Source organism: Bufo bufo, chromosome 4 (assembly GCF_905171765.1).
Source record: "Bufo bufo chromosome 4, aBufBuf1.1, whole genome shotgun sequence".
Classification (NCBI taxonomy): Eukaryota; Metazoa; Chordata; class Amphibia; order Anura; family Bufonidae; genus Bufo; species Bufo bufo.
The window spans coordinates 209,053,250-209,125,338 of record NC_053392.1 but is presented as its reverse complement, the minus strand read 5'-3'; positions in this window follow the sequence as shown (position 1 = coordinate 209,125,338).

Here is a 72,089-nt window from a genome sequence, read left to right as displayed (position 1 = left end):
ACCAAACCTATGACTTTCATTTACAGGAAATCGTGGACTTTTCATTTATAAGCCTCAAAATAAAATGTCTGGAAAATGAAAGAATGAAAAAGGAAAGAACCATGTCTCCTCATCTGAAAATCACAATGTGGGGTAACTGCTATAACGGCCAGTAGTAGGCCACAGTTCTCCCTGGCTTCTGACAGGTACCACATTATTTTTGAGGACAAAGAGGTGAGATTATCGACTAGTTGCTTACTTCCTCCTCTGTCAGAGCAGAATGATGTTGAGCTCATATCTGAATATGACATCGTTCCTTGGGAGTATTTCTCCTACTCCTTGTAGCCCTAGCCTTTCAGTTGCATCATCTATGTCGTCACTGCCCCATCCTAGTGGGGTGCCATCTTTTTTTCCTAAGAAGAGGCACCAAAACCTCACCATGCTTTATGGAACATATTCAAGAGAGTCTCCCTGTTGATGACTTGTGTGAGAGCAGTTAGTGTTTGAACTGCCATAAGGAGGATGTTCAGGACTATAACTGCCAGGACTACATCTGGTCTATTATGGACAGGGAAATTAGTGATACCACTGATATTGTGTGTGAAACTCAAACGTGTCAGTCCTAAGCCACGTTGACTGCAGCTAGCTCTGTATGAGTAGTAATCTCTCATCTGGTAGTTTTCCTCTACAGTGCTGGAGGATAAAAGCATTGCAGTGTGCAAGATTGGCAGAATTAAAACATGCTGTTGGCATTCAAACCCAAACGTACAGATCACAGCTCTATTGCAGCACATGAATCGGCATCACCAGTTCCTATGGGAAAATAGAAATGGCTGCCAGCTAGTGCAACAAGAGTGTCCTTCTTCTCCCAGTATCATTTGCAGCAACCAGGCTGCATCCCCCGGAAGAAGGCAGACGCCAAAACGTGCGTTGGGGTATACGGCTCTCCTGAGGAATCATCCCCCTAACTTCCTGGGTAGGTTTATGGGATTCTATTGTCAGTAATATGAGGGCATTGTGTTTGCTTTTGCACTTTGCAATTTATCTCTGTTAGGAGGTTTGGATAGTCATTCATTGTGACTGCCAGTTATTGTTTGTCATTTTTTTTACATGTATATACAATTTAGGTAGTTGCATATACTTTTTTCCCTTATTTTAGGGTTTAATATATATCTTACCTTTGTGTTGCACTACCTCTTTGTATTGCTACCTTGCGATTTAACACTAACAAGACAACTTTTTTTTAATTTTTTTTTTTTTTTTTATGGCAGCCCAACCTGAATACTTATCTTCCCATCCACCTCAGGGACGTTTAGCATTTTATTGCAAGCCTCCATTTCTATACATCTGTGTTATACTATTCCTCAGGAGTGATTCGTACCACATCTTTTGATGTGCTTTTGTGTCTTTTGTCATATTTATGTATTTAATAAAATTACTTATTATTTTAGCCTGTTTAGTCTCAGTTTGCTTTTTTAGGATTAATTCATGATGCTGAGCTGGCTTCTTTAGGGTCAGACAATTTTGCCCAACTTTTATGTGGTTTTTCTTGTGTATGTTAACCTGTGCATGCTAATGCATCCATGTGGAGTACAGTGTCCTTGTCATCGTCCTCATCAGTTACTGCTTCTTACACTCAGTTACTGCTTTTCACACACACACACACACACACACACACACACACACACTGGCCAGGAAACACCCAGCAATCCACTGGTGCATAAGCTTAAAGGGGTTGTCCGGTTTCTGAGCTGAACCCGAACACAAGCTCCCCTTCACTCATTTATCATGTATGAGTGGAGCATTTGAGCTCTGGACAAGGGCTGTTTGTTTAATGCCGGTGACGTACGCAGCTTTTTCTCAGTATGGTAGTCGGAGGCTTATGCCTAGCAGTGATCCCGGTAATGTCACTGGCACTCATAGATGATCTTTAGCAATGCCCTAGCCTCTAAAACAGACTAGAGCAGTGCTAAAGACCGCCCATTTGTGCTGGTGACGTTACCGGGGTCACGGTGAGGAGGAGGTCTCTGCCTAGAATACCCATGTGAAGCCTGGTATGTCACTGGTAGTAAAGAAAAAGCCTTTGCTCTGTATGTTGCAGCGTAGGGAAAGGGCGAGCATCAGAGCAAGTAATGCTCCGATGCTCAACTCCTAGATGGTAAATAAGTAAAAGGGAGCTTATGTCCAGGTTCAACTCTGAGCCCAGACAACCCTTTTAAATCCCACTTGGCCAAGTTGCTGATGGTGCAGTCACTGGGTCAATGTTTTTTGTGGCAACAGCAATGCAGCAGAGCAGCAACCAGGACAGGACTTTTGACACCTCCAAGTTTGTGTTGGTTCCCACATGTTTATTCGCCTCCTCTATGTCCTCCTCCATGGACATCTTCCCATCCCTAAAAGAATCAGGGCAGAGTGTCGCTCCCGCTCTGCAACTCTCCTATCATGTGAGTAAACTGAAGCATTGCCATGCTGTGTTAGAGCTGATCAGCCGCAGCAGGAGTAGACACAAGCCAATCAATTGCTAAAGTGCAAATATCCCACTGACTGTCTCCTCGCCAACTCCAACTCGGCAAGGATCAAGTTTTTGATAAACGACACATGCTTCCTGCATGGCGCATTTGATATATTTAGTTGTGACTCAGCAGAAGAATGTGTTATTTTAAGGTCAGGCAGTGGCAGCTAATTGAATATTCATATTCAGGGCCTTCAAAGAGGCCACCAGATTTGTCACTACAGACGATAGCGGCATGAACAATTTCATCCCCCTGTGTGGACGCTCACACTGATGCAATAAGGAATGGTGGAAGAAGAAAATCTTCTACATCTTGCTCTCCACCCTGTAGCTTTTGGACACTCACACAGACAAAGTCTCACTATTCTTCAACCAGGCACACAGTGGTGCTGCTGCCTTAGATGTGTGTCCGGTGCGGCTGCAGAATTTAAAGTGTTTCCCCGAGATTTTAATACTGATGACCTATCCTCAGGATAGGTCATCAGTATCTATTGGTGGAGTCCGACACCCAGGACCTCACCGATCAGCTGATTGAGAAGGCATCGGTGCTCCTGTGAGCGCTGTGGCCTTCTCGAAGCACAGTGCCGTACATAGCATTTTCATGCTTTCTCTGTCTTTAAATTACAAAAAACACTTGCAATTTTGCTAGTTCCTTTTAATATTCTGTGTACCAAACCTATGACTTTTCATTTACAGGAAATCTGTGGACTTTTCATTTATAAGCCTCATAATAAAATGTCTGGAAATGAAAGATGAAAAAGGAAAGATCCATGTCTCCTCATCTGAAAATCACAATGTGGGTAACTGCTATACGGCAGTAGTAGGCCACAGTTCTCCCTGGCTTCTGACAGGTACCACATTATTTTGAGGACAAAGAGGGTGAGATTATCACTGGATGCTTACTTCCTCCTCTGTCAGAGCAGAATGATGTTGAGCTCATCTCTGATATGACATCGTTCCTTGGGAGTATTTCTCCTACTCCTTGTAGCCCTAGCCTTTCAGTTGCATCATCTATGTCGTCACTGCCCCATCCTAGTGGGGGGAGCCATCTTTTTTTCCTAAGAAGGAGGCACTCTGCCCTGATGACTTATCCTGAGAATAGGTCATCAGTATTAAAATATCAGAAACCCCTTTAAATATATTTGTAATCTGGGGCCAGGCTCTGGATCTACATGCCTAGCAATGCCCCTGCCTTTGAGTTATTAGTCCAGGAACTTGAGTTATAAGGAAGTTTGTTCAGTGTCCCTTATGTGAACACAGTGAGATGGAGTCTGGTATAAGGCCATGGGTAATATCTGACTTTTCACCATCTGAAATGGTTCATTAGTGCTAATTGTGTGTACATGTTTGGTGATGTGACATTTAATTTGAACATTTTAGGAGATATGTTCCTATCTTGGACATTTATGGCATGTTCACATTTCGAGAATAGGGCCCTGTATCACAGCTGCTGTGACTGGGGTATAGTAGCTGCACATGAGTAGCTCTCTCTAGTCAATTCTATGAGCGTTATGAAAAGTGGAAGTGAATGGACAGAATTGTACATGCTCAGCCACCTCTCTAGTAGTTTTGATCGCAAATATTCAAATCTCAAATTTTTATTGTGAATATCGGCACTTCAAGAATTCGCAAACATGTAGAATATAGCGCTATGTATTCGTAATTGCGAATATTTTAGATTTTATTTTCATCAGTAACCTCCCTTCTTGCTTGTGGGCCAATGAGAAGGCTGCAATTACTTTGTCTAAGCTTAGCAACATTCCTAGCAACCAATAGGAAAGTTGCCTACCCCTTTACTATATAAGAAACTCCCCAACAGCCATTTTCTGCTGTTTTTTTTTGCAGTTCTTAGAGAGAGAGAGAGAGAGAGCAGTGTCATTGCTGTGCTCTCATCTGGATCCTATTCCTTATTCAATTACATTAGATAGTTAGTTAGCTAATATATAATACATATAGTAGGAGATAGTCAGTGTAGGTTAGATAGTGATATAGTGTAGCTGATAGGTTCCAGTGCAGGGTGTTGGGTAGTGTGATAGGAATTACTGTTTTTCTACTGTTCATACATACATGCTACAGACATAGTGCTGTGATGTCACAACAATACATAGTGCACCAACCAGTAATATCTACTCAGACCTGATAAAATGTGAAGTTGCATGTATTGAGCAAAAAATATGCACATCATTAGTGCCTATTTGCGCAATCGCGAAAACAATGACTGTAGATCACAAATTCTAAAATTCACAAATTTATTGTGAATATTATGCGAAAAATTCACATAATATCACAAAAATGAATATTGCCTATGCCGCTCATCACTACTCTCTAGTCACAGCAGCCACTAGATGGTCCCATTCTTTAGACAGGGGTAGATCCCAGAGATAGGAACCCTGCATTTATCAGACATTTATGGCTGTTATTGTGACAGCCCATGGCTGCTGCTACTCTGCTCACCAGCTAAGTCGCTCTGGGTTTCAGCGGCACAGACCCTCCAAACTCTCTTCTCTTCTTCCCAGTGGGGCCAGCCACTGGAATAGTATTGTCCCTCCACACAGATGGAGACATGCATGGAGGAACACAGCAAATCCATATCTGCTTTATAACAGTTTGCTCAGGCCATGGATCCCACTGGCCCACCAAAGTTGGGTCTGCCTGAAGTTTTGAAGGAGCTGACTAACCAGCATAGTCACCAGGAGCAACTACTACACTACCTGAATACCATCACCACTCGCCTGGACTCACTGGAAGTTTCTGCCACAGTTTTGTATCTACAATTCACAGTATCTGTACCACTGCTACAGCCAGATTCTGCCTTTGGTGGTTCTGGCCTGCCGGTCCAAGGTCATCTTCTTGGTGTCCCTTCTGTCTAGAGAAGCCTTAGCCTGGGCCACTCCTCTCTGGAATTAAGATGACCCATTAACCTATAATCTTCAGGGCTTTCTTTCGACTTTCCACTAAGTCTTTGAATAACCCAGCTGGACAGCTTCAGCTGCCTCTTCTTTGCTGTGAATCCATGAGGGTATCTTCACTGTGGGACAATATGCAGTACAGTTCTATACCTCTCCCCAGAGCTGTCCTGGAACAATGAGGCCCAGGTAAAGAAGGTCTATCAGGGTGTATTAAAGATGAACTGGCAGGTCAGTAAAAACTAGCAACCCTGCATGATTTGATTTTCCTGGCTACTAGTATTGATGTTGCATTAGGGAGTGCATCAGGGAGACAGCAGAGAGAAAATTCCCTGGTTCCCACATTCCAGAAGTCCAACTTCAACTCCTGCCCAGAACTCCATGCAGGTAGACAGAGTCAAGATGTCTGAGGAGTGAATGTACTGTGGTGAGATTTCAGCTCCAAGGGCCAGTTGCAAAGATGACTCTGGACGAGAGTACTCTCTCTCCAATATTAACTGTTTCCTGTGACTTTGCTGTGTTTACTCTATATTAACTTAGAAGTAATGTTGTAGTGACAGTGTTCATATTACTTGTAGTCCGGTCTTTCTGATTTATTGGGTTTGGTTTTAAACAATGGACAGCACAGATCTTGATTCAATACTGTATGTAAGTATTCATGCAACAACCAATATAATGGAACCTCTATGTAAAAATGAATGCTATTTTAGTACTCTATTAATATTCGTGTGATTCCACTTGCTTTATTATTATTGTTATTGCCAACTAGCTTGTGCCTTCATTATCCACCCTTTGGCCATTTTAGATTAATTGAAAGATAGACATCCACAAATGTAGTAGTTTCTTCCTACGGAGAGTTTTATATAATCACATATAATTGCTTGTTACGCATAATTGCCCCTTAAGCTTAATTATTTACAATTTAATTATAGGTGATATTCGCTGCTCCCTGAAGCATTGACTATTAACACCATTAACCAATCCATTAACCGCCTGCTACAAATAGGACCATATTTCCACTAGACTTATTGTTTAAGTTGTTGAAAAATCCCTTCTTGCCTATTATGTTGTGTGTAGAGCTTTGCTGCATGTGTATAGTGCTATAGTATTCATTGTAATATATTACAGATACATTTCCGTAAGTCAAAAACATGATGAAAAGGTACATGATATAATCTGTAGTGAAAATAATCTTCTTACCGTGTCTGTATTTGTGAGCTATCCCTCTCTTGTAATTTTATCTATCTTGTGACTTCCTGTCCACACATAAGATGCTGTGTTATTTGAAAGTCTAATTGCTGGTCACATGAGACAGGTGAGAATAGTAATGTCACAGAATGCCATGATATCACGGAATGATGTGATGTCGTGCTTATTTGCATATGCAGCTACCAATCTTCTGTCTTTTATGCCTCATTTACACGTCAATGTTTTGGTCAATGATTTCCATCAGTGATTGTGCAGCTCTAAATGCAGAACACATGCAGATCTTTCCCTTATTCTTTATGTCTATGGAGGAATCAATCCTGGTTTTGGCTCACAATCACTGATGGAAATCACTGACCAAACACTGATATGTGAATGAGGCTTTAAACTATTGAAAAACCCTTTTTTTGCCTTTCACACTAAAGTTCCCCATCCAACTGCATGCATCCTGAGAACCAATGTGAAAAGAGATCAAGATCAGCTGCAGCCCACAGTGGAGACATGATAACTACTGAATAGATATTAGAAGTTGCAGGACATAGAGGAGCAATTTGCAAATTCCTCTTGAGATGTTCTGGTTTTCTTGTCCTTCTAGAAAAATAACTAGATTGCATGCTTCATTGAGAGACATATAAGCTTTTGTATGGTGTTGTAATTCTCTTGTCTAAATTTCAGTTGAATGTTACTTTGGAGGTCTCTCTGGTGCATCTGAAACTGATCCACAATAGTGAAATAGAATTGATAAAGGTGTTGTCTGTTTTTGCTTTACTGAGAATATATCCTCAGATGAATAGGAAGGAGCCGTCCCATTGAGGTGAATTTGGACAGCAGGAGCTATAAGTATAACAACTTGCTACTGCACAGCTATTAGGTAAACAGTAAGGAGAACACAGCATCCATATAAATGCTGAATTATTTTCACACAGTGGATTTGCACAGATGCCTTTAAACATACTTATGTAGCAAAGCGAAAAAAATAGCAAAGCCAGACTCACATCTGCAACTAGTTCTTTCAGGACAAATGTCCTTTATCACAGTAAAACAGATAAGAACAGCTTTTCTAGTTGCAAGGCCCTAAGCGGAACTTCTGAATGGGAACTATTTCTATTATGGAGACCAGTTGATATTCGTTATGACTATTGTAGGCTAGACAACACTCCTCTTCACTTCTGGGAAAATATATGCAAATTATCATGTCTAACATCTGCTGGAATCAGATAGGCTTAGGAAGGCTAATTTAATATCTTTCCTAGAAACCCATAGGGGCATCGCCTGGCCTACAATACTGAGCACAGGTGCTAGGCATACTAGGGGCTATACATAATGAGAAAGAGTACCCCTAAGATAACACATATAGGCGCAGTTCACACATCAGTTATTTGGTCAGTTATTTCCATCAGTTTTTGTGAGCCAAAACCAGGAGTAGAGGCTACTAAGAGATAAGGTGTAATGAAAAGATAATCACCTGTTCTGTGTTTTTGACCCGCACCTGGTTTTGGTTCCCAATAACTGATGGAAATAACTGATCAAATAACTGAAGTGTGAACAAGGCAATATATTGTTGAGAAACACACATTTGTGTAATAGGCTCTTGATCTTGCTCTTTTGTTGGTTCAGGATAAATCGATTCGTAACCCATTTTTTTTTTTAATTCTGCAAACTTCAAACGAACAGAATTTTGGAAGGTTCAGTCATCTCTATTACTTATATGGTGCTCTCAAATCTTTGGAAATTTAGCATCCCCCTGTGCCATAAAACTGGTGCCAAAAAGTTGCAGTTTGTTGCACGTTGTACTTCTGCAAATGTTATCACTTTTTTGGGGGTTCTACACATCACTTGACACTTTTCATAGCAATTGGCAGTGTGGGGCTGACATGCCAGTCCAACACATTTAATATAATCTACTCCTTGAAACTACCGTACATTATTGTAGAAATCTATACCAGCTCCCTTGCTGTTGGAGATCTTCGTTTAGGTACTGTACATGGACCTGCACAAATGCGCCACAATTATTAAGAGGCATGCACCTCTTAATTAATGTAGCGGATCTGATGTCAACGTATGGCAGATTAAGACCTGCATGTAATACGTGATCTTAATACATAGCTACTGTGGAGCTTTTGAAATGGCTATCCATACTAATATAGTGGGGCACATTTACAACACTAATTTTTAGGCAGTGTAACCTTAGACTAGACAGTCTAAAGATTTGGCAGATTAATCATGGTGGCTGATGCTCAATGATAAATCTGCACTTTTAGACGTGAGTAGTCTAATTATATATTAACTATTAGTTGACTTACTTTATGCCAGAATTGTGCACCAACATTTTGACTCATTTTTACAGCACATGCACTTTTTTCAATAAAACACACCCACTTGCTTGGCAATTCAAAAAATATGTTAAAAAACAATAAATGTGGTGCAAAGCATGTATGCCAGTTTTTGGTGCAAATTAGGCCAGAGTTCTTGAGTATGTTGGTTAGTAAATCTCCCTCTTCATTACCTTTTAGGGTATGCTTACAGACTCGCATCACAATTTTGCCACTGTCCAATTTCTTTAAATCTGACATTCATGCAGTTCTGCAGAAACAGTCCCATTCACACAAAGGAGGTGAATTGTCAGTCACATAAAATTCTGCAACAAATACAGTACAGACCAAAAGTTTGGACACACCTTCTCATTCAAAGAGTTTTCTTTATTTTCATGACTATGAAAATTGTAGATTCACACTACTGAGCTTCAAGAGGTAGTCCCCTGAAATGGTTTTCACTTCACAGGTGTGCTCTGTCAGGTTTAATAAGTGGCATTTCTTGCCTTATAAATGGGGTTGGGACCATCAGTTGCGTTGTGGAGAAGTCAGGTGGATACACAGCTGATAGTCCTACTTAATAGACTGTTAGAATTGTATTATGGCAAGAAAAAAGCAGCTAAGTAAAGAAAAAACGAGTGGCCATCATTACTTTAAGAAATGAAGGTCAGTCAGTCAGCCGAAAAAATTGGGAAAACTTTGAAAGTAAGGGCTATTTGACCATGAAGGAGAGTGATGGGGTGCTGCACCAGATGACCTGGCCTCCAGTCACCGGACCTGAACCCAATCGAGATGGTTTGGGGTGAGCTGGACCGCAGAGTGAAGGCAAAAGGGCCAACAAGTGCTAAGCATCTCTGGGAACTCCTTCAAGACTGTTGGAAAACCATTTCAGGGGACTACCTCTTGAAGCTCATCAAGAGAATGCCAAGAGTGTGCAAAGCAGTAATCAAAGCAAAGGGTGGCTACTTTGAAGAACCTAGAATATGACATATTTTCAGTTTTTTCACACTTGTTTGTTATGTATATAATTCCACATGTGTTAATTCATAGTTTTGATGCCTTCGTAGTCATGAAAATAAAGAAAACTCTTTGAATGAGAAGGGGTGTCCAAACTTTTGGTCTGTACTGTATATGAGACCAGTTTTGCATTAGTATCTGTAAGACAAAACCTAGACTGGCTCCAAAACACAGCGAAAAAATATTGTTTTTTAAACCTTTCGCTACCAGTGCCGCTCGCACGCGGAGAGGGCGTAATGGCCGGCGGGTCTCTGCTGTTTGAAACAATAATGCCAATAGCGGTAATTAAAGCCTTTTTAGATGCCGTGATCAAATGAGATCACAGCATTTAAAGGGTGAAAAACCTGGCATTGGCACTTTTACCGGCATCCTCTGTGGTCAGTGAGGATGCCGGTAATTGATTTCAATACACTCATCCTCGCTGAAAAGGCTGAGGGTATTAAAGCGGCAATTCTTATTGTAGGTCAACATAAGACATAAGAAATAAGCAATTGTCAGTAATAAATGGAATAAAAAATTGAATTTTGTACACTCAAATGTGAGCTTCAAAATCATGATAAAAAAGCAAAAAGAATTGTTAAAAAAATACATAAATTTTAAAAATATAAAAGTTTAAATCACCCCCCTTTCCATATAATATAAAAAAATAAATACATAATCAAAAAATATAAACATCATGGGTATCACTGAGACCAGAAACGCCCATATGATTAAAATATAAAAATATTTTTCCAATACAGCGCATGGCGTAACTGAAAAAATGGTCAAAATGGCCAATTTGTAATTTTTTCTTTGCTTCTATTGCTACCATTAAAAACTACAAATTGTCCTGCAAAAAATGAGCCCCCACACAGCTCAGTAGATATAACTATGAAAAAGTTATGGGGGTCAGAATATGGTGATGTAAAAAAAGTAGTTTTTTTCAAAGTTTACATTTATTTTTACACTATTTAGACATAAAAAACCTATATATATATTGGGGTATTAATTGTAATCATACTGACCCAGAGAATGAAGTGCATAGATCACTTTTGCCGCAAACAGAACACTGTGGGAACAAAACCTGTAAAATGGTGGAGGAATTGCCTTTTTTTTCCAATTCCACCCCATTTGATTTTTTTTTTACCACTTCCCACTACATTGTATGCCATAATAAATGGTGCCATTAGAAAGTACTACTTGTCCTTCAATAAATATGCCCTCATACAGCAATGTGAACCGAAATATAAAAAAAAAAGTTATGGCTCCGGTATCCGGGTTAAACACGTTTCATAATTATTTCTCTTTGTGAAGTCCACTCTTGTTTTCTGATGCAAATTACCAGCTAAAATACTGCCATGTGAACGAAGCTTTACTCTGACATGTGTAGAGCCCTTTACATAAGAAATATAACTATTGACAAGCATGAATATGCTGATATCTTACTGTTTTAAACCCAGAAACCAGGACCATTCAATAAATGAAGTGATCATTTAAAAACTGCATTTTGAGTGATTAACATGCAAGAATAGAAGTAATCCAGAAGAGGTTAAACTATATTTCATGGCCACATATGTCTTTTGCTTATTTTATAGATATTTTTTTTTTTGTCCATGCTAGTATTTTAGAGGCTTCTTGCACACATAGTCATGTGCAGCAGGCTATACAGTGGCACACAGAGTCATCTGTGGCTCTATACCAGGGGTACTCAACTAGTTTTATTAAAGGTCCACATACCAGGGTCTGCAGTCAGGTGAAGGTCCGAGCTGAACGCCAACAGTAAAGATGCCATGCGATCATGTGATCCATGCGCGTGGGGCGCTCTGACGTTATAGTGGAGCGCCCCGGGTAAGTCCCAGAATTAGTAATGGCCACATTAGTGCCCCAGTAAGAATAATGCCCCCAGTAAGAATAATGTCCCCATTAGTGCCCCCAGTAAGAGTAATGCCCCCATTAGTGCCCCCCTTCTCTGCTTTTGCAAAAAAATAAAATAAAATTAGCATTCACCTGGCTGCGGTGAACATTCGCTGCTGACTGCAAGCTCAGGACCGGTGCTCCAACGTGATGACGTCTTGTAGGTCCTGTCTTGAGCTTCTAGTCAGCAGGGAGTGCTCTCCACAGCGTGAGCAAATGGAGGTGGAGGTACCGTAATTTTATTAATTTTTTTACTAGCACAAGTTGCGGTGGAGGTAACGGCTGTACTAATGGGCATTCCATGATAGGAGCGCTCATTAGTAAGGGTACTTTCACACTTGCAGAAGGACGGATCCGACAGGCTGCTCACCCTGTCAGATCCATTTTGCCACTACTTCGCCGTGCCGCTGCTCTGTGCCCATCGACTATAATGGGGATGGGGGCAGAGCTACGGCGCAGCACGGTGAGAGGCCGCCAGACTAAAAGTACTACATGTCCGACTTTTCCGTCTGGCGGCCTCACGCCGTGCACTGCCATGCTGCACCGTAGCTCCACTCCCGCTATAGTCAATGGGGAATGGCAGTCCGGCGAAATAGCGGCAGGACGGATCTGACAGGGTGAACAGCCTGTCGGATCCGTCCTGCCGCAAGTGTGAAAGTACCCTAACAGTCCTTACAGGAAAATTCTGGCACCGGCAAGGGAACTAAAATACCAGCCTTGCTGGTGAACTACTGGCCGGGTGCCAACCCAAGCCACAGAACAGACATATGATAGTTTTGTTCTGCATCCAATTTCCATTGTTGGGAGATTGGATGCGGACCCCTTAATTACAATGGGGCCACAAGAGATGCAGACAGCACACTGTGTGCTGTCTGCATCTTTTTCCGCTTAATAAAATGTATTGGCTCCGATATGCCGAAGTTATTACTTTAGGTAATAACTTAGCAAATTCATTTCTACTGTAAAAAACCTTTGTACCAAACTCGGGTTCGGTTCCAAGGTAACACCTGGAACCGAACCAGAGTTATTACCCGAAGTCTTGCAAAGTAATAACTTCGGCTCATAGCAGCCAATACATTTTAATACTGTACGGAGCACTCGCAAAGTTTTATGCAAATAGACTTCGAATAAATCATCCGAAGTCGATTTTCTCATCCCTATTGGCAATCTAATGATTGCTAGTTATAGTGACCTAGGCTGACTTTTTTTTTAAAAAAGTAAAAAAATGTATATATATATTTTTTTCTAAATATAGAAAATAAAAGTTTAAATCACCTCCCTTACCTCAAAATAAACAATAAAAAAAACATTTAAGATTTGCCATAGATTTCACTCTATGCATTGTAAAGGATGAAAACCTTGGTGGATATCCGCAGCATAAAATAGCATGCTACAAATTAAAAATCCACACAGCAGATCAAATTACGCAGTGGATTTTTTTCACATTGTGCAGATGATTTTTCTTACAATCTTATCCACTTAGCTGACACTGTAAATATGCTGGATGCAAATCTTCAGCATTTATGGCACATGTGAACATGCTATAATACAGCAACTGATGCAGCTTGCCATAGGCACTTGTCAGATTTGGCATATGGAGGTACTGTATGTAGAGGTACAGTAGGATCTCATACTGGTTTAAAGGGATTGATCCGCGGAACACAATTTATTTTTTTATTTAGTAAAGTGATCTGAGTGTTTTAGAAAAAATAAAAAGACCTGTACTCATCCTCATTGATCCCCTGCCACGCTCATTGTGATGTTACTGGTAGTGTTGAGTGAAGCGAGCTTCGGTTGCTTCATCCAAAATCGCATCATTCAAAACTTCAGAATAATACTATACGTAGATTCGTCTCCATACAGTATTAGAATGTATGGGTTCTGATGAGCCGAAATAAGTTATTCATGAAGTCGCGTGTGACTTTGTTGAATAACTTCGGTAGTTGATTTTTAAAGTGGAAAACCACTTTAAAACTTGAAACCAAACTGCTTCGGTTCCAACTAGTACCTCGGAACCGAAGTCGAGTTCGGTTTCAAGTTTTAAAGTGGTTTTCCACTTGAAAAATAAACTACAGACGTTATTCAACGAAGTCACGCGTGACTCCATGAATAACTTACTTCGGCTCATCTGAGCCCATACATTCTAATAATGTACGGGGGTGAATCTCTGTACAGTATTAATTCAAAGTTTTGAATGAAGGGACTTCAGATGAAGCACCCGAAGCTCACTTCACTCAACACTAGCTACTGGGTTCTCATTGATCTCTTCTTTCTAATGCAGTATTGACACAAAGGGATTGCTAGGAAAGCCAAAGATCAACCAGGGCATCTATTAACACTTCTGCGCTGAGCCTGTGCCTGGAAGTAGAGACCAGTGGAAATTGTTAAGTATCAGAATGACTGCAGCAGAGGCTCGGTGATGGTGAGTAATGAATATCCCCACTCTTAGCACTTGAAGAGGTATTCTGGTTTTAATCATTACATTTACATTTATTTCTTTAGACAAAAGGATGTCAAACAGTTTTCTATTTTTTTTTTTATTTTACTTGCAGACAGTTATTATACTGTATCTGTGCTTTTGCCCCTTCCTGAAAGATTATCAAAATTAGATTTAATCACTTTAGAAAAAAAGACGACTCAGGAGATCTAATAACTATGTATAAATATATCAGGGGTCAGTACAGAAATCTCTCCCATCATCTATTTATCCCCAGGACTGTACCTGTGACGAGGGGACATCCTCTGCGTCTGGAGGAAAGAAGGTTTGTACACAAACATAGAAAAGGATTATTTACGGTAAGAGCAGTGAGACTATGGAACTCTCTGCCTGAGGAGGTGGTGATGGTGAGTACAATAAAGGAATTCAAGAGGGGCCTGGATGTATTACTGGAGTGTAATAATATTACAGACTATAGCTACTAGAGAGGGGTCGTTGATCCAGGGAGATATTCTGATTGCCTGATTGGAGTTGGGAAGGAATTTTTTTCCCCTAAAGTGGGGAAAATTGGCTTCTACCTCACAGTTTGTTTTTGCCTTCCTATGGATCAACTTGCAGGATAACAGGCTGAACAGGATGGACAAATGTCTTTTTTTTGGCCTTATAAACTACAGTCAGGTCCATAAATATTGGGACATTGACACAATTCTAACATTTTTGGCTCTATACACCACCACAATGGATTTGAAATGAAACAAACAAGATGTGCTTTAACTGCAGACTGTCAGCTTTAATTTGAGGGTATTTACATCCAAATCAGATGAACGGTGTAGGAATTACAACAGTTTGCATATGTGCCTCCCACTTGTTAAGGAACCAAAAGTAATGGGACAGCATAATAATCATAAATCAAACTTTCTTTTCTTAATACTTGGTTGCAAATCCTTTGCAGTCAATTACAGCCTGAAGTATGGAACGCATAGACATCATCAGACGCTGGGTTTCATCCCTGGTGATGCTCTGCCAGGGCTCTACTGCAACTGTCTTCAGTTTCTGCTTGTTCTTGGGGTATTTTCCCTTCAGTTTTGTCCTCAGCAACTGAAATGCATGCTCAATCGGATTCAGGTCAGGTGATTGACTTGGCCATTGCATTATTTTCCACTTCTTTCCCTTGAAAAACTCTTTGGTTGCTTTTGCAGTATGCTTTGGGTCATTGTCCATCTGCACTGTGAAGTGCTGTCCAATGAGTTCTGAAGCATTTGGCTGAATATGAGCAAATAATATTGCCCGAAACACTTCAGAATTCATCCTGCTGCTTTTGTCAGTAGTCACATCATCAATAAATACAAGAGAACCAGTTCCATTGGCAGCCATACATGCCCACACAATGACACTACCACCACAATGCTTCACTGATGAGGTGGTATGCTTAGGATCATGAGCAGCTCCTTTCCTTCTCCATACTTTTCTCTTCCCATCACTCTGGTACCAGTTGATCTTGGTCTCATCTGTCCATAGGATGTTGTTCCAGAACTGTGAAGGCTTTTTTAGATGTCGTTTGGCAAACTATAATCTGGCCTTCCTGTTTTTGAGGCTCACCAATGGTTTACATCTTGTAGTGAACCCTCTGTATTCACTCTGGTAAAGTCTTCTCTTGATTGTTGACTTTGACACACATACACCTACCTCCTAGAGAGTGTTCTTGATCTTGCCAACTGTTGTGAAGGGTGTTTTCTTCAACAGGGAAATAATTCTTTGGTCATCCACCACAGTTGTTTTCCGTGGTCTTCCGGGTATTTTGGTAATGCTGAGCTCACAGGTGCGGTCCTTCTTTTTAAGAATGTTCCAAACAGTTGTTTTGGCCACGCCTAATGTTTTTGCTATCTCTCTGATGGGTTTGTTTTGTTTTTTCAGCCTAATGATGGCTTGCTTCACTGAAAATGACAGCTCTTTGTATCTCATCTTTAGAGTTGAGAGCAACAGATTCCAAATGCAAACAGCACACTTGAAATGAACTCTGGACCTTTTATCTGCTCATTGCAATTGGGATAATGAGGGAATAACACACACCTGGCCATGGAACAGCTGAGAAGCCAATTGTCCCATTACTTTTGGTCCCTTAACAAGTGGGAGGCACATATGCAAACTGTTGTAATTCCTACACCGTTCATATGATTTGGATGTTAATACCCTCAAATTAAAACTGATATTCTGCAGTTAATGCACGTCTTGTTAGTTTAATTTCAAATCCATTGTGGTGGTGTATAGAGCCAAAAATGTTAGAATTGTGTCGATGTCCCAATATTTATGGACCTGACTGTATGTTACTATGTTACTATCTCTAAACATAGCATCAGTCATGTGAGCCATCATGTGACCCTCAAAAGTATCATGTGACCTGGCTTTCAGTTAACTGCCCATGTATCTAACAGGTGAATAATTGTAAATAGAATTCAGCCGCTCACCCCTATCTCGTATGGATAGGTGCTCACCCTCTGGTCCTACCCTCAGGACCTCAAGGAATAATAAAACGTGTGAGAAGTGAGGGGGCACACACAAGAGGAGAACACTGAGTGGATGAATAAATGGTATTTAATACTTTAAAAACAAACCCCTAAAACATACATAAAATATACATCCAATTACATATACTATGTAGCAGCCTAAAATTGATATACACTTATGCACACTGCCCAGTGTGATGTGTACTGTGCAGCTGCCTGCACAATGCTGTGGGTGCGATGTGGTCACACAAAGTTCGTGCAAACAATGTCCCAATTGTAGTTGTGATGTAGTAACAACCTAAACAATACTGAACAAAAGATGTGGCAATGTCCCAATAGTGCTGGTTGTATTGAATGTCCGAACAGCACCAATGTACGAGTGTACTATATCCAAATGAGATGGGGCAATAGTAGTGATAATACACCAATGTCCGGTGTTCAGAGATGCGTACTGGTGAAGCACATATGAACTAGCCTCCAGGTTACTTACGATATCCAGCCGCTGATGATATCCCGGTCTCACCCCTCCTTGCTGCCTGGCCGCAGCACTGGTTTCCCAGGTGGCCAAACACGGCCGACTGTGGCGTCCCACGTGACCTGGTGATCTGGGGTTCCGGGCGGACGCTTAGATGACGTCACTGCTACGCGGCGGTAATTTCAAATCTGGAAGTAGATCTCTTGCGCTTACAACTTGATATCCGATTTCTTTATTCTTTTCTTTGAATCCACGCTCACTCTGTAGTGCCAGACGCGTTTCAGGGTCTTACGCCCCTTCCTCAGTTGCCACCGAGTGAGTGGATTCTCACTCTTTATAAATGGTATTTTCCCACCCACAATTGTGCTTTTTTCTGCTTGTTCAAATATGTGGAGTGGATTTTGTTGCTGCTACTACTATTACAATTCATACTTAAAACATAATTAAATGAACATGCTAATAATAAATATTACTCCCCATATACGGTTAAAACATTTATAAATGTTCTTGGAGTAGGACTGCAAGGTCAGAGCTTCATTTTGAGGAAAACCGCATCAAAACCGCAACAATGTGAACTGCGTTTTGCATGCGGTTTTTTGTGTTTTTATATTCTATAAGGTCAAATGATCTCACCCAAGTGAATTAAACCAAAACCGCATCAATCTATATAGATCTTGTGTGTAGCTTTGCAGTATGTTTGTTATATTCATCAGAAAATGTATTGCTAGGATAGTTAATTGTTGTGTATAGGAGGAGCTGTCTGGTAGGGAGGGGAATCAATTATTGACCAAACTGCGATATCTCATCCCCACCGGACAACCCCCCACTAGTTACAGGAACCCGAACACCTCCATCTCCGCATTGAGACCCTTCGGCATGATGGTGTCATACTCAAAAATTCTGCGGGATTCCTGTCTTGACATGTGTGCAATATGATTCCCTCCTCTCCACATTTTTTTGACCCTTTCTATGGCAGTAAATTTCAAACCAGTTGGGTCACAATTGTGTTGAATTTTAAAATGTGATAGGGAATGGGTTTCTAAACCTTTTTTAATGTTCGCCACATGCTCCGCTACCCTCTTTTTGAGTGTCCTTTTGGTCCTGCCTATATATTGTTTCCTGCATCCACATTCCAGCAGATATATGACATCAATGGAATCACAGGTTAGGCACTCTTCTATTTCTACACTGAAAGAATTTGTTGTAGATTTTACCCTAGTTGTTTTTTTGGGAAAACTTGTAATCTTGCAATTTGTGCATCTACCGCATTTAAAAAATCCATTGGTTGTTAACCAGTTGCTTTTTTGTTGTTGTTGACTATCCTTTATGCCTTTCACGGTTGGGGCTATTTTACCTGCTAGATTGTTTGCCCTTGTGTACGTTATTTTTGGTACATCACTCAGAAGTGGGCCAATTAATTTATCATTTAGCAGATGTCCCCAATGTTTTCGAATACTTCTTTCCATCACTCTATATTGTGAGCTGAATGGAAGAATAATTCTCAGTATTTCGTCTCGTGGTTGTGGTGGGCCTATCTCAAAGAAACCTTTTCGTTCCATCTTCTTAACTTTCTCCAGTGACTTATCTATCATCTGGACTGGATAATCTCTTTCCAGAAGTTGTTGTTTCAAGCCGGCAGCCTCTTCATAAAACTTGCTATCAACCGTACAATTTCGCTTGAGTCTGCGAAACTGACTGGTTGGTATATTCGTCAGCCACCGCGGAAGGTGGCAACTAGCAAATCTGATGAAGCGGTTTTTGGCTACGGGCTTGAAAAACGTATTACATTGTAGCTGGCTGTCCCTGATCCATATCTCCAGGTCCAAAAACTCTACTTTTTCTTTACTGGTGATTGGACTGAATACAAGATTCTTATCATTTTTATTAATGTCACTAAGAAATAGATCAAGAGATTCAGCAGTATCACGCCAAATAAACAAAATATCATCAATGTACCGCCGCCACAGCACTAGATCCGTCCCCAGCCTAGGTAAGATGGACTAGGTAAGATGGTCTCCCTCTCCCATTGAGCCAAAAATAAGTTGGCATAGCTGGGGGCAAATCTGGTGCCCATGGCGGTACCGGTACATTGCAGATAGAATTCCCGCTCAAAGGAGAAATAATTGTGAGCTAGCATTGTTTGCACGAACTTTGTGTGACCACATCGCACCCACAGCATTGTGCAGGCAGCTGCACAGTACACATCACACTGGGCAGTGTGCATAAGTGTATATCAATTTTAGGCTGCTACATAGTATATGTAATTGGATGTATATTTTATGTATGTTTTAGGGGTTTGTTTTTAAAGTATTAAATACCATTTATTCATCCACTCAGTGTTCTCCTCTTGTGTGTGCCCCCTCACTTCTCACAGGTGAATAATTGTGTATTGAGGAGCAGGACATGTACAATATATGAATAGAAATGGGACGGCTCACTCACTATATACACGGATTGGTGCCAGTGTCCAAAAATAGAATCACCCCTTCAAAACAGTAAACATCTAAATAATTTTGGACTGGCACTCCAAGCTAGTATGGTATGATAAAATAGTGCAATTTAATAAAACATAAAATACATAAAAACATACATACACGTAATAGTGGGATGGATGAGGTGATGGCTCAAATATCTCATATAAAGTCCATACAATACATATTATTGCAGTCAATGTCCCATGGATGTACAGATATTATTGAATATTCGATTGCAAACTCTATCCAAATGGTAAATGGAAAAAATCGGTAGAAAAAATCTATAGGAAAAAATCTATAGTGTACAGTCTTAAACTGTAATGAGTGTATTACTCACTTTTGCGCAGTCCTGTGGCGTCCCACGTGTAAGAGCGCTTACCTTGGTGTCGGTTTAGTCCGATGCAAACGGCAAAGTGTAATTACTTAACTGACGTCATAAAATCGGATCTCCGTATGATCGCTTCACTAATCGCAAAATGAGCTGTTTCTTTTCTTTCTCTTTCAAATAGTACAGACTCTATTAATTGCAGTTGAGATTGTAGTGAAGCTTCGATCTTTTTAATCGTGGATAATTGTCAGTCACCAGCCGTTGAATAAAATCGGCCACCAGAAGTTTTGTTTACTTTTGTTTCAGATGATAATTTCCTAGGTCTTTTTCAATATTGCATGGCCATGCTTCAAATTTCGGACTCTTTATGAATATCCCATCGATCCCAGACGCGTTTCGAAATAGATCCCTATTTCTTCCTCAGTGGGTTTGTCCATATTCAAGAGTCCAAGACCTTAAATACTTATCTGTTGATTGCTGGGGCGGATCCCAGCAAATCAAACAAAAGGCGCAACACATGTGTCAGGGGTGGGTCAACATATGATCACTTTCTCTTTTCTGTCAAAAAATCGCATTGCGGTTTTTGATGCGGTTTTTTCGCATACATGCGTTTTTTGGAAAATAGTTGCAAATCGACATATTAATAACAACCAATGTTTCAAAATCGCAATCCCACTTTTAGTTTACTTAAAAATCCATTAAATACAATAGTTTGCACATGATATTATGTAATATCAATAAAATCAATATAAGCACTTATACCATACTGATTTACAAGTATCCTGCATACAATAAAATAACCTACATACAGTAATGTGATAAAATACAAAAATTTATTAAAATTGGAGTCGGTTCTAAGATGGAGCTGTGTAGGGATGCCCATCACCAAGGGGACATCCCAGTGCTGATAGACAGCCAGACATGGGATATCCCTTCGGCAAGGGGCATCCCCACAAACCTTTCCCATATTTTTCACAGAAAGCCGAAAATCTCCAATTCGGCATTTAATCCTGCCGATGATACACTACCAAACTCGAATATTCGCCTAGACTCCCTCCATGACATTTTAGCAATATAGTTGCCTCCCCTCCAGTGTATATCCACCTTCTCCAGTGCTGCGAAAAAACCGCATCAAAAACGCACTATTACCGCAATGCGATTTTTTGGACTGAAAAGAGGAAGTAATCATATGTTGACCCACCCCTGACCCATGTGTTGCGCCTTTTGTTTGATTTGCTGGGATCCGCCCCAGCAATCAACAGATAAGTATATAAGGTCTTGGACTCTTGAATATGGACAAACCCACTGAGGAAGAAATAGGGATCTATTTTCAAAACGCCTCTGGGATCGATGGGATATTCATAAAGAGTCCGAAATTTGAAGCATGGCCATGCAATATTGAAAAAGACCTAGGAAATTATCATCTGAAACAAAAGTAAGCAAAACTTCTGGTGGTCGATTTTATTCAACGGCTGGTGACTGGCAATTATCCACGATTAAAAAGATCGAAGCTTCACTACAATCTCAACTGCGATTAATAGAGTCTGTAATATTTGAAAGAGAAAGAAAAGAAACAGCTCATTTTGCGATTATTGAAGCGATCATACTGAGATCCGATTTTATGACGTCAGTTAAGTAATTACACTTTGCCGTTTGCATCGGACTAAACCGACACCAAGGTAAGCGCTCTTACACGTGGGACGCCGCAGGACTGCGCAAAAGTGAGTAATACACTCAATAGAGTTTAAGACTGTACACTATAGATTTTTTCCTATCGATTTTTTTCTACCGATTTTTTTCTTATCGATTTTTTTATTTATTTACCATTTAGATAGAGTTTGCAATCGATTATTCAATAATATCTGTACAAACATGGGACATTGACTGCAATAATATGTATTGTATGGACTTTATATGAGATATTTGAGCCATCACCTCATCCATACCACTATTACGTGTATGTATGTTTTTATGTATTTTATGTTTTATTAAATTGCACTATTTTATCATACCATACTAGCTCTCTGCGTGAACCCATTTGTCTGAGTGCCGGTCCAATATTATTTAGACATGTACACTATATACCAGGGGTGGAATATGTTTTCTGGTTGGGGGCCACATTGTCAGACTAAACCGAAAATAAAATATAAAGGGGTATTACCAACTAAAATACTGTATTTATGGCATATTGAACATACAGTAAATACAGTGAGGAACAGAAGTATTTGAACATCCTGCGATTTTGCAAGTTCTCCCACTTAGAAATCATGGAGGGGTATGAAATTCACATTGTAGGTGCAATCCCACTCAGACAGAATAAAACAAAAAAAAAAATCAGGAAATCACATTGTATGATTTTTAAAGAATCTATTTGTCTTGCACTGCTGAACATAAGTATTTGAACACCTGAGAAAATCAGTGTTAATATTTGGTACAGAAGCCTTTGTTTTCAATTACAGAGGTCAAACGTTTCCTGTAGTTCTTGACCAGGTTTGCGCACACTGCAACAGGGATTTTGGCCCACTCCTCCACACATCTCCTCTACATCTGTCAGGCTTCGGGGCTGTCACTGAGCAACACGGAGTTTCAACTCCCTCGAAAGATGATCTATTGGATTTAGGTCTGGAGACTGGATAGGCCACTCCAGAACCTTGATATGCTTCTTACGGAGCCACTCCTTGGTTATCCTGGCTTTGTGCTTCAGGTTGTTGTCATGTTGGAAGACCCAGCCATGACCTATCTTCAATGCTCTGACAGAGGGAATGAGGTTGTTGCTCAAAATCTCACAATAAATGGCCCCATTCATCCTCTCCTTAATACAGTGCAGTCATCCTGTCCCCTTCTCAGATAAGCACCCCCAAAGCATGATGTTACTACTCCCATGCTTCACAGTAGGGATGATGTTCTTGGGATGCAACTCAACATTCTTTTTCCTCCAAATACGACGAGTGAAGTTTAGACCAAAAATTTCTACTTTGGTCTCATCTGACCACATGACTTTCCCCCATTCCTTCTCTGGATCATCCAGATGGTCATTGGCAAACTTCAGAGGGGCCTGGACATGTGATGACTTGAGCAGGGGAAACTTCTGTGCAATGCATGATTTGAAACCATGACGGCGTAGTGCTCTCCATGTTATCGACCAGCTCCTCCCTTGTAGTTCTAACAACTGCACCAACAGTTGATCTATTTTCACCAAGCTGCTTGGCAATTGCCTTTTAGCCCTTTTCAGCCTTGTGGAGGTCCACAATTCTGTCTCTGGTGTCTTTTGACAGCTCTTTGGTCTTCCCCATGGTAGTAGTTGGCGTCTGACTGACTGTGGGGTGGACAGGGGTCTTTAAAGAGCTCAGACAGGTGCTACTAAGTTAGATTAATGAGTGAAGTAGAGGTGGACTTTTTAAAGGCACAGTAACAGGTCTTTGAGAGACAGAATTCTTGCTGTTTCTCAGGTGTTCAAATACTTATGTTCAGCAGTGCAAGACAAATAAATTCTTTAAAAATCATACAATGCGATTTCCTTTTTAAATTCTGTCTCTCAGAGTGGGACTGCACCTACAATGTGAATTTCAGACCACTCCATGATTTCTAAGTGTGAGAACTCGCAGGGTGTTCAAATACTTCTGTTCCTCACTGTACCATTTAATGTCTAGTAATAGCTCCAGGACTCTAATTTAATGGGAGAATACATGAAAAATTCATGTAAGTAGACACAAGAGGGACTGCACAGAATGGTATGAAGGGTGACATGTGGCCCCTGGGCCGCAGGTTGTGCACTCCTGGTATATACAGTATTACTACCTGCAGCAGTATTTCATGTCTGTCAGTGTAGAAGCAGATCTCTGCATATGCATTTATTTATTTTTTACACAAAACTTTATTAACAGCACAGGAATGTTACTTAGAGATAGCCATTTTACAAATCACTACAGACAGGCACACAATAATATAGCATCATGGTTTGTAGAGTGAAACTAAATCGCACCTCCTCATTCCTATACTATTGACTACTGTATATAATAAGCAGCATTTCTTATGATAAAACATGGCTATACAGCGGTTATATCAATCATTTGCTGTGCACTATTAGGAGGCAATTAGTATACAGTTTGATCAAAGAGCATAGGCCCACTTACTGCGACAAGGTTTCCTCCTGTTAAGTGGGAACCTACTCTAATCCTATTTACTTATCACATGGATGTGTCCTGTGTGTTGACCCAGCACATGCAGGTCCTGTAAAACTGTTTACTGAATGTCACACGACTGATGCCACGTTTCAGTTAGGCCGTGGATATAATGCAATAAAAATAAAAATAAAAATTCCCCTCAAAGGTTTAAAATGTTATGCTGTTGACTGTTTGGCAGTTACTTTTATTCTGCAGGTTACTATGACTATGATGAGACCAAATTTATGTAGTTTTCTTATGTTTTACTACTTTTGCAGGCTAAAAGGAATTAATATTTTAGGACAGTGGTGGCGAACCTATGGCACGGGTGCCAGAGGCAGCACTCAGAGACCTCTCTGTGGACACTCGCGCACTGGAAAATGTCTAAGGTGTACCAATATGCCTTAGACTTTTCCTGCCACTCATTAGCGCAGGGCGCACTATGAACAGCACAGGCAGCGCACTGAATGTAGGCAGGTTATTATTAGAGTTGAGCACGAATATCGCCACTTCGAGAATTCGCGAATATTTAGAATATAATGCTATATATTTGTATTCGCAAATAGTGTTGAAAATTTTATTGGCAAATTTATTGAGAATTTATCGTGAATATATTACATTGGCGATTTTCGCAATCAAGTAAACAATGACTGGAGATCACGAATTCTTGAATTTGCAAATTTATAGCGAATATTCGGCCAAATATTCACGAAATTTCGCAAATTAGAATATTGCCTATGCCTCTCATCACTAGTTATTATAGCTAAATGATTAAGTACATGGAAGATATGCTATATTGGACTGTAGTATTTAGGTTACATTGCCTGGTTGGCACTTTGCGATAAATAAGTGGGTTGTAGGGTTGCAGTTTGGGCACTCGGTCTCTAAATGGTTCCCGCGCCTGCACCGTACCGGTCGGCATTCGGCGCAGGCGCTCTGAGAGAACGACGGCCGCTCCTTCCTCAGTGCACCTGCGTCGATGACATCAGCCCTACACCTGGAAGAGAGGTCTTCTCTTCCGGGTGTAGGGCTGAAATCATCGGCGCAGGCACACTGAGGAAGGAGCGGCCGTCATTCTCTCAGAGCGCCTGCGCCGAATGACGACCGGTACGGTGCAGGCGCGGGATTTGAGGCTGCAGGCAGGGCCAGCGAGAGGAGGAGAGCGCTCCCTGGACCTGTCAATCAAGTGGAGAAGGGGGCGTTTTTTCAAACAGAGGATGCGGCGGCTACCAGCAAGTCCGCCCAACTTGCTGGTAGTGAAGAAATTTACATGTAATAAAAGTACGTTTTTTACTGTAATTACTGCATTGCCCGAGGTAAGAGGGGCATATATGAAATCTGCTTACATTAACAAATATGATAAGTCAAAAACTGAAAATTGGGGGTTGGGGGGTGACAGAAGCCCTTTAAACCAGGCACCCCCTGCTCTGAAGAGGGGAGGGTGTCTGGTTCACAGGTAAAGGTCCGAAATTGATGGAAAACCACTAAAATGGTTCGGGAACAGCATGGGGAGGATGTCTGGATGCATCTTGGAGTCCCAGGTCGCTGCTAGGAACGATGTTGTCCGAGTAGTATGCCACTTTTATAGACTGACAATAATACGCACAATATAAAATTGATTTTAGAGGAAAAATTGTTAGGAAACATTCTTTCCTGTATATTTACTTATATATAAAGTGCAAGTGCTGCCAAAAATTACAAGGAAGAGGCAGTCTGATACAACCTGTATATCACATAAAGGAGGGCCTCATTCACTTTGTGGTACAATTGTTCAGGTAGTGGGACTCCTACACTCATAAAGCCTATGCACTAAGTGAAAGGGCTGCCAAAAATTACAAGGAATCGGCACTCCAATACACCCTTTATTAGACTTAAAGGTGGGCATCATACACACCATTAAAAATTATGATTGATGGCCTACTGGTGACCCTCAAAAACATTAGGAGCAAGGGCCTGCTGGTGACCCTCTAAAACAGTGGTTCTTAACCTGGGTTCGATCGAACCCCAGGGGTTCGGTGAGTCAGTCTCGCGGGTTCGGCCGCCGGCCCTGGGGGGCCGCTTTGATAGGTGGCTGCCACAAGACAGGAAAATATTTATTTCCTGTTACTCAGACTCCTTTTGCGCCATGATCAGAAGAGCCGAGCGAGCGCAATGATTTTGCTTCCGCCAGCCGCCGGATGTGAGCGGCATATGACGACATGACGTCATATCCGGCGGCTGCGCGGCGGCGGATCTAGTGACTGCACAGCATGGTGGCGGTGGCGGCGGCGGCGGCATCCTGTCCCTCCTGCACACAGACACCGGCATCACTGAGCTAAGCTGACCTGTTGTACTACAGGTAAGAGTAAAGGGGCTTGGAGGACCTATTGTGTATTGTATTTAAGGGGTCAGCATTGTATTGGAGGGGCCAGCAGTGTATTGGGGGGCTGGGAGGGTGGGGGTCAGCAGTGTATTGGGGTGGCAAGGGTGGGGGTCAGCAGTGTATTGGGGTGGCTAGGAGGGGGGTCAGCAGTGAATTAGGGGGGCTGGGAAGGGGGTCATCATTGTATTAGGGGGGCTGGGATTGTTTTGGGAGGGGGTCAGCAGTGTATTGAGGGACTGGGGGGTCAGCAGTGTATTGGGGTGGCTGGGAGGCTGGGGGTCAGTAGTGTATTAGGAGGTTGGGAGGGGGGTCAGCAGTTTATTAGGGGGTGGGAGGGGATAAGCAGTGTATTAGGGGGGTGGGAGGGTGTTCAGCAGTGTATTGGGGGTGGTGGGGAGGGGGCAGCAGTGTATTAGATAGTGGAGAGGGGGGGGCAGTAGTATATTAGGCGCAGTGACTTATGGGGCTGACATAGATTTTTTTTCCAGGGCTGCTTTGTATCCCCAGTCCGGCCCTGGAGGTCAAAACACACCCGACTCGCCCCGCTTGTCCATCATTGGCTGCAGGTGATCACGCAACATCGCTTGGCCTATCCCTTCATACTAACTATGTCGAGCAAAAAAAGAAAGTGGTCGGACGAATATGTACAATATGGATTCACATGTATAACGGAACGTGATGGGAGTCAGCGTCCTAACTGTATGATTTGCAATGCCAAGTTGAGCAATTCTAGTCTAGCACCGGCAAAACTAAGAGAACACTTCCTTAAGCTGCATGGAGATGGAAAATACAAGAAAACAAAGCTTGCTGAATTCAAGGTGAGGAGAGCCAGATTCGATGAAAAGGCTAGTCTGCCTGTTCTCGGCTTTGTACCCATCAACAAACCGATCCTCATAGCATCGTACAAAGTTGCTTACCTGATTGCAAAGCAGGGCAAACCCCACACCATTGGTAAAACACTCATAAAACCAGCTGTGTTGAAGATGGCGAATATCATGCTGGGAAAAGCGGCTGAAGTTAAGTTATCCCAAATTCCTCTTTCAAATGACACCATCAGCGACAGAATAGAGGACATGAGCAAAGACATCTTGGCTCAAATAGTTGCAGATCTGATTTCAAGCCCGGCAAAATTCAGCCTTCAACTCGACGAGACCACAGACGTCTCCAATCTAAGCCAGCTTGCAGTATTCGTGCGCTATGTGAAAGACGACGTGATAAAGGAAGAGTTTTTATTTTGTAAGCCTCTTACAACAACAACTAAGGCAGCCGATGTGAAGAAACTTGTGGATGACTTCTTCAAAGACAACAATCTTTCGTGGGATATGGTTTCTGCAGTTTGTTCGGATGGAGCTCCAGCCATGCTGGGAAGAAAGTCTGGTTTTGGTGCGCTAGTGAAAGCCGATGAACCACACATCATTGTTACGCATTGTATTCTGCATAGGCATGCATTGGCAACAAAAACGTTGCCTCCAAAACTGGCAGAAGTATTAAAAATTGTAGTGGAATGTGTGAACTATGTGCAAAATAGTGCTCTGAGGCACCGCATCTTCAGGGAGCTGTGTAAAGAAATGGGATCTGAATTTGAGGTACTTCTGTACCATTGAGGTACTTCTGAGTTCATTCTCATTTTAGCGTACATGACTGATATCTTTGCAGCTCTAAATCATCTCAATCAACAGATGCAGGGCGGTGGAGTCAACATCATCGAAGCGGAAGAAAACCTGAAGGCTTTTCAAAAAAAGCTACCGTTATGGAAACGACGAATAGAGAACGATAACTTCGCAAACTTTCCCCTGCTAGACGACTGTGTAAGTAAGATCGAAGATGTATCTGGAATCTGAGACATTTCTGTACCCACGGAACTGAAGCAAGCAATTGCCACGCACTTAGATGAGCTTGCAACGTCTCTTGATGGATACTTCCCTACAAGAGAGTCATATCCAGCATGGGTGAGACAGCCGTTCACATTTAGTGTTGAGACAACAGATGTCAATGATGAATACGTCGATGAAATCATTGAACTTCAGCAGAGCCAGGTTCAACAGCAACTCTTCAGAACAACAACGCTCTCAACGTTTTGGTGTCAACAAATGGTAACGTACCCTGTTATTGCTAAGAAACTCTGGAGTTTTTCATACCGTTTGTTACAACATATCTTTGCGAGCAATCCTTTTCAAGGATGCTGGACATAAAAACGAAGAAAAGGAACAGACTTTGTTGCGAAAATGACATGAGAGTGGCACTTGCCAAGGTAAAGCCGCGCATTTCTGACCTGGTCTCTGAAAGACAACAGCAGAAGTCACACTGATTTGCAGTAAATATTCATTATTATGTTTTTATTTTTGTGTGAAAATTATGTTTTAATGGTTTTGTTCTTTGTTCTTAATGGTTTTGTTCTTTAATGGTTTTATTCACTTTGTGCACCTATGTATAAATATATACCTATGTTTTGAATTTGAAAAAATCATATTTAATTTTTCCAATTAAGAAGGGTTCGGTGAATGCGCATATGAAACTGGTGGGGTTCAGTACCTCCAACAAGGTTAAGAACCACTGCTCTAAAACATTAGTAGCGAGGGCCTGCTGCTGATCTGACCATCTAAAACATTAGGGCTGAGGGTCTGCTGCTGAGCTGACCCTCTAAAACATTAGGCGTGAGGGCAGCCTAATAAGCATGTTGATATGATGGAGGAGGAGGACGAGAAAAGGAAGATTAAACCATATACATTTTTTTGTGGTGTAAGGGGTGCATGAGAATACAGTGTATTCAATATACCATAAAAGCCACATTTAAAGTGCCTTTATGTTTAGCCGCTTTCCTCTGGTGGAGTAGAGAAGTCAGGGGAAATCCAGGCCTTGTTCATTTTGATAAGAGTCAACCTGTCAGCAGGCGAATGCGCTTATCAGTTATTATGCCCCCAGCAGCACTAAATACCCGCTCTGACAAAACGCTGGCTGCAGGGCAGGCCAGCACCTTCAAGGCGTAGAACCAATTCGTGCCACGTATCTAGCTTGGACACCCAATAGTTGTAAGGCACTGAGGGATCACTGAGGACGCTGACACGGTCTGCTACGTACTCCTTCACCATCTTCCAAAACTTTACCCTCCTTGTGAAACTAGGCATCGCATCAGGGTGAGGGTGCTGGTGGTGGGGTGCTGGCAGGAGTGTTGCCCTGCCTCTGTTGGAACTGCTGTGTGTTCCCCTCCCCTCCCCTCCTTGGTTGCCCAAGGAACTACGAACTCTGCTGCCAGCATAGTCAGCTGGAAATTTTTGGAACAATTTTTCCACAAGGACCTTCTGGTATTGAACCATTTTGCTAGTCCTCTCCACCACAGGAATGAGAGATGAGAAGTTCTCTTTGTAGCGGGGGTCGAGAAGGGTGAGCAACCAGTAATCGGTGTTGGCCAAAATGCATATAACGTGAGGGTCACGGGAAAGGCAGCATAACATAAAGTCAGCCATGTGTGCCAGAGTCCCAACAGACAAGACTTTGCTGTCCTCATCAGGAGGATGACTCTCAATCGCCTCATCCTCTTCCTCCTTTTTGACCCATCCAGGCTGAACAGATGTAATAAACCTGCTATGGGTACTACCCTCTGTAGCGGAGGCAACCGTCTTCTTCTTCTCCTCCTCCTTCTCCTCCTCATCATCATCATCATCCAATTTGCGCTGAGAAGATGAACTGAAGGTGGTCTGGCTATCACCCTGTGTACTGTCTTTCCCCATTTCCACCTCTTTCACATGCAATGCGTCCACCTTCATTGTGAGCAGCGAGCGTTTCAGTAGACACAGAAGTGGGATGTTTACGCTGATAATAGCGGCATCGACGCTAACCATCTCTGTTGATTCCTCTCAGTTGTGTAAAACCTCTCAGAGGTCAGACATCCTTGCCACTCGTTGCTATTGAAGAGTGGAAGCTGACTGGAAAGGCGATGACCATGTTGCAGCTGGTATTCCACTACTGCCCTCTGCTGCTCACAAAGCCTGGCCAACATGTGTAACGTGTTCTCACGTCACACAACAGTCGGTGAGCTGGCAATTGCAAGTGCTGCTGCAGCATTGCTAGACCGGCGGCAGCTGTAGATGACTTTTGGAATTGGGCACACATGTGGCGCAACTTCACCAGTAGCTCAGGCAAATTGGGGTAAGTTTTGAGAAACTGCTGAACCACTAAGTTGAACACATGGGCTAGCCATGGTATGTGTGTGAGATTGCCCAGCTCCAAAGCCGCCACCAAGTTCCAGCCATTATCAGACACAACCATGCCTGGTTGTAGGTTGAGTGGCGAGAACCACAGCTCAGTCTGGTCCCTTATACCCTGCCACAGCTCTGCGGGCGGTGTGCTGTTTATCACCTAAGCAAATAAGTTTCAGAGTGGCGTGTTGCCGCTTTCCCACTGCAGTGTTACACTGCTTCCAGCTACTGACTGATGGCTGACTGGTGCTGCAAGATGACAATTCAGAGGTGGAAGTGGAGGAGGAGTTGGAGGAGATGTAGATGGTGGCGTAAATCCTGATGGAAGTAGGGTCCGCAATCCTTGGCGTCGGTAACACCTGTGCTATCCCAGGGGACGACTCACTCCCAACCTCCACAATGTTCACCCAGTGTGCCGTCAGGGAATTTTAGCGTCCCTGGCCAAAAGCACTTGTCTATGTGTCAGTCGTTAAGTGGACCTTCCCAATAACTGCGTTGGTCAGGGCACGGGTGATAATACAGGACACTTGCTGGTGTAAGGCGGGGACGGCACACCGTAAAAAATAGTGGCGGCTGGGGACCATTAGGCTTCAGAAAGCCCTCTGTGTCCACAAGCCTAAATGGCAACATTTCCAGGGCCAGCAATTTGGAAAGTTGCACATTTAGTGCTATGGCCTGTGGGTGGATGGCTGGGTATTTGTGTTTTTATTCAAAGGCCTGGGGTATGGACGTCTGTACGCTGCACTGGGACACAGAAGTGGATGTGCTAGATAATGGTGCTTGCAAAGGTCCAGGTGCAGGTCGGGAGGCATCCGAGCCTGCGTCTTGGACAGGGGATTGGCCAACACGTAACACAGGGGAAGAGGAGGCAGTGGTCTGACCCTCACACACTGATTGTGGACCAAGGCGTTCGGCCCACCTATTTGGGTGCTTTGATGCCATGTGGTGGCTCATGCTGGTGGTGGTGAGGGTGCTAGTGTTCACGCCCCTGCTCATTTTGGTACGGCTCAAGTTGTAAATGACAATTCTTTTATCATCCACACTTTCCTCAAAAAAGTGACAGACTGCTGAACACCTACCCCTTGCAAAGGGAGATTGCCGCAAGGGGTGCATCGGGGAACAGTTGCGGGCCTGTTTGGTGTGGCCCGCCTTCTCCCTTTTGCCACACCACTGCCTCTTCCAGCCTGTTGCGGTGCTGCAGATCCCTCCCCCTCTGTACTGCTGTCCTCGCTCGGCTTGCCACCTTCCCAGGTTGGGTCAGTGATTTCATCGGCCGTCACCTCCACTGCCACTTTCCCACTCTGGTCATCCTCCTGACTTGTTGACCAAACAAGAACCTCACTTATTGACAACTGTGTCCTCATCATGAACCTCTTGAGACACTAATTGCGGTTGACTTATTGGCAACTATGTCTCATCATCATCATCCATTTTGTGAAACACTAATTGCCATTCCCCACCGTCATCTTTTTCTGACTGTAGATGCTCAAGAGTTTGGGAATCAGTGCACAAGATCTCTTTATGTCCCTCTTCAAGCAGGCTTGATGAGAGGGCCAAATCAAGGAATGGCGATGAAAAGAGCTCCTCAGAATATCCGAGTGTGGGATCACTTGTTTGCCAAGACTCTCCATGGTGGGATGAAGGAGGATCAGGGTGAGGATTCTGTTGACCAGACTCTTGGCTACTGGGAATGGACTTTGTGGAAGACAGGGTGGTGCTTAACCGACTGAAAACATTATCTGCTGCAATCCAACCGACCACCTGGTCGCACTAGTGTGACTTCAAGAGTGTTGTCCTGCGCCGCCCTGCAAACTGGGACATGACGCTAGGTATAGTGGATGAGTGTGTTTCTTGCAGGCACAGTTTCACCGCACCCAGGGCCACGGCCTCTGCATGCACCATCAGCAGCACGGCCACTTCCCCGTCCCTTACTGCTCACCTTGAGCATATTAAATGGTATATATGCTTGCAAGTATGTCACACGTACAGTAGTGCTGGTTTTGTAAGTGTATGCGCAAATAAATTTTACTGAATGTCACTGATATTTAGGATGTGCAAACGTTATACAGGAGATGTAGCACAGGTAATGTCGCTGTCACCAGCGGCGAAAAAATTACACTGAATGTCACTGAAATTTAGGATGTGCAAATGTTATACAGGAGATGTAGCACAGGTAATGTCGTTGTCACCAGCGGCAAAACAATTTAACTGAATATCACAGATATTTAGGATGCTCAAACATTATACAGGAGATGTAGCGCAGGTAACGTCGCTGTCACCAGCGGAAAGAAAAATTAAACTAAATGTCACTGATATTTAGGATGCGCAAACGTTATACAGGAGATGTAGCGCAGGTAATGTCGCTGTCAGCAGCGGCCAAACAACTGCCCTGAATATCACAGATATTTAGGATGCGCAGATGTAGCAGAGGTTGTATCACTGTCAGCAGCAGACAAACAATTGCACGCAATTTAGCACAAGTTGCGCTAATAATATATATTGCAGCCAGATGAAACAATAGTCCTTAATACCTTTCAACAATAAACCCTGCCTAACAAAATAAACAAATTCCTGCCCCTACACTATCTGTCTCTTCTTCTGCAGCTCTCCCTGACTAAGACTAAGCCGAACCACTTTTTAGGGTGCTATATAGCACCCGATGACACGTTCCGGCCAGCCAATCACTGTAATGCCAGTAACCAACATGGCTACGGCATTACAGTGAGTGCCAGTACTTCCCCACATGTTTATTGGCACAAATGTGCGGGGAGGAGACTCGAACACCGCGATGTGCCGAGCATTGCGATGCTCGAGTCAAAATGGTGTTTGGACGAGCATGCTCACCCAACACTAGTCATGATCCATTTAGAGTTTTTTTTTTTTTTTGTCTGCCACGGTTGTTTGAACTGTTGTGCGTTTTCCTAGCTCTTTAGCATTTTGATTAACTTCAAATAGTGACACCTGTGGTAAAAATATTCCACAAGCAGCTACTTAACTGTATATCTCATGAACGCAGCACCTGCAAGCAACAGGACATGTCTTCTGTGTGGCCAATGAGGTGAAGTCATCACAAGTTTGACAGTGCCAGGTCTATCTCAGAAACCTATTTTCCCATTGACTTCTATTGGTGAATGAGATACCGTGGTTCCTAACCACATCACAGCCGCATCACTTCCGTGCCTTGTGGTCGTACCCTTAGTATCAATAATTAACCACTTAAGGACCACAGGTTTATACCCCCCTAGTGACCAGGCCCTTTTTTACAAATCGGCACTCCACAACTTTAGCGGTTTATTGCTCGGTCATGCAACTTACCACCCAAATGAATTTTACCTCCTTTTCTTCTCACTAATAGAGCTTTCATTTGGTGGTATTTCATTGCTGCTGACATTTTTACTTTTTTTGTTATTAATCAAAATTTACCGATTTTTTTGGCAAATAAATGAAATTTTTCACTTTCAGTTGTAAAATTTTGCAAAAAAACGACCTCCGTATATAAATTTTTCTCTAAATTTATTGTTCTACATGTCTTTGATAAAAAAAAAAATTTGGGTAAAAAAAAATGGTTTGGGTAAAAGTTATAGCGTTTACAAACTATGGTACAAAAATGTGAATTTCCGCTTTTTGAAGCAGCTCTGACTTTCTGAGCACCTGTCATGTTTCCTGAGGTTCTACAATGGCCAGACAGTACAAACACCCCACAAATGACCCCATTTCGGAAAGTAGACACCCTAAGGTATTCGCTGATGGGCATACGAAGTTCGCATTTGACCAAGATATTTATCTCACCCAGCATGGGTATATGTAAAATGACACCCCAAAACACATTGCCCAACTTCTCCTGAGTACGGCAATACGACATGTGTGACACTTTTTTGCAGCCTAGGTGGGCAAAGGGGCCCACATTCCAAAGAGCACCTTTAGGATTTCACAGGTCATTTTTTATACATTTTGATTTCAAACTACTTACCACACATTAGGGCCCCTAGAATGCCAGGGCAGTATAACTACCCCACAAGTGACCCCATTTTGGAAAGAAGACACCCCAAGGTATTCCGTGAGGGGCATGGCGAGTTCCTAGAATTTTTTATTTTTTGTCACAAGTTAGCGGAAAATTATGATTTTTTTTTTTCTTACAAAGTCTCATATTCCACTAACTTGTGACAAAAAATAAAAACTTCCATGAACTCACTATGCCCATCACAAAATACCTGGGGGTGTCTTCTTTCCAAAATGGGGTCACTTGTGGGGTAGTTATACTGCCCTGGCATTTTAGGGGCCCGAATGCGTGAGAAGTAGTTTGAAATCTAAATCTGTAAAAAATGGCCGGTGAAATCCGAAAGGTGCCCTTTGGAATGAGGGCCCCTTTGCCCACCTAGGCTGCAAAAAAGTGTCACACATGTGGTATTGTCATACTCAGGAGAAGTTGGGCAATGTGTTTTGGGGTGTCATTTTACATATACCCATGCTGGGTGAGATAAATATCTCAGCAAAGACAACTTTTCCAATTTTTTTATACAAAGTTGGCATTTTACCGAGATATTTTTCTCACCCAGCATGGGTATATGTAAAATGACACCCCAAAACACATTCCCCAACTTCTCCTGAGTACGGCGATACCAGATGTGTGACACTTTTTTGCAGCCTAGATGTGCAAAGGGGCCCACATTCCTTTTAGGAGGGCATTTTTAGACATTTGGATCCCAGACTTCTTCTCACGCTTTAGGGCCCCTAAAATGCCAGGGCGGTATAAATACCCCACATGTGACCCCATTTTGGAAAGAAGACACCCCAAGGTATTCAATGAGGGGCATGGCGAGTTCATAGAAATTTTTTTTTTTGCCACAAGTTAGCGGAAATTGATTTTTATTTATATTTTTATCACAAAGTCTCCTTTTCCGCTAACTTGGGACAAAAAATTCAATCTTTTCATGGACTCAATATGCCCCTCAGCGAATACCTTGGGGTGTCTACTTTCCGAAATGGGGTCACATGTGGGGTATTTATACTGCCCTAGCATTTTAGGGGCCCTAAAGCGTGAGAAGATGTCTGGAATATAAATGTCTAAAAAATTTTACGCATTTGGATTCCGTGAGGGGTATGGTGAGTTCATGGGAGATTTTATATTTTTTGACACAAGTTAGTGGAATATGAGACTTTGTGATAAAAATAAAAATAAAAATCAATTTCCGCTAACTTGTGGCAAAAAAAATAAATCGGATCCGCAAAACACATACGGACGTCTGAATGGAGCCTTACAGGGGGGTGATCAATGACAGGGGGGTGATCAATGACAGGGGGGTGATCAATGACAGGGGGGTGATCAGGGAGTCTATATGGGGTGATCACCCCCGTCATTGATCACCCCCCTGTAAGGCTCCATTCAGACGTCCGTATGTGTTTTGCGGATCCAATCCATGTATCAGTGGATCCGTAAAAATCATACGGACGTCTGAATGGAGCCTTACAGGGGGTTGATCAATGACAGGGGGGTGATCAGGGAGTCTATATGGGGTGATCACCCCCGTCATTGATCACCCCCCTGTAAGGCTCCATTCAGACGTCTGTATGTGTTTTGCGGATCCGATCCATGTATCAGTGGATCCGTAAAAATCATACGGACGTCTTAATGGAGCCTTACAGGGGGGTGATCAATGACAGGGGGGTGATCAGGGAGTTTATATGGGGTGATCACCCCCATCATTGATCACCCCCCTGTAAGGCTCCATTCAGACGTCCGTATGTGTTTTGCGGATCCGATCCATGTATCAGTGGATCCGTAAAAATCATACGGACGTCTGAATGGAGCCTTACAAGGGGGTGATCAATGACAGGGGGGTGATCAATGACAGGGGGGTGATCAGGGAGTCTATATGGGGTGATCAGGGGTTAATAAGTGACAGGGGGGGGTGTAGTGTAGTGGTGTTTTGTGCTACTTATTACTGAGCTGCCTGTGTCCTCTGGTGGTCGATCCAAGCAAAAGGGACCACCAGAGGACCAGGTAGCAGGTATATTAGACGATGTTATCAAAACAGCGTCTAATGTACCTGTTAGGGGTTAAAAAAATCGCATCTACAGCCTGCCAGCGAACGATCGCTGCTGGCAGGCTGAAGATCCACTCGCTTACCTTCCGATCCTGTAAACGCGCGCGCCTGTGTGCGTGCGTTCACAGGAAATTTTGGCTCACGCGAGATGACGCCAATCGGCATTAGTGTAGCCTGGGAGCGCCGCAGCAATGACGCCTTTCGGCGTTAGTGTGGCGGGAAATGGTTAAAGATATATAATAGCAACATATGTCAGAAAACCCACATTACAGCAAAGGCTACCATAATGTTATTCCCACAAAAAGGTACAATGTTCTTGCACCTGTTGACCGCCCCTCTCCCATGGCTGCTATGGCTATACTTACACCAAATAGGAATCAGCTAAATGGTGTCTCAGTAAATGGTTACTACAATAATGATTGTATTGCATCCAAAAGGAATGAGACTGAGAAGGATTGGGTGGTATTTCCTTTGTACTCACACTTCCTTCTGGATTCACTCCTAGCTTTGGCCCAAAAATTGCTTTATTTCAGCCTCACTGAAAAATAGGTCTGATTACCATGATTCCAAACACCCCCCCTCCCCCGGATTCTTGAATGAAAGAGCTAGTTAAGCATTGCTACTCCTTCACACAGTATTTCTCTGTATAGTGGCACTCCTGGCCAACTGCTGTCACTTGAATGGTAATATGTTGCAGTTTTCTGCACAGTAAGAGGACAGGAGAACTGCTCAGCAGGTCACTTTGTGAGCACTGAAGGTCCCAGGGGTTAGACCACTGAAATATTATTAGGGATGAGCGAATCGACTTCGGATGTTTCATGTTATGTCATAAATAGAAAACAATTTAATCCCTTCTTCATGGACTTCAGTGTGAAAAAGTAAATTTACTGTGTCAGCGCACTCGTGGCAGCATGTCATTTTCTGTAGTCAATTGTGAAGACACATATAATAGAAGTCACTCATTAGTAAGAAGATGCTGTACCTTAGTATCACATATAACAATATACAATTAGAACTAGACTTCCCACATGCTTCCATGTAGTCATGATGATTTGATGTATAATATCACAACAAATCATGTTAATGTTTCTGCATGTATAGCAAACAACCCCCACAAGAATTAATTTGCAGGATATGCTACTATTAAGGCTGTAGAACTCATTTGGATTCCGTTATGATTAGACAAATGCTTTCCTTGCTACATAATCAGCTCTTACCATTCCTTAACTTAATGTCACTTGTCCTCTTTGTCCTCCTAATGTCAGTGATTTCTTTTACTGCATATCCTATGCACTTTACAATAACACTCGTAAATATAAAATAATCGACTTATTAACATATAATAACTGGGGATGATATGTATATAAAAGGTACAGAATAGATCTTCAGTCTGTAGTGCTCCAAATAATGAAAAAAATCCCTGTAATCTTCCCCTAGGTGGCAATGTTTCATAAACAAGTTATTACGTGTTTCCATTGAGATTATTACTAATCCAGTATTGTACGTTTGAAAATATAAACCAACACCAAATGCCATTTTTTTATATTTGACATAGTGAATCAAAATTACAGCTTTTAAGATGAGCAGCTTCAAATTTGTATTTTACAGCAATTTTTATGTTGCTTTGACCTACTTGTAACAAAATAATAGCAAAGACAGGTGCACTCTGCGGTCTTACTAAACCCTCAAACTGATTTTAAAATTGAGAGATTAGCCAACATGTCCTACGGTGTAGGACATGTCTGAGCCCGAGCACCACGCCAAGGTTTCTCAAGTATAGAAAAAAATGCGTATAGCAGCACAACGAAAAATTAAAGCCTTATCTTGTGGTGGTGCCAGCCGTGTTGGGAGCCAATCTGGAGTTCCCCCTTGGATGTGTCATATAGAAGAAACCGCAGCACTCACTTGTCTTCAATTCTGTGGAATTTATTTCACCAGCAAATCCTGCACTTGTGGCCCGTTGCTAATGACGATCCCCAGCAAAAATGCATACAGTGGAGGATGCCCGCAGCGAACCACAAGTACCACAATAGACATCCTACACAAGATAACAATTATGTGGATGTGATAATCAATATAACAATATAACAAAATAATAGCAAAGACAGGTGCACTCTGCGGTCTTACTAAACCCTCAAAATTGAGAGATTAGCCAACTAATGGTGCAGGATTTGCTCCCCTGTATATATATGCACAACTGCATGTGGATTTGAGCACTTCCTGCTTGTTTAATACCACGCTATTCTTTTCAGTTTGTATATATAGAGATGCCTGGAGGTGTATAAACTCCAATTTAAATGTGCCTGTTTTCCATCTACAGGCCACATTTAGGTGCACCTGTGAGGCCTGGGACATATCAGCCAGTCTTGAGTTAGACTTGCAGACTCCTCCCTCCTCCCATTGCAACCATGGTTACATGCTGGAGGTAACTGGTGAGTTGTTTGTGAGTTGGCCTCATGCTCCTGTAATTTGCCCACTGGCTCCTGGTATTGCCCACATAGGCACAGGTAGGTGAGGGTTAGGTCCCGAGCTACTTGAGAAACCTTGTCGTGGTGCTCTGGCTCAGACATGTCCTACACCGTAGGACATGTTGGCTAATCTCTCAATTTTAAAATCAGTTTGAGGGTTTAGTAAGACCGCAGAGTGCACCTGTCTTTGCTATTATTTTGTTATATTGCTATATTGATTATCACATCCACATAATTGCTATCTTGTGTAGGATGTCTATTGTGGTACTTGTGGTTCGCTGCGGGCATCCTCCACTGTATAAATTTTTGCTGGGGATCGTCATTAGCAACGGGCCACAAGTGCAGGATTTGCTCCCCTGTACATATATGCACAACTGCATGTGGGTTTGAGCACTTCCTGCTTGTTTAATACCATGCTATTCTTTTCAGTTTGACCTACTTGGTAAAGTATTAGGCCTGTTGCACACGATCGTATGTATTTTGCGGTCCGCAAAAAACGGATACACAAAAGGTTTAGGTCTTAAAAGACGCCGTCCCCTCCTCCTTCCTCTTCTTTTGCCGTGCTGCACAGTATATATATATATATACATATATAATTATATATATATATATATATATATATATATATATACAGTACTTGATCTGAAAACTGTTTCTTTAGCGTAAATTTTAATAATCTGGGCCTAATCTAGTGTTCATAGTGTGTTGTTTTCTGTGACATATACAGTACGCCATCCGAAAACTATTTCTTTAGGGCAAATTTAACTAAACTGGGCCTACGCTAGTGTCTATATTCTGTGGGTTTCTGTGACATATACAGTACTCCATCCAAAAACTGTTTCTTTAGGGCAAATTCCAATGATCTGGGCTTAATCTAGTGTCCATATTCTGTGTGTTTCTGTGACATATACTGTCCTGCATCCGAAAACTGAGTTTGTATTGCAAATTCTAATAATCTGGGCCTAATCTAGTGTCCATAATGTGTGGCTTTCTGTGACATATACAGTACTCCATCCGAAAAGTGTTTCTTTAGGGCAAATTTAACTAATCTGGGCCTCATAAAGTGTCCATATTCTGTGGGTTTCTCTGACATATACTGTCCTGCATCCGAAAACGGTGTCTTTAGCGGACTGTAAAACAATCTGCGCCACATCTAGTGACAAAACCATTAATATGAAGAAGGCGAGCACTAAGAGACAGGGAAGTGGGCGTGATGCTGATGGTGCACGCAGAGGTCGTGGCCCTGGCCGCAATGAAACTGTGCCTGCTGCCAGTGCACCAGAAAAAAATAAAAACATCCACTGTACCCAGCTTCATGTCCAACTTAGCTGGGTGGCGCAGGACAACACTGTCCAAGTCGGACCAGTGCGAACAGTTGGTCGGTTGGATTGCTGAAGATAATACTTCCAGTTGGTTAGGCACTAGTGTTGAGCACGAATATTCGAATAATAAATTTTTTGGGCGAATATCGCAACTTCGAGAATTCGCAAATATTTTTAATGTAGTTTTATATTTTTGCTATAAAGAATATTTGTAATTTTTTTACATCTGAAAACATGATTCCACACTGCTTCTTGCTTGTGGGCCAATGAGTCATTGGCCCACAAACAACTTAAGCAGGAAGGAATTATGTTTTCATATGGAAAAAAATTTGACAAATATTCTAAAAAAGAATATATAGCAATATAGCGAATATATTCGTTATTTAGAAATTTATTTATTTTTTCAATCTGTACAGTTGTTCGGCATACTCCTCACCGACAAGCGTCCCCATCACCATGGGAACGCCTGTGGGTTAGAATATACAGTACCATTGGATCTGAGTTTTCACGATTGCAGGGAAAACTCACATCTGATAGTATATTTTAACCCACAGACGTTCCCATGGTCACAGGGACGTTTGTCGGGGAAGAGTATGTGAACAACTGTACAGATTGGGGGAAAAAAAGGCGAATATTCTAAATAACAAATATATTCGCTATATTGCTATATATTTGTTTTTTAGAATATTCGTCATATTCTAAAACAAGAATATATAGCAATATAGCGAATATTCGCTAAATTCAAATATAGATCAATTTAGCTAATATAGTGTCATAATCTTATTTTTATAGTCTTATTTTTTATTTTTTTTGAACTTCAGATTTGGAAAAAATTTACACTATAAAAAAAAAATATTATAGCACTATATTAGCTTAGCTCAATTGCTCTGTTTGTGTTTTCTCGAATATTCGCTATATTGCTATATATTCTTGTTTTAGAATACGACGAATATTCTTAAAACAAATATATTGCACTATATTTACTGCTATATATTCTTTTTTGATCAACTTTGCATTACGCGATTTTTACATTTTTGATTAATCGCAATTACAAAAATAATCTCGAATACGAATATTCGCGAATATGAAACAAATATTCTAGCGAATATTTGCAAAATATCGCAAATTCGAATATGGAACCTGCCGCTCATCACTATTAAGCACCACCCTCTCTTCCACCAAGTCCAGTCTCTTTAGCCAAGAGTCTGGTCAACCGAATCCTCACTCTGATCATCCTTCCTCCCACCATGGAGAGGCTTGCCAAATGAGTGATCCCACACTCGGATATTCGGAGGAGCTCTTTCCAGCGCCACTATTACATTTAGCCTTCACGCCCAGCACGCTTGAAAAGGGACCTGAGATATTGTGCCCTGATTCCCAACCTCTTGAGCCTTCACAGTCTCAAGAAGATGATGGTGGTGAACGGCAATCATTCATTCACAAGGTGGATGATGATGAGACACAGTTGTCAATCACTGAGGTTGTGGTTAGGTCAAGTCAGGAGGATGAGCAGAGTGAAGAAGTGGAAGAGGATATGGTTGACGATGAGGTCACTGACCCAACATGGGAAGGTGAAAAGCTGAGCGAGGACAGCAGTACAGAGGGGGAGGGATCTGCAGCACCTCAACAGGCTGGAAGAGGCAGTGGGGTTGCAAAAGGGAGAAGTCGGCCCACACCAAACAGGCCCGCAAACGTTACACCGAGCACCCCCATGCGTAAATCAACCTTGCCAAGGGGTAGGTGTTCCGCAGTATGGCGCTTTTTTGAGGAAAGTGCAGACGACAAAAGAGTGGCATTTTGCAACCTGTGCCGAAACAAAATGAGCCGGGGCGTGAACACTAGCAACCTCACCACCACCAGCATGCTTCGCCACATAGCATCCAAGCACCCTAATAAGAGGGCCGAATGCCAGAGTCCACAATCTGCGTCTGCAGGACACACCATTACCTCCTGTTCCCCTTTGTTGCACACTGCTGGCCAATCCCCTGTCGAAGGCGCAGGCCTGGATGCCCCTCGCCCTGCACCTGGACCTTCACATGAACCATCAGCAGCAACATCCACTTCCCTGTCCCAGCACAGCGACCAAATGTCCATAACAGTCATTTGAACGCAAGCGCAAGTACCCTCCCACCCGCCCACAGGCCATAGCACTAAATGTGCCACTTTCAAAATTACTGGCCCTTGTGGACACTGAGGCCTTCCGCAGCCTGTTGACGGTGGCTGTCCTTCGGTACGCAATCCCCAGCTGCCACTATTTTTTCAAGGTGTGCCATGTCCGCCTTACATCAGCATGTGTCCCAGAACATCACCCGTGCCCTGACCAACGCAGTTACTATGAAGGTCCACTTAACCACGGACACATGGACAAGCGCTGGTGGCCAGGGACGCTACATGCCCAGGATTGCGGGCCCTACGTCCATCAGGGTCTTCGTCAGCAGCTATGTTACTGGCTCCAGCCCCCACTTCTCCTCCTCCTCCACTTACACTTCCAGCAGTAATCAGCCATGAGTTGCTAGCTTGAAGCAGTGTAGCACTGCTGCGGGTAAGCATCAACAGGCCGTGCTGAAGTTGATCTGTTTAGGGGACAAACAGCAAACCGCTGCAGAGCTGTGGCAGGGTATAAGAGACCAGACCGAGCTGTTGCTCTCGCCACTCATAGAAACATAGAAACATAGAATGTGTCGGCAGATAAGAACTATTTGGCCCATCTAGTCTGCCCAATATACTGAATACTATGAATAGCCCTTGGCCCTATCTTATATGAAGGATGGCCTTATGCCTATACCATGCATGCTTAAACTCCTTCACTGTATTTGCAGCTACCACTTCTGCAGGAAAGCTATTCCATGCATCCACTACTCTCTCAGTAAAGTAATACTTCCTGATATTACTTTAAACCTTTGCCCCTCTAATTTAAAACTATGTCCTCTTGTAGCAGTTTTTCTTCTTTTAAATATTCTCTCCTCTTTTACCTTGTTGATTCCCTTTACGTATTTAAAAGTTTCTATCATAACCCCTCTGTCTCGCCTTTCTTCCAAGCTATACATGTTAAGGTCCTTTAATACTTCCTGGTAAGTTTTATACTGCAATCCATGTTCTAGTTTAGTAGCTCTTCTCTGTACTCTCTCCAAAGTATCAATATCCTTCTGGAGATATGGTCTCCAGTACTGCGCACAATACTCCAAATGAGGTCTCACTAGTGCTATGTAGAGCGGCATAAGCACCTCCCTCTTTCTACTAGTAATGTCTCTCCCTATACACCCAAGAATTCTGCTAGCATTTCCTGCTGCTCTTTGACATTGTCTGCCTACCTTTAAGTCTTCTGAAATAATGACCCCTAAATCCCTTTCCTCAGATACTGAGGATAGGACTGTATCACTGATTTTATATTCTGCTCTTGGGTTATTACGCCCCAGGTGCATTATCTTGCACTTATCAACATTAAATTTTAGTTGTCAGATTTTTGACCATTCCTCTAGTTTTCCTAAATCCTTTTCCATTCGGTGTATCCCTCCAGGAACATCAACCCTGTTACAAATCTTTGTGTCATCAGCAAAAAGGCTCACCTTACCATTGAGGCCTTCTGCAATTTCGCTGATAAAGATATTAAACAATATGGGTCCCAGAACAGATCCCTGAGGTACCCCACTGGTAACAAGACCATTGTCTGTCCCTCAGCCACTGCATAATCCATTCAACAGTATGGGAGTCCAAGCACAAAGACTGCAATTTATTGATAAGCTTTCTATGTGGGACAGTATCAAAAGCCTTACTAAAGTCTAGATAAGCGATGTCTACTACAGCTCCACCATCTATTATTTTAGTTACCCAATCAAAAAAATCAATAAGATTAGTTTGACATGATCTTCCTGAAGTAAACCCATGCTGTTTTTCATCTTTCAATCCATGGGATTTTAGATGTTCCACAATCCTCTCCTTAAGTATGGTTTCCATTAATTTCCCCACTATTGAAGTCAGGCTTACTGGCCTATAGTTGCCCGATTCCTCCCTACTACCTCTCTTGTGAATGGGCACAACATTTGCTAATTTCCAATCTTCTGGGACGACTCCTGTTACCGGTGATTGGTTAAATAAATCTGTTAATGGTTTTGCTAGTTCACCGCTAAGCTCTTTTAATAGCTTTGGGTGTATCCCATCAGGCCCCTGTGACTTATTTGTATTAATTTAAGACAGCTGATTTAGAACTTCTTCTTCTGTAAAGACACATGCATCAAAAGATTAATTAGTCTTTCTTCCTAACTGAGGTCCTTTTCCTTCATTTTCCTTTGTAAAAACTGAACAGAAGTAATCATTGAGGCAGTCAGCTAGTTCTTTATCTTCTTCCATATACCTTCCTTCTTTTGTTTTTAATTTGTTAATTCCTTGTTTTAGTTTCCTTTTTTCACTTATGTATCTGAATAATGTCTTATTGCCTTTTTTCACTGACTGAGCTAATTTCTCTTCTGCCTGCGCTTTAGAAGCTCTTAAAACTTGTTTGGCCTCTCTCTGCCTAATCCAATAAATTTTTTCTAATCAGTTTTTTCTAATTACTAAATGCTATCTTTTTGTTTTTAATTATTTTGGCCACTTCTGCTGAGTACTACAGTGGTCTCTTCCGTTTTTTGCTTTTACTGACAAGCCTAATGCAATTATCTGTTGCCTTCAATAGTGGCACTTTTAAGTAGTCCCATTTCTCCTGAACTCCATTGAAACTGTTCCAATCTGATAGGGACAGTGGCGCACCTACAGGGGGGGTTCAGCGGGTCTGGACCCCCCCTAGAACAACCATGGCAGCACTGCCGATCACCACAGGCGGCGTGGCCCTGGATTTAATTGCGGCAGCGGTGGGGGGGCCGGGGGGGCAGTAAGAGATGAGCGCTTCCATTGTGGAAGCGCTCATCTCCATATCCATCCTGTGCTGCGGCAGGGGAGGGAGAGGCGTGTCCCTCCCCTGTTCTTCTGATAGGCCGCAGACACTAATGCCTGCAGCCTATCAGAGGCTGGCTCAGGTGGCGCGATGACGTCATCATCGCGCCGCCTGAGCTGGGCAGCACACAGCAGGGACACAGGCCGGAAGAGCCTGCATCACATCGCTGCTGATGGAGGTAAGTATCAGTGTTTTCTATTTTTTTTAATTTTTTATTTTTTTGGAGGGGGGGGGGAGCTGGCACTATGGGGGCATCTGACAATTCTTACAGCCCAATTTTTTGGTGGCACTATAGGGGCATTATTTTGGGGCACTATGGGGGAAGTGGGGGTTCTAAAGCGGACTTTTTTTCTTATTGGCACATTATGGGGGGCATTATGGCATCTGGTGGCACTAAGGGGGTATTTTTTACTGGCACATTATGGGGGGGCACCATGGGGGAGAGGAGCACTATGGGGGTATCTGGGGGGTCTAAAGAGGCTTTTTATTTATTGACACATTATGAGGGGCACTATAGGGGAGAACGGCACTATGGGGCATCTGGTGGCACTATAGGGGCATTATTTGGGGGCACTATGGGGGCATTATTTGGGGGCACTATGGGGAAGTGGGGACTCTAAAGGGGCCTTTTTTCTTATTGGCACATTATGGGGGCATTATGGCATCTGGTGGCACTAAGGGGACATTTTTTACTGGCACTATAGGGGAGAGCGGAACTATGGGGCATTATTTGGGGGCACTATGGGGGAGTGGAGTACTATTGGGGCATATGGTGGCACTTAGAAGGGGCATTTTTTACTGGCATATTATGGGGGACACTATGGGAAAGGGCGAGAGGAGCACTATGAGGGCATTTACTGGGGCACTATATAGAGGTATTTTATACTGGCATACATTATGGGGACATTAGCTCAACTGCGGGCACTAAGCGGGGGTATTTCATGCACTGTCATATTATAGGGAGAATTATTACTACTAGAGGGTATTCGCTTTACTACTACTGGGGGTTTATGAGGAACATGATTACTAGTATGGGTACTATAGGGGCATTATTACTACTAAGTGTGCTCTGGCAGAGAATTATTTCTATTGGTGGGATTTTGGGGAGCACTGTTACTTTGGGGGGCACCCTGGCACAGTATCAGCTTAGCACAATAATTTTTTGGCGACATTATCTTTATACTATTAGTGTCTGGGCGCAGTTATTTTTTAGAGCACTGTGTGCCAATAATTGTTGAAGGGGGCACTATCTGTGTGGTAGTAGTATTTCCAGGGGGACTTTCTCTGCAGTATAGTATTGGGGGTGGCAGGAAAGGGTGTTCAGAAGATGATGGAAATGTGGGAAACTAATGTCTGTTTGTTAATCTCTGCAGAGACGGGAGATGGCTAAAAAATCATCATGGCGGTCTGGTCTGAATGGAGAAGATAAAGAAAGAGAACGTCTACAACAAAGGTGACATCACTGGATGTAAGAGGTATTGGGCGCTATGTAGGAAAGGAGATGCTCCGGCTCCTCCCCTGCCATTTGCAGAAGGAGGATTCAGAGCTGGGTGTAGACGGCCAAAGGGGGCAGCAGGCCACGGGCGGGTGGCAGATGGTGGGGGGAACCACAGGCCTTGAGCAGGATCTGGGGAGGGAGGAGAGTGGAGAAGCTTCCTGGCTGTAGCTTGTTGTATAAGCAGGCAGTGCAGCCAGGACAGACCCTCCCCTCTCCGTATGATGTGTAGAGACAGGCCTCAACTATAGAATTTCAGCTGTACAGTGTTTGTTGGGCGTGGCCTATTATATGTAAGAGGGGCTTTTAATAATGGGCGGGGCTAAAAAATGGCTCCCATAGTCTCCCATAATTATAACTTCCCCTTTCAATGTCATTTTAGCTATTTCCTCAACTAGTAGATCATCTAATTCTTTGACTTGGCTAGGTGGTCTATATATCACACCTACACGAGTTACCTTATGATTATCAAGCTGCAAGGTAACCCAAACTGACTCTAAATTGGTCTTGCTAACTTGTATTAAATTATATTTTATGCTATCTTTCACATACAGGGCCACACGTCCCCCTTTCTTGCCTTCTCTGTCTTTTCTATATAGAGAGAACCCTGGTATTGTTATATCCCAGTCATTACTCCCATTGAACCATGTCCCAGTAACAGCCACTAAGTCTATATTCTCAGATGCCATTATAAACTCAAGTTCATTGATCTTAGTCCCTAAACTGCGAGCATTTGTAGACAAGACTCTGAGATTGTCATTTCTTAACCTATGTGCTACTGGCATTTTCTGGCATTGTTCCGGGGGGCAGTCGGACTGCTGGATTATCACTCTTTTGCCCCCCTTTCATAGTTTAAATGCTCCTTAGCAAATACTTTGAACTGTTCACTGAGGAGATTCATTCCCTTGAGAGGAAGATGCAAACCATCTTTCTTGTACAGTTCTTTTCCATTCCAACGAGAGCTCACATGAGACACAAAGCCAAACCCTTGGTTCAGACACTATTCACCAAGCCATACATTGAATTCCTTAATGCGCATCTTCTTGTCATGCTGAAGGTTATGCACAGGCAAAACTGCAGAGAATGAAACTGTTGATGCAACCTCCTGTATATAATTTCCAAGTGTGTGAAAAGCTTCCTTTACCTTTGAAACCTCATTGCAAGCCAGATCATTTGTCCCAAGATGGACAATACCATCCACCTCCCTTTCCTGCTTTGCTTGCCTAACAATATTAAGGATCCGTCGTCTATCCCTGCTAGCGGTAGCATCAGGGAGACATCTCACAAAACCATTTTCCTCAAACTTCACACCTCTTATGATAGAATTGCCCACCAACAGCTGCTTAGTATCAGTCCTCACCTTATCCTTTTTGTCTTTGGCTGCAGTCTTGCATACTTTAGGCATGGGAGATGATTGTTCCTCACCCACTGTGCCTGATCCATTCTCCATGTTGCTCTTGCGCTCTGAAAGTGCTGTAAATGAATTATGGAGAGCCACAGACTGTGGGACATGTCTTCTATCAACAACTCTCAGTCCCTTCTTTAAACCAGGCATGGTTGTGTCTGACAATGGCCGTAACTTGGTGGTGGCTTTGGAGCTCGGCAACCTGATGCCTAGCCCACGTCTTAAACTTAGTGGTTCAGCGGTTTATCAAAACCTACCTAGTGAAGCTACTAGTGAAGGCGCTCAGCGTGTGTGCCCATTTCCGCAAGTCGTCCACAGCTTCAGATGGGCTGTCAACGCTGCAGCAGCGTTTGCGGCTTCCAGCTCACCAACTGTTGTGCAACGTGAGCACGTGCTGGAACTCCATGTTCCACATGTTGGCCAGGCTTTGTGAGCAGCAGAGGGCATTTGTGGAATTACCAGCTGCAACATGGTCGTCGCCTTTCGAGTCAACTGCCACTCTTCACAAGCGATAAGTGGGCATTGATGTCAGACCTCTGTGAGGTTTTAAAATTTTTTGATTTAATCCACACAGATGGTTAGTGGCGATAATGATATTATCAGCGTAACCATCCCACTGCTGTGTCTACTCAAACAATCGCTGCTCACAATTAAGGACGGCGCTCTGAATGTGGCAGACGAGGAAATGGGGGAGGACATCACACAGGGTGATAGCCAGACCACCCACAATTTGTCTTCTCAGCACGAGGAGGAGGAGGAGCTGGAGACAGTTGCCTCTGCTACAGAGGGTAGTACCCATGGAACTTTAATTCCATCTGTTCAGCGTGGATGGGCAGAAGAGGAGGAGGAGGATGAGGAAATGAAGAGTCATCCTGATGTCAACATCGACGTATTGCCTGTTGGTACTCTGGCACACATGGCTGACTTCATGTTAGGCTGCCTTTCCTGCGACCCTCGCATTATACGCATTTTAGATAACACGGATTACTGGGTGTTCACCCTTCTCGACCCCTGCTACAAAGAGAACTTCTCATCTCTCATTCCTGTGGTGGAGAGGACGAGTAAAATGGTGCATTACCAGAAGGTACTTGTTGAGAGATAGCTCCAAAATTTTCCATCTGACAATGCAGCTGGCAGAGTCCGTACTTCCTTAGGCAACCGAGGAAGGGAGACAAGGGGAACACACAGCAGTTCCAACAAAGGCAGGGCAACACTCTCCAAGGCATGGGAAACTTTCATGACACCCCGCTAGCAACCTCACCCTGAAGCGCAGCCTAGTGGTACAAGGAGGGCAAAGTTTTGGAAGATGGTCAAGGAATACATAGCAGTCCGTGTCAGCATCCTCAATGATCCCTCAGTGCCTTACAACTACTGGGTGTCCAAGCTGGACACGTGGCACAAACTTGCGCTCTACACTTTGGAGGTGCTGGCCTGCCCTGCCATTTTGTCTGAGCATGTATTTAGTGCAGCTGGTGGCATTATAACAGATAAGCGTATCCGCCTGTCAACTGAAAATGCTGACAGGTTGACTCATATAAAAATGAACAAGGCCTGGATTGACCGTGACTTCTCAAATCCACCAGAGGAATGCTGATGAACATAAAGGCACTTTACATGTGTTGTTTTTAATGTAGTTAATAGACGGTATGCCCATGCACCCATTCCACCACAAACAAGGGTATATGGTTAAATATTCCTTTCTCATCCTCCTCCTCTTCCGTAATATCAACATGCATTGCTTATTCGTCACATACAGTGGATATAAAAAGTCTACACACCCCTGTTAAAATATCAGGTTTCTGTGCTGTAAAAAAAATGAGACAAAGATAAATAATTTCAGAACTTTTTCCACCTTTAATGTGACCTATAAGCTGTACCACTCAATTGAAAAACAAACTGAAATCTTTTAGGTGGATTGAAGAAAAAAAAAAAAACCTAAAATAATGTGGTTGCATAAGTGTGCACACCCTCTTATAACAGGGGATGTAGCTGTGTTCAGAATTAAGCAGTCATATTCAAAATCATGTTAAATAGGAGTCAGCATACACCTGCCATCATTTAAAGTGCCTCTGATTAACCCCAAATAAAGTTCAGCTGCTCTATTTGGTCTTTCCTTAAATTTTCTTAGTCACATCCCACAGCAAAAGCCATGGTCCACAGAAAGCTTCCAAAGCATCAGAGGGATCTCATTGTTAAAAGGTATCAGTCAGGAGAAGGGTACAAAAGAATTTCCAAGGCATTAGATATACCATGGAACACAGTGAAGACAGTCATCATCAAGTGGAGAAAATATGGCACAACAGTGACATTACCAAGAACTGGAGGTCCCTCCAAAATTGATGAAAAGACGAGAAGAAAACTGGTCTGGGAGGCTACCAAGAGGCCTACAGCAACATTAAAGGAGCTGCAGGAATATCTGACAAGTACTGGCTGTGTGGTACATGTGATAACAATTTCCAGTTTTCTTCATATGTCTGGGCTATGGGGTAGAGTGGCAAGACGAAAGCCTTTTCTTACGAAGAAAAACATCCAAGCCAGGCTACATTTTGCAAAAACCCATCTGAAGTCTCCCAAAAGCATGTGGGAAAAGGTGTTATGGTCTGATGAAATCAAGGCTGAACTTTTTGTCCATAATTTCAAAAGATATGTTTGGCGCAAAAACAACACTGCACATCACCAAAAGAACACCATACCCACAGTGAAGCATGGTGGTGGCAGCATCATGCTTTGGGGCTGTTTTTTTTTTCCAGCTGGAACTGGGGCCTTAGTTAAGCTAGAAGGAATTATGAACGGTTCCAAACACCAGTCAATATTGGCACAAAACCTTCAGGCTTCTGCTAGAAAGCTGAACATGAAGAGGAACTTCATCTTTCAGCATGACAACGACCCAAATCATACATTCAAATCAACAAAGGAATGGCTTCACCAGAAAAAGATTACAATTTTGGAATGGCCCAGCCAGAGCCCAGACCTGAATCCGATTGAAAATCTGTGGGGTGATCTGAAGAGGGCTGTGCACAGGAGATGCCCTCGCAATCTGACAGATTTGGAGTGTTTTTGCAAAGAAGAGTGGGAAAATCTTGGCAAGTCAAAATGTGCCATGCTGATAGACTCATACCCAAAAAGACTGAGTGCTGTAATAAAATCAAAAGGTGCTTCAACAAAGTATTAGTTTAAGGGTGTGCACACTCATGCAACCATATTATTAAATTTTTATATTTTTTCTTCCATTTATCTAAAAGATTTCAGTTTGTTTTTCAATTGAGTGGTACAGTTTATAGGTCACATTAAAGGTGGAAAAAGTTCTGAAATGATTTATCTTTGTCTCATTTTTTTTACATCACATAAACCTGACATTTTAACAGGGGTGTGTAGACTTTTTATATACACTGTATAATGCCCTCGCATATATGGCCTTTGAATATAATTTTTTAGAGGGTCCGCTCACCAGCAGGCCATCACATCTAATTTTTTAGAGGGTCTGCTCACCATAAGGCCCTCACATCACATTTTTTAGAGCGTCCACTCACCAGCAGGCCCTCACATCTAATTTTTTAAAGGGTCCGCTGACCTGCAGGCCCGCAACTCAAATCTTTTACAGGGTCAGCTCACCTGCAGGCCCAAACCTAAAATCTTTTACAGGGTCAGCTCACCTGCAGGCCGTCAACTCAAATCTTTTACAGGGTCAGCTCACCTGCAGGAGCGCAAATCAATTTTTTTATAGGGTCAGCTCACCTGCTGGACCGCAACTCAATCTGAATTCTGAATGAGGCCCTCCTTTATGTGATATACAGGTTGCATCATAGTGCCTCTTCATTGCAATTTTTGGCAGCACTTGCACTTTATATATAAATATACCGGAAATAATGTTTTCAATCAATTTTTTACTTTGGTTTTGTGTGTAAAACCTTAATTAGATTGTGGGCATGGTGATCACAGTAAGGCCTTTTAAGCAGCAGCAGCAGCAGAAGCATGGTGATAAAAATGAGTGGCAAGGTGACATGTGAGATGACAGCTTGAGGAGGCCACATAGTGGCACAATGACTTTGGATAAGAGACTGAGGCCACAGATTGTTGAGAAAGATGCAGATGGAAAGAGTCTGTGGAGCTGTATCACGGTCACCTGCAGATTAATGCAGCCATCAAAATCAAGTTGGGTTTATCGGCTCCACTTCGGCTCACCAGCAGGCCCGCACCTAAAATCTTTTACTGCGTCAGCTTACCTGCAGGCCTGCAACTCAAATATTTTACAGGGTCAGCTCACCTGCAGGCCTGCAACTCATGCTGCCTTGCTTTGTAGTAGCCGTAGCCGTTTATCAGGCTCTATCTCCGAAATCGAACAATGATTCCCCGTTACCGGTGGTCACCATGTTAGGCGCATAATAGAACATCGAAAGTTGATTGGGAAGATATTCAAATGGATCGTGGACGTCACGGGGATGTGCTGTCAGGCAGAAGTTATCTAGAGTCAACAAAGCGGCAGCAGGGCCTCTCCTGTATAACGTTTCCTCATCCAAAATACTGCTGTAACATTTCCTGTAATTTTTTATTACTCATTCCAATAACAGGGCATCTTTAGAGTCCTGTATTGTTATTTATCGTCACTACCTCCACGAGTCGGGAGTGTGTGATTTGAGCAAAACCCGCTTGCCTTCCTTGGATGTGTTAGCCGTTTCTCAGGCTCCCTCTCCGGCATCGAACCCTGATTCCCCGTTACCCGTGATCAACATGGTAGGCGCACAAAAGAACATCGAATGTTGATAGGGCAGAAATCCAAATGGATCGTCGCCGTCAAGTGGACATGCAATCACCCAGAGGTTATCTAGAGTCACCAATGCGGCAGCAGGCCCTCGCCCCTAAGGTTTTAGATGGTCAGATCAGCAGGCCCTTGCTCCAAATGTTTTTGAGGGTCACCAGCGGGCAATCAATCATAATTTTTCAAGGGTGTGTATGATGCCTCCTTTATGTGTAACAAAGTGCCGATTCCTTGTAATTTTTGGCAGCCCTTACACTTAGTGCATAGGCTTTATGAGTGTAGGAGTCCCACTACCTGAACAATTGTACTACAATGTGAATGAGGCCCTCCATTATGTGTAATAAAGGGTGTTTTGGAGTGCTGGTTCCTTGTAATTTTTGGCAGCCCTTACACTTAGTGCATAGGCTTTATGAGTGTAGGAGTACCACTACCTAAATAATTGTACCACAATGTGAATAAGGCCCTCCTTTATGTGATATACAGGCTGTTTCGGAGTGCCTCTTGCTTGGAATTTTTTACAGCACTTGTACTTTATATACAATTGAATATACCGGAAAGAATGTTTCCTAACAATTTTTCCTGTAAAATAGATTTTTTGGGGGGTTTTGTGTGAATTTTTGTCAGTCTGTAAAAGTGGTGTACAACTCTGACAACATCATTCCCAGCAGTGACCTGGGAGTCCAAGATGCATCCAGACATCGTCCCCATGCTGTTCCCGATCCATTTCAGTGGTGTTTCTGTCACTTTCTGACCTTTTCCAATGGACCAGGCACCCTCCCCTCTTCAGAGCAGGGGGTGCCTGTTTGTCTTCCATTGACTTCCATTATACTCGGGTGCTCAGCCAAGCACACAAATATAGCAATGTGTTTGGGTCAAACACCCGAATACTTTGGTGTGCAATCATCACTCGTTAAGAGCTTTGTGGGTACTATGCCATGTGCCTGTTCCGGGTTCTCGGACGACCCACCATGGCAATGCATACAGTGAAAATTGTGTTCATTGCCAGGATGGGCTTCCCTAGAATTCGAAACAAGCACACCGTGTTACATAAAGCCGGGCTGTGGTAGTGAGCGGGCCTGAGCGGGGGCATTAAGTAAGCTGCGCAGCTGCTCGACTGCCCAGCTTACAGGGAACACTGGAGCCAATGTGGAGTAAAACGGTTATTTAGAAATGGCAGTAACCCTGCCACAATGATATGTCATCCACAGAAGCATCATTGCATCAAGCCACAATCAGGTAATATACCATAAGTATAAATTATAATACCTAGATCTCCAAATCTTTAACCCTTTCATGACCAAGGGTCATTGATGCCCCAGTGTCCAGGTCAAAATTTACAAATCTGACATGCGTCACTTTATGTTGTAATAGCTTTGGAACACTTTTATTTATCCAAGCCATTTTGAGATTGTTTTCTCATGACATATTGTACTTCATGATAGTCAAAAATTTGAGTCAATATATTTCACCTTTATTTATGAAAAAATCCCAAATTTACTCAAAATTTTGAAAAATTCACAATTTTCTAAATTTACATTTCTCTGCTTCTAAAACAGAAAGTCATACCTAATAAAATATTTATTACTTAACATTTTCCATATGTCTACTTCATGTTGGCATCATTTTGGAAATGTCATTTTATTTTTTTAGGACGTTAGAAGGCTTAGAAGTTTAGAAGCAGTTCTTAAAATTTTTAAGAAAATTTCCAAAACCCACTTTTTAAGGACCAGTTCAGGTCTAAAGTCACTTTGTGGGGATTACAAAGTGGAAACCCCCCATAAATGGGACCCATTGTAGAAACTACACCCCTCAAGTAACTTAAAACTGATTTTACAAACTTTGTTAACCCTTTAGGTGTTCCACAAGAATTAAAGGAAAATGGAGATGAAATTTCAAAATTTCACTTTTTTGGCAGATTTTCCATTTTATTACATTTTTTTCTTTAACACATTGAGGGTTAACAGCCAAACAAAACTCAATATTTATTACCCTGATTCTGCGGTTTACATAAACACCCCACATGATAAACTGATGTAAGGGCGCACGGCAGGGCGCAGAAGAAAAAGGAACGCCGTATGGTTTTTGGAAGGCAGATTTTGCTGAACTGGTTTTAAATGCCTTGACCCATTTAAAGCCCCCCTGATGCACCCATACAGTAGAAACTCCCAAAAAGTCACCAAAACTAGGGGATAAGGTGTCAGTTTTATTGGTACTATTTTGGTGTACATATGATTTTTAATTGCTCTATATTAAGTTTTTTGTGAGGCAAGGTAACCGAAAAATGGCGGTTTTGGCACAGTTTTTTTTTACAAGATTCATCTGACAGGGTAGATCATGTGCTATTTTTATAAAGCAGGTTGTTAAGGACGCAATGATATCAAATATGTCTACTTTCTGTGTTGGTTTGTTTCAGTTTTACATAATAAAGAATTTTTGAAAAAGAAATTATGTTTTTGTTTGTCCATTTTCTGAACGCCATATGTTTTTTATTTTTCTGCCGGTCGTCTTTTGCAGGGGCTCGTTTTTTGAAGAAAGAGTTGAGGTTTTTATTGGTACCATTTTTTGGTACATAGGATTTTTTGATCATTCATTATTACACTTTATGGGGCAAGGTGACCAAAAAATTGGCTGTTTTGGAACAGTTTTTATTTATTTATTTTTAAAGCGTTTATCTGAGGGGTTGGGTCATGTGACAGTTTTATAGAGCAGATCGTTACGGACGTGGCAATACCTAATATGTATACTTTTTTTATTTATTTAAGTTTTACACAATAATAGCATTTCTGAAACCAAAAAAATGATGTTTTAGTGTCTCCATAGTCTAAGAGCCATAGCTTTTTTATTTTTTGGGCGATTGTCTTAAATAGGGTATCATTTTTTGCGGGATGAGGTGACAGTTTAATTTGTACTATTTTTGGGGTAATAAGCCTTTTTGATCGCTTGCTGTTTCACTTTTTGTGATGTAAGTTAACAAAAATGGCTTTTTTTACAGTTTTTATTTAGATTTTTTATGGTGTTTATCGGACAGGGTCTATCATGTGATATATTTATAGAGATGGTCAGTAGGGACGCGATGATACCTAATGTATTTTTTTTTTTTTATAGGAAAAGGCAATTTATTTTTTTAATTTTCCATTTTTATTTATTTATTTATTTTTACTTTTATTATTTTCACTTTTTTTTTTAGCAAGTCCCTCTTGGATCTTGAAGATCCAGTGGGGCTGATGGCTGTACTATACTTTGCAATGCTCTTGCATTGCAAACTATAATACAATCAGATGCCCTGTAGGTGGCAACAGCGGACGCTTTTGGAAAGCGTTCAGTTGCCATGGCAACCATCGGGCGCTGCAATCGCAGCACGGCAGCCCCGATGGTGTAGAGAGGGAGCCCCCTCCCTCTATTAACCCCATGGATGCCGCTGCCGCGGCATCTATGGGGTTACAGGTTACAGCAGAGTGTCAGCATAGAGCTGACACTCTCTGCTGATGGCGGCCGCTCAGGAATGGAGCCGCCGCCATCACACACAGCAGGGGGTCCGGCGGCAGCGCTGGAAAGGGGGGGGGGGAGAATTCGGCCGCCAACATTCATTGAGGGAGACTGGGGCAGGTCGCAGGACTAATGTATGGGGCGGGGAGGGGGCGGACCGCATCAGGGCAGGAGATGAGCGCAGGAGGCAGGAGAGGGGCACAGATCTGGGGGGCACAGATAGGGGGGGGGGGACAGAGGGGCACCAAGGGCTTGGAGGGGCACAGATCAGGGGGCATGAGGAACACTACCTGATTTCAGGCTCTGATCTGCATAGCGCAGATCAGAGCCTGAAACCGGCATTTTTTTACTGCCGCGATCCGATTGGTTAGTCTGCACAGACTAACCAATCGGATCGATTGTCGGCAAGGGGCCACTCTGATTGGTCCCTTGTCGGCATTACTGCACTGTATGCTGTCCGTGACAGCAGCAGGGCAGGGGCAGAAGCTTTAATCCAAGCGCTTTGCAGCGCTTGGATTAAAGAGCTAGCTTGACGTCTATACACGTGGTAGCTGCACGGGGCATGTGCAGCTATCACGTATATATACAGATTGCGGTCGGGAAGGGGTTAAATTATTCTTTGATTTCAGAAAAAAAAACTTAACATACAGTAGGTTTATTCATGAGGTTAACCCAAGCAATCACAGATTTTTATACTTAAGTTTCCTCCATGGATCTCCCAAAATATATTTACTACAGTCTAAAATGCACACGTGTGGAAATCAAGAAAATTTTGCCTCATAGTCACTTCACAAGTGCAAAAATATCAACCTAGTATCTATTCAATTTGTGAAATCTCTAATGCATGTGTAGCAAAGCTGCCTTAGTATGTGAACATCTAGGACCTAGAGAAAGGGAATTGTTATATCTTTTTTTTTTTTAAACATCTTGCAGTGGAAGATTACATACAGTACAAATATTAGTACCATACAGAAAATAATGACATTTTCACATGATAATACATATCATTGATCATTACTCAAGTCCATCTTTCCACATCATTTTCAATTTTTCCCCTGCCCTCCCCTCTTCAAACCATTCCCCCCCCCAACCAGGAACACTGATTTGAGACACTTATGCTTTCCGTCTGCTTTACCTGTGTATCGGAAGCTCCCTCCATCCAAATTATGTTTCCAATTTCCCTATTCTATTAGCCAGTTGCTCTTCCAGGTACCATTTTGTCAACCTGAACGGGTCCATAAGCTCCTTAATCTCGCTACATGACAGCAGCTTTTCGGCAAAGGGCCTCCATTTTTTGATAAACTTCTCGACCAAACGCTCCTTGTCCTGTTCTACCTCAAGCCTCTCCAAATAAAGGACCGCTTTCATCATACCCAACACCTCTTCCCGAGACGGCACTTCCCCTTCCAACCAATGCCTTAAAAGGGCTTTCTTTACAGCCATCAACATAAGATGTACCCCTCCTTTGGTGACTACTGTACCCATTTCCTCATCCTGATTTATGGGTATATAGTGAAAAATGCACTGTTGGGGTGATAATCCCACCGTTTCCCCCCAAACTTCTTTTATTGTATCTATTGTTATATCTTATGTGATCGCTGCAGCCAGTGGTTACCTGTAGCTGTCATGTCAATGATGAATATCAAGTGTTCACTGCAGGTCCAGCAGGGATCAGAGTTGTTTAGACCAAAGTAATGGCATGAAGGTGAGGGACTTTTTTTTATCTTTATTTCACAAAGCCCCTGCATTCTGGTATTAAAAAAAAATCTCGAAACAACCTTTTCAAGTTAGAAAAGGATATCTTACAAACCAATACTATTCCTTTATGTAAACCCTATTTTTAAATTGTGAATTTATACACAAATGGTTAATTTACCCCATGCGCAAAACATAAAAAGTACATTTAATTTTTCTTTTCTTTTTTCTTCAGGTTGTGTAAGAGCGGTAACATCATTACATTTCTGAAGGTTTTGAACCATTCTGAAAAATCTAAAATAATTCTAGAAGCAGAGCCACTTTAGCAAATCTGTAAACGAGCTGCTAAAGAAATTGGAAATATTATTATAATTTTTATTTTTTACTTTTAAGCTTATCTTTAGAATCATTAGTGCTATATTCACTGCCCATAGTCTATAGTATATCATGTATAGTTTCTGCAGATTTTTCTTATCTTTAGAATCATAAGTGCTATATTCACTGCCCATAGTCTATAGTATATCATGTATAGTTTCTGCATATTTTTTTTTTTAAAGGGAATGTGTTGTCAGAAAATGATCAATTGTTTAAATCAACTTATTAACTTTTTATGCTATAGGGAATAAGTAGTGTGTGGATATTCAAATTGCGAATATTAATCGCGAATATTGGCACTTGGAGAATTTGCGGATATTTCGAATATAGTGATATATACTCGTAATTTCGAATATTCTAGATTTTTTTTTCACAGTACACATGATCCCTCCCTGCTTTTAGCTTGAAGGCCAATGAGAAGGCTGCAACATCTCTGTCATAGCTTAGCAATATCCCTAGCAACCAATAGAAAAGTTGCCTACCCCTTACTACAGTATATAAGAAAATTTCTAGCAGCCATTTTGTGCTGTTTCATGCAGTTGTAAGAGAGAAGAGTGTGATAATTGTGCTGTGCTGAATTGCTGTTTTATAATACTTCTGATACCTCATATATAATCCAGATATTTAGTGGTAGATAGTGTAGGTTAGTTAGGGAATAGGTTCAATGATTAGGTTCCAGTGTAGGGTGTTAGGTACATTAGTTAGGTAGCTCAATAATATATATAATACAGATAGTTAGTGGTAGATAGTGTAGGTTAGTTAGTGTAGCTGATAGGTTCCAGTGTAGGGTGTTAGGTACATTCGTTAGATAGCTCAGTCATATACAGTCACCTAAAGAATTATTAGGAACACCTGTTCTATTTCTCATTAATGCAATTATCTAGTCAACCAATCACATGGCAGTTGCTTCAATGCATTTAGGGGTGTGGTCCTGGTCAAGACAATCTCCTGAACTCCAAACTGAATGTCAGAATGGGAAAGAAAGGTGATTTAAGCAATTTTGAGCGTGGCATGGTTGTTGGTGCCAGACGGGCCGGTCTGAGTATTTCACAATCTGCTCAGTTACTGGGATTTTCACGCACAACCATTTCTAGGGTTTACAAAGAATGGTGTGAAAAGGGAAAAACATCCAGTATGCAGCAGTCCTGTGGGCAAAAATGCCTTGTTGATGCTAGAGGTCAGAGGAGAATGGGCCGACTGATTCAAGCTGATAGAAGAGCAATGTTGACTGAAATAACCACTCGTTACAACCGAGGTATGCAGCAAAGCATTTGTGAAGCCACAACACGCACAACCTTGAGGCGGATGGGCTACAACAGCAGAAGACCCCACCTGGTACCACTCATCTCCACTACAAATAGGAAAAAGAGGCTACAATTTGCACAAGCTCACCAAAATTGGACTGTTGAAGACTGGAAAAATGTTGCCTGGTCTGATGAGTCTCGATTTCTGTTGAGACATTCAAATGGTAGAGTCCGAATTTGGCGTAAACAGAATGAGAACATGTATCCATCCTCTGATGGCTACATCTAGCAGGATAATGCACCATGTCACAAAGCTCGAATCATTTCAAATTGGTTTCTTGAACATGACAATGAGTTCACTGTACTAAAATGGCCCCAACATTCACCAGATCTCAACCCAATAGAGCATCTTTGGGATGTGGTGGAATGGGAGCTTCGTGCCCTGGATGTGCATCCCTCAAATCTCCATCAACTGCAAGATGCTATCCTATCAATATGGGCCAACATTTCTAAAGAATGCAATCAGCACCTTGTTGAATCAATGCCACGTAGAATTAAGGCAGTTTTGAAGGCAAAAGGGGGTCCAACACCGTATTAGTATGGTGTTCCTAATAATTCTTTAGGTGAGTGTATAATGCTTGAATTTCACTCATACAGATGCAGCAAGTGCTGTAAAATTGAGTATTTTGCCCAAAAAGGGTGTTTTTTAAAACCCAGAAAATTATAGCTGTATTTCTAGCTTAAATTGCACATTGACAAATGTGGCAGAGGCCCCAGATGGAGGGTATTGGAAAAAATGGGTGTTTTTTAAAACCCAGAAAAATAAAACTGTATTTCTAGCTTAAATTGCATACTGACTAATGCGGCAAAGGCCCAAGATGGAGGTTATTGCCAAAAATGGGTGTTTTTTCAAAGCCAGAAAATTATTGAAGTATTTCAAGCTTGTTTTAACAATAACAAATGCAGCAAAGACTGCAATATTAAGTACTTTGCCCAAAATGGGTGTTTTTTTTTACTAACAGAATATGACAGCAGTATATAACTCTTGAATTTCACACGTACAGATGCAGCAAGGGCTGTAAAATTGAGTATTTTGCTCAAAAAGGGTGTTTTTTTTAAACCCAGAAAATTATAGCTGTATTTCTAGCTTAAATTGCACACTGACTAATGCTGCAAAGGCACCAGATGTAGGATATTGCCAAAAATGGGTGTTTTTTTAAACCCAGATTATTATTGCAAGCTTGGATTTGAATGTCACAAAAGCACATATTCAGTGCTGATGCACTGAGCTTGCATAAAATGGCCACCGCCGCCCACCTAACTAACAGACAGATAAAAGTTATTTTTCTCTGTCACTGGGCTCAGGGCAGGTTAAAAAGATTGTGCACTGCACCCACACAACTAAATCTATGTAGATCGCTGAGTTCAATTGATTCTGTCCTATTCTCTCCCTCACAGCAGCAGCATCCTCTCCCTACACTAAGCACAGCAGAGTGACGTGGAGCGCTACGTGACTCCAGCTTATATAGAGGCTGGGTCACATGCTGCACTGGCCAGTCACAGCCATGCCATTAGTAGGCATGGCTGTGATGGCTTCTAAGGGCACAGAGTTAAACGCTTGTTGATTGGCTGCTCTGCAGCCTTTCAAAAAGCGCCAAGAAATCGCGGAACACCGAACCCAAATCTGAACTTTTACTGAAATGTTCGAGTTGGGGTCCGGGGTCCAAAAATCCTAAATTTCGGTACGAACCCGAACTTTACAGTTCGGGTTCGCTCAACCCTAATCCTCAGTTTAAACAAACTGCAGAACTGCTTTAACCATCTCCCGACCGCCTAACGCAGGGATGCGTCCTGCGGGCGGTCGGTTTGTTCCTCCTTGACGCATCGGCGCGTCATCTCGCGAGACGCGAGATTTCCTGTGAGTGCGCGCACACAGGAGCACGCGTTCACAGGATCGGAAGGTAAACGAACTGATCAACAGCCTGCCAGCGGCGATCATTCGCTGGCAGGCTGTAGATGCGATTTTTTTTAACCCCTGAAGGGTATATTAGACGCTGTTTTGTTAACAGCGTCTGATATACCTGCTACCTGGTCCTCTGGTGGTCCCTTTTGCTTGGATCGACCACCAGAGGACACAGGCAGCTCTGTAAGTAGCACCAATCACCACACTACACTACACCCCCCCTGTCACTTATTATCCCCTTATTAACCCCTGATCACCCCCCTGTCATTGATCACCCCCCTGTAAGGCTCCATTCAGACGTCCGTATGTGTCTTGCGGATCCGCAAAACACGGACACCGGCAATGTGCTTTCCGCATTTTGCGTATCTGCACATTGCCAGAACTATATAGAAAATTCTTTTTCTTGTCCGCAATTGCTACAAAAAACGCAGTGTTCGCCCGATCAGGCCTGATCTTGTGCGCACACTTGCGTTCAGTCCGCCCCACCGCAGTGACAGAATTATTTTTTTTCTAATCACTGCAAAAACACCGTAAAATCGCGGCGGCACTATGAAGATCACTTTTGAGGGACATGGCGAGTTCATAGAAGATATTTTTTTTTGGGCACAAGTTAGCGGAAATAGATTTTTTTTTTGTTTTTTTGTTTTTTCTTACAAAATCTCATATTCCACTAACTTGTGACAAAAAATAAAATCTCACATGAACTCACCATACCCCTCACGGAATCCAAATGCGTAAAAATCTTTAGACATTTATATTCCAGACTTCTTCTCACGCTTTAGGTCCCCTAAAATGCCAGGGCAGTATAAATACCCCACATGTGACCCCATTTTGGAAAGAAGACACCCCAAGGTATTTCGTGAGGGGCATGGTGAGATCATGTAAAATTTTATTTTTTGTCACAAGTTAGTGGAATATGAGACTTTGTAAGAGAAAAAAAATAATAAAAAAAATCATTTTCCGCTAACTTGTGCCAAAAAAGAAAAATTCTAGGAACTCGCCATGCTCCTCACGGAATACCTTGGGGTGTCTTCTTTCCAAAATGGGTCACTTGTGGGGTATTTATACTGCCCTGGCATTTTAGGGGACCTAAAGCATGAGCAGTAGTTTGGAATCCAAATGCGTAAAAAATGCCCTGTGAAATCGTAAAGATTCTCATTGGAATTTGGGCCCCTTTGCGCACCTAGGCTGCAAAAAAGTGTCACACATGTGGTATCGCCGTGCTCAGGAGAAGTAGGGCAATGTGTTTTGGGGTGTATTTTTACATATACCCATACTGTGTGAGATAAATATCTCTGTAAAAGACAACTTTTCCCATTTTTTTTATACAAAGTTGTCATTTTACAGAGATATTTCTCTCACCCAGGATAGGTATATGTAAAAATACACCCCAAAACACATTGCCCTACTTCTCCTGAGTACGGCGATACCACATGTGTGACTTTTTCTGCAGCCTAGGTGCATTACCATCAGACAAAATTAAATAAAGCAAGGAATGATACTATATCAAGAGTCTATTAAGATGGGGGGCGGAGCTAACGCCAGAGCCGGACGGCTGTGTGATGTGAAGCTCTGAGCCAGAAGATTCCCTCAGAAGCACCGATCTTTAGCTAAACTGCCCAAAATGGTCAAAATCGGAGGCCCAAGGGTCGCTGACACCCAGGAGCAGACCCGATCAGCACCTCAAACTGGTGACATGGACAAATTTATAAAGAAAGCCGCACAGACATTTGTGGCTAGAGATTCCAAGATGGCGCCGGAACCTCCACGCACGCCGAAAAGCAAGCAGCAAGCTGGAAGCGCGGCTGACAAGGTGAGAGAGGAATCCCCAGGGGCTGAGGCACTACCGCTCTCCAGATCATTTCTGAGGGAAGCCCTAATGGAAGCCTTAGAACCGATCAAGACGGATCTCAACTCCATAAAGGAGGACATGAGACATATAGGAAGAAGGGTGGAACAGTTAGAAGAAGCACATACTGTCCTCACTGCGCATCAAAATGCGATTTCTTCAAACTTGAGTATACACCAAAAGCACCTGAATTCCTTATACACACAGTTGGAAGATCAGGAGAATAGGGCCCGGCGTAATAATTTGCGTTTTAGGGGTGTCCCTGAATCTATAGGCCCTGATGACATTCCAGAAACGGTGATGCAAATCTGCCTGAAACTCCTGGGCTCAGATTCCACACATGAAATTACTATAGAGCGAGCCCATAGAGCATTGCGCCCTAAACCCCAGCCTGCAGAACCGCCTAGGGACATAATTTGCAAATTTTTGCACTTCCCAACCAAGGAGGCAATATTAAACAGTGCAAGAAATACTCCTCAATTGTCATGGGATGAAAACCCTATTTCCATTTACCAGGATCTAGCTCAATCTACTTTGAAAAAACGTAGATTTCTTAAACCGCTTACAGACCTGCTGAGGAATAGAAAGGTCATGTATAAGTGGCTTTTCCCATTTGGACTTTCTTTTTTTCACAACGGCCGCAGGATTTCCATTCAATCTTATGGAGATTTGGAGAAAGCCTATGATATCCTGCAAATCCCACCTCTCCCGGTTGAAAATTGGGAAACAGTCCAGGATTACAGCAATATACCTAACCTTCCTGCAGAAGAACCATGGGAGACTCCTCGCACTCAAAAGTCTCAGAAAGCCAGAAGAAATCGTCAAGCTTCTTCCTCCAAGCGTCTGACACTTATTGATGACTGACCAGTCAAATAGAGGTCCTTTTCATCCTCATTTTGGATAAGGACTCTTTACATATAGGACCCCTGAGGAGAGAAGAGGGTGAAATATGCTCGTCAAACATGGAGATTTATATTCTAGTAATGTATACAAAAAGATCTCATAACGCATTGGTTTATAATGTTTAATGTGAGCAATAGTAACATAGCCTTTACTGTGTTTATCCGCCGTACAAATGTTTTAGCTATAAAGATTGCCTCACCCACTTTACTTTACTTTAAGATTTTATATAGGATGGGGTTCTAACCCAAAAAATTCTTTTTGTTCTTTTCACTGAGGGAATCTCGAGGTTGCTCTTGGATAAGAGGACCACTTTACCCCTCTATGTTTACAGAGCTCCAAAGCTCTTATGTGTTAGTGCCAATTTGGCACCGTTACCGTGTTGGTTTTATTACTATTTTTCTTATTCTTTTCTTTCTTTTATCCCTAGACAGGATCCAGAAGCACATTAAATCAAGTAGATTTGTATATGCCTTGCACTTCCGATTGCTTGAAAGACACCATTCTCATGCCATATTAACTTGTATTCTGTTTAATGTTAGGATTTTGGAGACCCTAAGTACCGATTTATTCTCCTTCCCTGCAATTCTCGGGAGACTGCACGTACCTCGAGGTGGCACCCTCCCTCTACATCAGTTGGTGGGTGATTTATGTCTGTCACACATTTATAATAGCTTTATTTTCCCTCTTACACTTACTCAAACATGACTGACATTAAGCTTGTTTCTTATAATGTCAAAGGACTCAGGTCTCCTTCAAAGAGATGCCAGATTCTATCTCTTCTGAATAAGGAGAGATGTTCTGTAATTTTCCTGCAGGAAACTCATTTTAAACATGGTGGATATCCTAACCTCTCCTTCTCTAAATTCCCTACTTGGCATCATTGTGGAGCTGGGGGTGCCGCCTCGAGGGGTGTCAGTATTGGTTTCCACAGAAGTTTTCCCTTCACATACAAAACCCATATCCAAGACCCGGATGGTAGGTTTCTCATTCTTAAAGGTTTAGTAGGTAGATCAATATACACCTTTGTGAACATATATGCACCTAATGAAGATCAGATTAATTGGCTTTCCAAGTTAATATCCCTGGTTGAGATACATAGAGAAGGCATACTAATTTTGGCAGGCGATTTTAATTTTGCTTTTAACCCCCTGATAGACACCACATCTAAGAAGTCGTCAGTTTCCTTAAAAGCCCTCAACTTTATACACTCTAAACTCCAAAATCTAGGTGTCATTGATGTATGGAGATGTCATAACCCTCAAGGACTAGACTATTCCTTTTATTCCCCAGCAAATAAATCCTATAGTAGGATAGATTATATTCTAATCTCTAAAGAACATTTACATTTATGTTCACTATCGCGGATAGGTGATATAACCCTGTCAGACCACTCCCCTATTTTTTGCGATATACGCCCACTTAACAGATCCAATAAACACGTGAACTGGAGATTTAATGAATCTTTGCTGGGGAGTGAAAAACACAAAGCTCAAATAAAATCTTTCCTAGAGGAATACTTCAAAACCAACAATACCCCAGACATTTCCTCCCAGATACTTTGGGATGCCCACAAAGCCTACATCAGAGGCAGATTAATCAGTCTCTGCTCATTTCTTAAAAAAGAGTCGGAGAAAAAACTGTCCACTTTATTATCTAAAATCCATACTTTGGAAAAAGCCCACAAACAATCCTTACTTTCCTCACAGCTTGCGGAACTTTCCTTCCTCAGAACGGAATTGAAAAATTTTTTGAACGAGAGATCTGCTAAGTATTATCTATCAGCCCAGCATAAATTCTTTGCTCATGGCAATAAAGCTTCTAAATTTGCTATGCAAAGAATCAAACAGAGACGTTCCTCTCGCTTTATTCTGAGCATTAAATCCCCTCAAAATACCCAATTGTTTAAAACGCATGAAATAGCTGAGCAATTTAAAAAATTTTACGAGACCTTATACAATCTCCCTCCTACTTCGCTTCCAGATCCTACTCAAGATAGGAGATCTAACATTGACTCTTTTCTGTCCTCCTTAAAACTCCCATCTCTCACCACTACTCAGAGCCTGTCTATCTCCAGACCATTTACCTTTGATGAGGTTGCAACTGCCATTAAGTCAACCCCTAAAGGCAAGTGCCCAGGCCCTGATGGGTTACCTATAACATACTATTCCTCATTTAAAGATATTCTTGTCCCGTTTCTGCTCCCAATATTTAATCTCGCCTTGGAAAAACACCCACTCTCCTCAGATATGACTAGAGCGACCATTACAGTCATCCCTAAACAGGGCAAAGACTCCACTTCATGCTCTAATTATCGCCCCATCTCTTTATTAAACGTGGACCTCAAACTGTTATCCAAAATGCTAGCCACTAGACTAAAAAATCTCTTGCCATGTCTGATCCACCCTGACCAAGTGGGTTTTGTCAAAGGCCGGGAAGGAAAGGATAATACCACAAAAGTACTAGATGCCCTATATTATGTTTCCCATAGAAAATCTCCCCTGGTATTGATTGGCACGGATGCCGAGAAAGCCTTTGACAGAGTGGATTGGACCTTTATTTCCTCTGCTCTGTTGAAATTTCAGTTACCTGAAACATTTATAAATGCTGTCTTTTCTATGTATACCCACTCCTCGGCATCCGTGTCGGTCAATGATACCTTATCACCCAGCTTTCCAATAAAAAACGGGACAAGACAGGGCTGCCCACTTTCCCCACTTATATTTGTCCTTGTGATGGAGACCTTACTGCAATCCCTTAGACAGGATCCAGATATCATGGGTTTGAAAGTGAGTGGATGTGAATTTAAATTATCAGCTTTTGCGGATGATTTATTGATCCTCACGACCAACCCGCTTGTTTCCATACCAGTGATACTGTCCAAACTTAGTCTGTTTGGCTCCCTGTCTAATTTTAAAGTAAATGCCTCTAAATCCCAAATAATTCATATGGGCCTCTCCTCTACAACTCTCACAACTCTTCAAACTGACTCCCCTTTTAATTGGAATACCCTACAACTGACATATTTAGGTATAAAACTGTCCCCACATCTTACAGATTTATTTAAACTCAATTATAAGCCCCTTTTAGCTTCTTTAACCACACAACTAGAAACTTTAGACTTTCCTTACTTATCCTGGTTTGGGAGAAAGAATATTGTTATGTCACTAGTATTGCCCAGACTTACGTATTTGATGCAAGTTCTCCCCATTGAGATCCCTAAATCTTATTTCTCCTCTATTAACAAACACATACGCAAATATATCTGGCAAGGGAAAAAATCCCGTATCTCTTTTGAAACTCTTACTAAACCTAGACCTAGAGGAGGCATTGGACTCCCTGACCCGGAAATGTATATGAAGGCTATTCAGCTTTCAAGAGTTGTAGACTGGGTTAGAAATCCTCCGCATAAATCTTGGTTAGTCCTAGAGAATGCCCTTTTGCCTTCTTCTACTAGGGCCCTGATTCTGGTTGATAGACCTTCTCCAGCTCCTAACTCCATACCGAACTCTATGATACGTAACACCTTGAAGGTCTGGGGATGGTTCTCGACCAGCTTGGGGGCCCTAACACTTCCTTCTCCCTTCATCCTTATTAAAGATGTCATTGCCTTAGCCCCTAAAGAACTGAAAGACTGCTGCCCTTCGTCGCTCAAAAACTCGGGATTAACAGTTTCAAGCTTGTTCAATCAAGATGGAGGTATCCTTTCTGATCATGACATTTGTGAATTACTTAAGATTAAGATTCAGAACCCCTTTCTGTTAAGTTTTATTAGAAAGGAATCGCTCCTTATAGCTAAACAATCCCCTCCCACACAAGAACTTTCCTGGTTTGATAAGATGATTGGCAGCTCATCATATCCCCCTAAACCCATATCGACAATTTACAGCCAGCTTAAGTCCCCTCCATCTTTAATTAAACCTGCTATCATTGGCATTTGGGAAAAAGATCTGCAACGTGAAATGACATCCTCTGAAATTCTGAAAGTTCTGATTGCCCCACACAAGATTTCCAGATGTATACTAATACAGGAAAATAGCTACAAAATCTTGACGCGCTGGTATAAAACTCCAGATAAGACCTGCCTCTACAGTGCCAGCTCCTCAGATGTTTGTTGGAGATGCCTCAAGGAGAGAGGATCATTTATTCATATATGGTGGTCTTGTGAACTGATTAAGCCATGGTGGTCGAATATTTTCAAAATCAGTAACCAGATCTGTCGGTCATCCTACCCGTGTAACCCTGAGGTCTCTCTACTCTCATTAGGAATTGGGAGATCAAACTCTCACAAATCAACTCTTTTTTCATTTATGATGGCAGCTGCTAGATTAGTGATACCTAAACATTGGCTCTTCCCTGACCCCCCTAGTCTAGAGCATTGGACAAATAGACTTGACCAAATTTACAGACTAGAAGAAATTTCACATTGGGAGTTACGATCGAGACATGTTTTTCTGCAGATCTGGACCCCCTGGAAGGAATATAGGAAATTCTCTTAACATCGGATAGCCCTTATTAGGGAGGATTATTTCGACCTATTTAGCCTCTCACTTAGGAGAAGATGAGAGATCTGGTTGCTGATTTCTGGATTGGTGTCTTTCAGCAATAACATTTTTACAAACATATTTTCTCACAGTAATTGTGAAGTGCCCAATGAAACAACTTAGGTAATATGTATTTCAGAAAGTCCTGTCTTTTCCGGACCTGAAAGGTCCCTTTTATTTTTAATTTAATTTAATTTTATTTTATTTTATTTCCCTCTTTTTCTTCTCCTTCGTTTCGTTCGTATTATTATTATCACTGGAATTATTAATATTTTACTGTCATGATATCACGCTTGAAAGATAATCCTAACACTTAAACTAGGATATTATTCTACTTGTAATGTTTCATAGCTACATGACAGACTTTTGACTTTAATGTATAATTGTAATTGTAATTGTAATTGTATTAAAAGAAAACCAATAAAAAAAAAAAAATAAAAAAAAAAAAAAAAAAAAGTCTATTAAGATGTTTTATACATATGTATCCACTGGAATATCTATGTCCCATTTGGTTTTTTAATAGAAAATAATTTTTATGTTATTATATATGTAATTTTTATGTCATTATATGTGATATTTTATCAACATTTTGAATTTTTTAATGTATAGCAACGTGTTGCAATATTTATTTTTTATGAAATAGAGATTTTATCATAACACACATTATAACAAAAAAACGCACTAGTAGTGAAAAAATTGCATTAGAACCGCAAGTAAAACCGCATGTCTAATAATAGAGTTAAACCTTTGAATTTTTGATTGCTAAATCCGCCCTACACCTGTGGACTATTCTGGGCGGCCTATAAGTAGCCAGTCCAAAAATGGGAGATCAGCTGCCACTGAGGAAGGGGTAAGAGGTCCCCGAAACGCATCTGGCGTAACCAGCTGAGAACTCCCACTGGACTAAGAAAAGGCATTTATACGGATGATCTATTAAAATCAATCTTACTAACAATTGGAGCGCTCCAAATAAGAAAATCTTCGGATCCCATTTTCAACACCAAGTTCCCGCGATACCTTGCTGCGAGATACAAATCTGTTTCCTGATACAGACCACATGATATACCGGCGTCTGCCTGAACAGCGTGGAGAAACAAACACAGCAGCATTTCGGAGGTCGGGTATGTAATGCCATATCTTGGAACACGAATATTCTAATCCACCTACAAGCAGGTAAGACCTGTATAGGCGGTTATTATAGTACATACTGGTACGTTTTTTCCATCATGGACATAAACTAAGGTCTGGACATTCAAACCGCAAGCAAACTACATTTAAGCAGTTACTGGACTGTTTCTCATCCCTTTTAAGAACATCTCGGTCTATAAGCCGCAAGTTACAATAATAGCCGAATGCACTTTATGCGGACTTTTGAACCAATATAAAGATTCAGTTCAGTTTCATTGGGAAATAACTCTCATTAGGGATGAGCGAACCCGAACTGTATAGTTCGGGTTCGTACCGAATTTTGGGGTGTCCGTGACACGGACCCGAACCCGAACATTTTCGTAAAAGTCTGGGTTCGGGTTCGGTGTTCGGCGCTTTCTTGGCGCTTTTTGAAAGGCTGCAAAGCAGTCAATCAACAAGCGTCATACTACTTGCCCCAAGAGGCCATCACAGCCATGCCTACTATTGGCATGGCTGTGATTGGCCAGTGCAGCATGTGACCCAGCCTCTATTTAAGCTGAAGTCACGTAGCGCCGCACGTCACTCTGCTCTGATCAGTGTAGGGAGAGGTTGCAGCTGCTGTTAGGGCCAGATTAGACAGTGATTAACTCTGCAAAAACATTTAATTCAGTGATCGATCTACAGCTGTGGATCATTGAACTGCTGCTATTTAATTGCTCACTGTTTTTAGGCTGCCCAGAGCGTTTTTATGTAATTTTTGTGTCTTTTGGTGCGCCAGCACAAGCTGCCACCAAGTCCATTTAACCATCAATAGTGTGGTAATTTTTTTGCTATATCCTACATCGGGGGCTTGGCTGTGCTTGCTATTTTATTGAGGGGTAAAATACAATTGCCAAAATAGCAGTACCCTAAATCTGGTGTTTCAGCTGTGGCTAGCCAATTGTAATACAGTCTGCTGTCTGCCAAAGCACAGTTTTTGTTCTGGGTTGAATACAATTCCCAACTTAGCAATTCCCTAAATAATTTTTTTCTGCTGTATCAGGCCAAGTTTAAATTGATCCATAAAAGGGTATATTAGATTTAAGGTGCGGATAGTGTCATCCTCAATAACTTCACACGCTACCGTGCATTTCCAAGTTTAATTCTGTCTGTAAACGTATACCTGTCACCCAGCGCCTAAATAATAGGCCTAAAATTAATATTCAGCTAAATCTGTGTTTATTGCTGAGGCTGGTCAATTCATTTAGTGTCCGCCAAAGCACAGTTTTTGTTCTGGGTTGAATACAATTCCCAACTTAGCAATTCCCTAAATAATTTTTTTCTGCTGTATCAGGCCAAGTTTAAATTGATCCATAAAAGGGTATATTAGATTTAAGGTGCGGATAGTGTCATCCTCAATAACTTCACACGCTACCGTGCATTTCCAAGTTAAATTCTGTCCGTAAGCGTATACCTGTCACCCAGCGCCTAAATAATAGGCCTAAAATTAATATTCAGCTAAATCTGTGTTTATTGCTGAGGCTGGTCAATTCATTTAGTGTCCGCCAAAGCACAGTTTTTGTTCTGGGTTGAATACAATTCTCAACTTAGCAATTCCCTAAATAATTTTTTTCTGCTGTATCAGGCCAAGTTTAAATCTATCCATAAAAGGGTATATTAGATTTAAGGTGCGGATAGTGTCATCCTCAATAACTTCACACGCTACCGTACATTTCCAAGTTTAA